A 72089-nucleotide genomic window follows, 5' to 3' on the forward strand; every position below is an offset into this window, starting at 1 on the left:
GCAGAAATGTCCGCACATAGCTCTACTGCGCATGCACGAAGAAACACAAGATGGCGCCGGATTATAGATGCCAGCACTCTCGCGGGATAATAGTGAACCCCGCACATGCGTAGTGGCATGCAAGATGGCGGCGACTACCAGAAACGCTGTGTATGGAGATCCTGTAATTACCCTCAAAGGTATATAAGACAGCTAAATGATTGTATATATATCCTCCTGACGAAGTCCAGACATTATATAAAGGACGAAACGCGTTGAGGACCAGGGTGTACCCTGTTGTTCTATGACCAGCGATTACCGGATAAGCCCAATATCTATTTTATAAATGTAATTATTCATTTTTATGTGCGTGTATTATATTGTGATTACATTTTTTCAAAAACTACTATACTATGAGAGTACCTCTCCTTTTGCTTTTCTATATGGTTCTGGAGTAACTGTGATGTGCATTGGAGTATGAGAGGAATCCTACTTGGGTTAATACGGTACGCATTATCTATTCAGAGTGTGCCATTTATGCCCCAATTTACTACACTATAAGGCACTTTTTCTCACTCTTCTCTCTTTAAAAAAAAAAAAAAAAAAAATATATATATATATATATATATATATATATGTATACAGTATCATGTGAGCAGCACTCCCAATATCCCAATACACAGAACTGTACACAGAACTATAATACCGGTGCCCTCCTAGGTATCCCACAGCAGAGGGTCCAACATATAGAGAACAGTAGGCGGCACTGGATAAGTTAAATCCAAGACACGGCGCTATTAATGAATCAATGTTTCGAGACCTCTATATTGTCTCGTCATCAGGATAAAAATGTAACAAACTTACTAACCTTATATAAACCATCACCATGTATATTGTCAGCAGTTGGGCTTCCCAAAAGATGCTCCATAGTGACGTCATCATAAGACGCCCGTTGCCATGGCTACAACAATAACCAAGAAGTACAGAATTGTGAACAATTCATAATAAATTACATATAAATCTGACCACAGAAAACATAAAACAATCATACTCACCCAAATGTGTAATAGTCTATGCAACCTGTTCTAATGTTCTATATAATAAACAGTTCACATAGATTGCCATGACTACATGTATGAGACAACTATTGCGGAACACCCCTACAGATCAATATGTCACCCGAACATTGTAGATACTTCATCGCAAACATAGTAGTACCTAAATATTACTCAGCCATTTAAATAACGCAATGCAAGCCCATACTCTCATGAGTCCTTTGGGGGATATGGGGCCTGATTCAGAGCCGTTCGCTATTTGTGGTCGTTCGTTCAAAAACAAGGGGTGGCTATTCAAATGATCCGTTCGTAAATTGCAGTCTGTTCCCACCTCTAAGTCTGAACGAGCGAGCAAAACATACGCTCGTTTATTTGATAAAAACGCCCCCTGGCCGCACGCACCATACGTCATGTCCGCTATTTATTAGATTAATCGAGTACATCGTACAGCGTATGAACTGCTCGCTATTCTTGTGGTTGGTGTTTTCAACCGCTATTTTGCGAGCAGTTCTGAGTAAAAAAAACCAAGTGACGTGGTCAATGACGCTGCTGTATTAATTATGCACTCCCTTAAAACGCCCGTTTTGACCTTTAAGCACGCCTGCGTTCGGATCTCCACTCCCCGTTTTCAAGCACCTTCCCCTGTTACCACCCACATACGCCTCATTCTGTCACTCAAAATAGCAGGCCCTCGCTATATTGCGTACCAACGATTTTCGGCCGCACTGACTGGTTCGCGCATGCGTACTAAAAACCGTACGCATGCGCAGATGTGCGAACATCGCTCGGAACGAGCGTACTGCCGCTAGCGAGTGGCTCTGAATGAGGGCCTTGGTTCCCAGTCTATGGATCCATTGTGATTCACACTGCAATAATTTCCCAGCACGGTCACCTCTGTGTAACAACTCAGTTATGTGATCAATAAATATAAAATGAAGTGTGGATAAACTATGCACAGCAGTTAAAAAATGGCGGGCGGCCGGCTGATCACTATGTCCATTCAAAAATGCTGCCTTAATTGCTGAACGATGTATCGCCATTCTTTCTCGTATCATACTCTCAGTCTTCCCTACACAGCTGAGCCCACAGGGACATGTAATAAGATATACAACAAATTTCGTCTGACAAGTCAATCTGTGGGCCTGATTCAGACCCGGTCGCTAGATGCGTACTCTCGCTACCAGCGTATGCAAATTCAGAACACACCAGCAAGGCAGGTGAACACATGGCAAGGCATAAGCACACCCACTATGTCTTGGCATGAGATCACTTTGTGTATGCCCCACCAGCCTGTCTTAAGATGCCCACTTGCGCACGTCATCTCCAGGAAGTGTATACAACCATCGGTACATCAGGTACCATCGGAAGCATTCGCAGCACTTGTGGTTGTCTTTACCCTACTGCAAGCATTGCGAGCACTTCAGTGTAAAAACCAGCCAGGTGACTTGTACTATGACGCTGCCTATTAATTATGTATGCCTCTGAAATGGCGTTGAAACACTCAGGCACGCCTGCGTTCGCACCTCCACTCCCCCGTTGCTACTGCCCTGCCCCTGTTTCCACCCACAAATGGCTTCTCCTGTCACTCATTCCACTGGGCAGTCTTTGCTGGGCGAGCGAGCGCTTCCTGATCACTCGGACTAGTTCGCGCAAGCACACTGCGATGCTTACACATGTGCACATTAGCAAACATCGCCAGCAACGAGCGAACGCTTGCTAGCGACCGGGTCTGAATCAGGCACTGTGTCTGATCGATAGACGTTTCCCACTATGAGGATGCCTAAACTCAGAACCCGTATTCATGTATCTGCATGTCAGACAGTTAAGACATCTAAACCAACCAGGTTTAAGAGACAAATAAAATACACTGAAATAGCCTTATCCACCTATAATACACTAAAATAGCCAGATCCACCGAAAATACACTAAAATAGCCAGATCCACCTATTATATACTGAAATAGCCAAACCCATCCAAATTACACTGAAAAAGCCAGATTCACATAACAATACAGTGAAAAGCCAGGTCCACATAAGATACATGGGGGCACAGAGCTTGGAAGGTTGGCTGGACTGAGGGGGGGGGGCAGGTCACGGAAGGCTGGACTGGGGGGCACAGGGCAGGGAAGGCTGGCTAGACTAGGTGGGGGACACAGGGATGGTTGGCTGGACTAGAGGGGGACAGGGCAGGGAAGGCTTGCTGGACTGGGGGGGGGGGGCAGGGCAGGGAAGGCTGGCTGGACTAGGGAGGAGGTACAGGCCAGTGAAGGCTGGCTGAACTAGGGAAGGACAGGACAGGGAAGGTTGGCTGGACTGGGGGGCACAGGGCAGGGAAGGCTGTTTGCACTAGGGGGGGAAAGGCAGGGGCGTTTCTAGACAGGAGGGGCCCATGTGCAGTCTCCATCATGGGCTCCTTCCTCTCTGTCCGGCGGCCGGCAGCACACTAAAGTGTGCCCAGAGAATATAGTGCATGCGCAGATCACCGGGAAAATGGCCGTAAAGTGGAGAAGGATAAAGTACCATCCATTCAGCTCTGTTTCTTTACAAGCTGTGTTTGAATAATGACAGTAGCTTACAAATGTACTTTGATCAGGTACAAAAGTATAAAAAATCCACTTACCACTCCTAGAGCAGTGCACACTTCACAGCATGTGAGATTAGGATCCTGCCACAGGCGTGCTGCCTACACTCACCAAAGATGTGACACAGGCTGTCAGTTATAATAGCAACTCTGTGACAAACCCATTTTCTATAGACAATGACAGTGTAAGACATTTAAAGGCTACAAAAGCACTTTTAATATCAGGTTTAACCTGTTACCAATTTTATTTTTTTTAAAGTACATAAAATGAAAGAAGGAATATACAATTGTATGCAGGCAAAGTAATAAGAATATATGCAAGTTTATAACAAGTGCTCCTTTTATCCAGCAGAGGCCACAATAATGGCAGGAGAATAACCAAAAATTAGTAATGTAACAAAAAGAACATGTAACACTCATATAGGCAAATGTTAATTTAAAATGCAGAAAAATATTAGAACCCACAATTTACAAAAAATTATCAACAATTATGTGGAGAGGATCTAAATTAATGCATTGTAGATGTAGAGAATCATGAAAGCCTCTAGAGCACAGGTTCTCAAACTCGGTCCTCAGGACCCCACTTTGGGGCTAGAGGAGATAGTTGTGCCATCAATTGATAATGAAATTGGGGGAAGTGAGGTTATTCGGGAGGATGGGAAGATGATCAGCTCAGTCTGAGACATGTTAAGTTTAAGAAAGCGCTGGGACATCCAGGAAGAGATAGCAGAGAGACAGTTGGAGATGCGGATGAGGAGAGAAGGGGGTGAGGTCAGGGGAGGAAAGGTAGATCTGAGTATTATCAGCATAGAGATGATATTGGAGGTCAAAAGAGTTGATGAGTTCACCTAAAGAGGATGTATATAGGGAGAATACTAGAGGTCCAAGAACAGAACCTTGGGGAATGTGGGGGTTAAGAGGAGCCATGAGAGGATACCGAGAAGGTACAGTCAGATAGGTAGGAGGACAGCCAGGAGAGGGCAGTGTCATGTAGACCAAGGGAGTGAAGGCTTTGCAGAAGGAAAGGGATGTTCACAGTGTCAAAAGCAGCAGAGAGGTCAAGGAGAATGAGCAGAGAGTAGTGGCCCTTGAATTTGGCAGCAAGGAGGTCATTGGTGACTTTCGTTAGGGAAGATTCAGTGGAGTGGAGAGAAGGGAAGCCAGATTGAAATGAGTCAAGGAGGGAGTGGGAGAAAAGAAAGGTGGTAAGGCGGTTGTAAACAGTATGCTCAAGGAGTTTGGAAGAAAAAGGGAGGAGAGAGATGGGTTGATAGTTGGAGAGTGTGTTAGAATCAAGGGTAGGTTTTTTAAGAATGGGTGAGACAAGTGCATGCTTGAATGCAGAAGGGACAGTGCCAGATGAGAGGGAGAGATTGAGGAGGTTGGCAAGATGGGAACAGGCAGAAGGAGAGAGGTAGTGGATGAGGTGGGAAGGGATAAGGGGGGGAGGTGGAAGGGGGGGGGACCAGATGAGGGCCAAGACTTCCTCTCCAAATACAGGGGATAAGGATATTAGAGTTGGTAAGATGGGGGGGGGTTGGGAAAGGAGAGGGTGGAGTGCTGAGGGTCTGGTGGGATATGATGTCCTGACATATGGAGTAAATTTTAGATGCAAAGTAGTTTGCAAAGTCAAGGGCAGAGAGCGAGGAGGGGAGGCGAGGAGGGGAAGGGCAGAGGAGGGAGTTGAAAGTGGCAAGGAGACGCTGAGGTTTGAGGACTGGGAGGAGATGAGGTTCTTGAAATATGATTGTTTGGAAAGGGACAGGGCAGCATTGTTGTACGAGAGCATACATTTGAAATGGAGGAAGTCTGTTTTAGAGCCACTGTTGCTTGGCAATTCGTGAACACTTTTGCAGGTATCTGGTGCATTTGGAATGCCAGGGTTGAGGTGTTGATATGCGAGGTTGAGTAGCGATTGGTGGAGCAACAGAGTCCAAAGCAGAAGTAAGTGAGGCATTGTACAGGGAAGTGGCTTGTTCAGGGCAGGACAGAGACGTTAAGGGAAAGAAGAGAGTCCAACAGGGAGGAAAAAGAGACAGTGTAGATATCCTCAATGTTACGCTTAGTAATGCTAGCCTTAGGTGGTAGAGGAGGGGAAAGAGAGAGGGATAAGTAAAAAGTTAGAAGGTGGTGGTCAGAGAGGGGGAATGAGGTATTAGAGTATTCAGAAATATCACAGCGGTAAGTGAAGACCAGATCAAATGAGTGCCCACTCATATTGGAAGTTGAGGAGGTCCATTGGGATAGACCAAATGAAGATGTGAGGGTAAAGAGTTTAGAGACAGAGGATTCTGTGGGGATATCATGACGATATTAACACAAATGGTTGATGTTTTATGACTTCTCAAACATTTAAGCTGCTAAAAAGTCAAACAGTGCATGAATCCCATGGTGTGACAGAGTTGCAGGACCAATTGAGATGCACGGTCTTGGAAATGTATTGGGCAGTGACTGGGAGGTGGGTAATCAGATGCACAGATATGCACTGTCTAATGGGCATGTTATGAGAGTGTTGTGGGCGTGATGCATAGCTGGTTGTGAACTCAGATGCTTAATCGCTTACAGTGGAGACCATACTTTGATGGAGAATCTGCATATAGCATAGGGCTGATGGTTTTGATGGTTTGTCCAATGGTTGCATCTAAAGACGCACAAAGCAGGATAGCTGCCACTAAAGATGCACAATGTGGGCACATTCAGATGCAAGGATTTATACCATGGAAAGGCTAATACTAATGTAGAAGCCACTGTTGCAAATGATGCCCACATATTCGCAGCTACACACATAGCACACGCGGATGATGACCAGAATCAGCTCCACTGTATCCAGAGGTGGCAAAGAGCCCTATTTATCACAATCCACATCTCAGATGTAGATGTGATGTGATAATATCACCAGGATTTGCAGTGCGAAGGATGTATCAAATATTGCATGGAGCTGCAGAGCTTGCAAGAAAGCTCTGTCCTTGCAAATCCTCTTTGCACACTTTTCAGGGTATAATTTGCAAAAAATACCCTGACAGTGTGATTGCTCATGCGCCACCGGATCTCATCCCCCCTGCGATTGCATACCCCCCTGCCCGCGCAACTGCAAACCCCCCTCACCCTCCACTCCGCCTCCTTCGCTGCTAAGCTTACACTTACATGCCCAGTAATCGGTGCTCTGGTGAGGTCTGCAGGGACTACGGTCAGTTGGTCTCCAGGATTGTGCTCTGTGACGCCGGTTAGCTGCTCTTATAGCATAGAGTAGCTGACCGGGGTCACAGAGCAGAATCCCGGAGACCAGCTGACTGGATTCCCAGAGGACCTCTCCAAAGCACCAATCACCCATCTGGGTGCAGGTAAGTGTTTTTTTATTACTGTAACTTTTTGTTTTTTTACAAGGTGATCTGCGCTGCTGTCTATCAGACACACAGGCTGATAACAGACACTTACTCCGGACTCTGCTTTCCCTGCCAGCAGGCAGGGAAGGTTGAGTAAGAGTATGTGGGACAGGGGATCCCTGCTTAACTCCATCTCCAAGTAGCGTTTTTTATTACAGTGCTCACCTCTGTATTTTTTCACAAATCACTTTGGTAAATTTGAAGCAGATCATATTTCCCATTACAAATATGGGACATGTAATCTGCTTACTAAAAATATGTGACATCAAACCATGTGGTAGATATATTAAACTAATGATCACCATGAATGAGTCCACTTGATAGTAAGCAAATGTACACCAGGTCCAATAGGAACTTCTTATACACAGATGATTGATGACATCTAAAAAAATTCCTCCGTTTGTGTGTTATTAACACCAATAGGGGGAATAAAAGAGAAGACAAAAAATAGTGCAGATCAAACTTGGACATATAGGTTTTAATGACAAGTTTGCACTTACAACATGCAGGTTTAAACAGGCATTTGTTTAAAAACATCAATGGTGGTAGGCTGACAGCACTCCCAAGGACTCCATCCTTCGGAACATCAGTCCTTCATCAGAAGCGTGTATATGGCTACACGCTTCTGATGAAGGACTGATGTTCCGAAACGCGTTAAGCGTGGGCTAAGTGGTGGAGCGCTTCCTGGAGTACCCCTTCCTGTGTGGCATATCCGAGTATCCGGAGCTGGGCTATTGCCTTCCCTCATTTGTCATCTAGAAGGTGAAGGATGGAGTCCTTGGGAGTGCTGTCAGCCTACCACCATTGATGTTTTTAAACAAATGCCTGTTTAAACCTGCATGTTGTAAGTGCAAACTTGTCATTAAAACCTATATGTCCAAGTTTGATCTGCACTATTTTTTGTCTTCTCTTTTATTCCCCCTATTGGTGTTAATAACACACAAACGGAGGAATTTTTTTAGATGTCATCAATCATCTGTGTATAAGAAGTTCCTATTGGACCTGGTGTACATTTGCTTACTATCAAGTGGACTCATTCATGGTGATCATTAGTTTAATATATCTACCACATGGTTTGATGTGAATTTGGGTTCAGAGGAGCGCTAGAGGTGGATTCACATATTATTGTTATTTTATATGTTTTTGGAGTTGTGTGGGTGTTTACTCCTTTTGTGTCTTCATCACCTGCTGCACCTCAGTATTTATTGCGCACTGTGTATCAAAATTGTTTTTTCTTAAAAATATGTGACGTAAAGGGCTTTTTTTAAAGAGTCTTTTTTTGCGAAAACTGCTCCAAAAGCGCTTTGATACATAAATATGATACTAAAATAAAGTGAAAAGGGTGTGGAAACGCCTTTTTTAGTAAAAAAAAAAAGATTGATAATTAGGACCCAAAGTGCCTTATAGCAGGTTGTTAATTAATTTTGGAAAGAATGTCCACAGGATTGGTGCCCTTTGCAAGGCTATACTCTCCCTGAACTGTATGCCCATCTTCCCAATGTAATACAGCCTAGACAAACATATTAAAACATATACAATGTATTTGTAGTACATGTGAGGGAATATGTATGATTAATAGTGCCCCTCACCAATAAATAACACACAGCCCGGACAACTGTAGCAACCTGGGAATATGTTTGGGATTGGTCTGTTAAAAAAAAAAAAAATTTCTTCATTACAAAGTTTTTAATGTTCTTTGTTTTATAATAACAAGACATCACTGTTTGATCATGAAAAGAAATGGACATCAGGATCACTAGTCACTATTGGCCAAAATGTCTTCACTGCATTTTTAATTTTAGAACTAGAAGTATTATAAGTATTTGGCCAGATAAATGTATAGGTGAGATATTTAGATTCATGTGGCTGTAAAAAGTTGAACCGTTCTTTCAATCTTTTCAAGCTTGGTGCAGTTTATGGTTTCTTGGACCACATAACACAACCAGATGTTTGCAAGTAGTATTAAGATTGGTGAGATGAGAACTTAACTTGGATGGGAATGTGCCAGTGGAGATAAACAGATTAAAGAGATAAGCTACAGGAGGAAACACAGGGTGGAAAAGTAGCAGAGATGATATAATGGAAAAGGGTCATGTGGGCAGGTTGTAGGGTAAGATGTTGAGATGAGTGAAGAGTGTCTTCTGCTACAGGAGGGAATGAACTAAGGGAGGCTGAGAATTGTAGTAGGAGAAAGTGTATGGGGTCTGGTATGTAGAGTTATCTTGTTGATTTTCTTTTGAAGTTGGTGGTAAACTCATAGGTTGTCAGAGAGCAGAAGTGGGAAATGTGTACGTAGGTAGAAAAGTGAGCTGATGGTCGCAAAGAGAGTTAGAAAAATGGGTGGATATTAGAGAAGTAGCTTGGCAAGTGAAAGGGCATTGTTGTAGTATCGACTAATATAATGGAGAAAGTAGGCATTGGAAGCAGATTTCTTCTAGTGGCGCTCAGCAGTGCAAATAGCACTCCCCAAGGTTGAGATCACATCATGTTTTCATACTGGAAGCAGATTGTATCAATGTACAGAATGCGGCCAGACCTCTGAAATCTGCAGTTTTTGGAGGTTTACCACAAGACATATGGATCCTCATATGTATTACAAAGGTCCACAAGCAGCCCCATGGCAAAGCAAGTCCTATGGCTGCAATGTGCCTATAAGCATCATGATCCGGAAAGCGTAGCTTTCCAGAGCATGTACTCGATAGGCAATGCCTTCTATAGATGGCATTGCCTATAGACACCTATGGGCTTCTTACTGCAAAGTGGCTCACAGAGGGATCTGAAGTGAAGACATTGCCAGGACAGCCAGGTATTGCAGAGCTGTCCAAGCGAGAAGATGATGATATATGCAGACATACAAGCAGGTAAGTAGATGAAGATGTCCAATAATGAATGCACTATAAATGTGATCATTAATACATCTTGCCCATAGTAATAAATACTAGAATTTGCTATGTCCCCTCGCACATAAATTATGTTCCATGGTAACTTTGTCCCCCCTCCCCTCTCTTAGTTCTGTCAGTGGCAGCAGCGCTTGGGCTGCAGTGAGTGCAGAGAGGCGGCTGCAGTCACTGAGCATAGCAACAGTCACCTCTGCCTGCACCTGAAAGGAGGGGGAAGAGCGAGAGCAATGATCACATCCCCCCCCGTGAATCTGCCTGTGGCGAAGGAGGACAACGTGGCCATGATTACTTACAATAGGCCATGTCCCTTGCCAGTACCCTGGCCCGAGCAGGTTCTCTACAGCCCTGTCTGTGTCACATCACTTTTAAGGTGGGTACACATTAGACGATATTTCACCCGATCCTACGGATTGGGCCAACATATCGTCAAAATCAGCCAGTGTGTATGCATCGTCAGGTTGGCCCTACATGCAGCTCAATCTTACAATGCGACTGACAACCCCATGCAGCGGGATGCTGCTGGAGCCGACGTATCGGGCAGTCAGGCACTGAATCATGTAATGTGTACCAGCAGCCCGATATATCGGCCCGTTCGTGGTGTGGTCGTCCATCGCAACGCTGGGTACACACATCCAGAGGCATCGGAATGATTTTATGTTGGGAGGGCAACAAAAACTCATTCCGGCTCCCCCTCCTCCCCTCCCTCTCCCACCTCCCCTCCCTCCCACCTGAGCAGCGGCCATGGACTGTCAGGGGCTGTGCTTTATAGTAATAGACTGCACAGCCTCTGCACCACAATGACGAGGAATTGTAATGTGCAGTTGTTTTTACTTAAAGAGCGTACATTACACCTCCTCCTCCAAGCGGTGCAGCCTATTACTATAAAGCCGCACAGCCCTGACAGTCTGCGGCCGCCACTCCTCTCTCATGTTTTTGGGGGGGGGCAAAGCACCCACTCGCCCCCCGCCCCCCTGTTCCGACACCCATGCACACATCATTAAGTGTGTACCCAGCTTTAGAGGCAGAACACAACAGTTGGAGAAATAGATTTTAATATATTGGATTTGATGTATACACTACTTTGGGAATCCAAAGATGGATGCATTAATTAGAGTTATACTTATACTCACCACCGTATATGAGCAATAATAACAATAATATATCCTATAAAAAAGAATAATATCCCTTCAGAATTGATCACATCACGATTTCAGTTCATTTTTACACTGATATTTCTGCAAAACATGTAAAGTAAAGTGTTTTGACTGTATCCAGCATATGTTGCTTATATACTATTAACATTTGGAGAACAAAACATCTGCATAACATCGCACAAAGAGGGCTCAAAACGGCAACAGGAATGTATTGCTTTGAAGCTTCCACAAGATGGCCGCCTCCAGGATCAGAGACCAAAGACCAGATAATAGGGAAATTACATTCATGGTATCCAAAGGAATATTCAGTCACTAGAGGGCATCGCCGTCATGCAGAACTATTGCAAAAGGTGGCCGCAACATGAGCATGACGCATGTGCAACAGAGGCATTCAACGAGGAACTCATGTGACAAGTCACGTGAGCGGGTACAGTCACGTGAGCGGACGAAGTGACGAACCCAGAAGAGCGGCAGGGAAATACCGCGAATGAACAATTGAGTGAGTATAAAGCAGGGGAACATGCAGACGACCGCATTTGCCCTTGATAAAGTCCAAACTGTGGACGAAACGCGTTGGGACCAGCACCCATCACCCAATATTGACTTTTTAACACTTTATCGAAACGTGATTATATTGATGGCAATGTCACCATCTGTTAAATAAATCATAAGTTTAATCCATACTCCCATCAGTAGCATCATTAATAGTATATAGCACCATATGTCCTCTCACTCACACCTACTGGGAAAGGAGCCGGTTACCAGGAGGACCAGCAGAAGCCGCTAGGGTAAGTACCATCCAACTTACCCATATCTGCACCACCAGTGTCCACAATATCCTGATACTGCACTCATTGTTTTGAGGTACCCAAGGTGAAGTAGAAGAGAGAGAAGGTGCTCACTATACACGCAACAAATAAGAAGTAATGGGAGCAACATACAGGATTAGGATCTTACCTCAAGTCTATTATACTGAAAACACTGCCTACAGCTTTTGCCAAGCAAACATACTGATAATTCTCAACTGACTTTTGAACAATTTTTTGTCACCATTGACTTTGCACATAGACTATAATTATTAATTGAAGATTCTGCCCACAGCTATTGCTGACCAGTTGGATCAATAACTTGGGACTAACTCATAGTTTCGGATACAGCCATCACATAAAACTCCACAAGCATACACAATATTTATTATCAGGCACCCAAATCAGTATTGTATACAACAAGGGACAAACAGTACATCAGTCTACATCACAGAGCGCTTACCCTTCCCCCACCAATGCTGTATTGTGCACCAAGCTCATATTATGACAATGAGGGCTCCATTTATGAACAAGCCATAACCCCTTTAGCCCTTGCTGTTGGGGTCACAAGCTCCTGTTTACTGCTGATTGTAACTGTAACGCTTACACTATCTATAGATGGCATTATCGGTACGATCGCCTTTGCTAGGTATGGGGATCCAGATAAAGCCTTTCCGCTTTCAGGGAAGTCTTCAAAGCTTTTCTGGGTCCCTGACAGTTTGTAGCTTAATGTGAATGGGTATGCGCACATGTGCATTAGTCATAAGTCCATCACTGGCAGCAGTATATTGCTGGAAACTCTGCAGAAGACACCGGCAAAGAGGAGGACACTTCAAGACCTGTTTTAAGTTAAATATCGGCGACATATTTGTTAGTATCACTGTGATACTTAAAGAAATATGCCGCTGGTAATTAGTTCCATTCTTAAATGGAGCCATAGTGTTCCCAATTTATAGTATGTATGCTACGCATTGCTCCAAGGTCATATATTCCACACTGTGCTCCCATCTAACATTATTTATTTATTACCAGTTATTTACAGTATATAGCGCACACATATTCCGCAGCGCTTTACATAGAATATTTTGGCCATTCACATCAGTCCCTGCCCCAGTGGAGTTTACAATCTATGGTCCTGATTCAGAGACAGATGCTCTGACAGAGCGCTCGCTCTGAATCAGGGCCGGTCTTTTTTTTTTTAGAACAGCCTCCTGGCCGCTCACATAGCTGTGGGTGACCACCCACAGCTATAGTGAGTGGGCAGGAAGATGGTCGCGATGGTCAAGACCATCGCGACCATCGGGCTTGCGACGAGACCCTTGTGGTAGGGTCTCGTTGCCGCAAGCCCCAGAGAGATTTCGGCTCTAACAGAGCCGAAATCTCTCCCACTGACATCACTCGTGATGTCAGTGGGGCCGGCCCCAAACAGAGGCATTCACATGGGAACGCCAGCGTGTGGGCAGCCACTCCCCCGGCCCACCCACCAAAGGGGGCGTGCTGTCACTCAACATTGACAGCACGTCCCCTTTGGTACGAGACCCGGAGCGACGGATTGCCCGTCGCTATCCGGGTCTCGCGCATGCTCACGATGGAGCCGACTCCATCGTGCGCATGCGCACTGGCCCACCATCGAACCGGTTGCGAGCGCACAGCGCTTGCGACCGGGTCAGAATCAGGCCCTATATTCCCTACCAAATGCACACACACACATACATACTAGGGTTAATTTTGTTGGGAGACAATTAACATGCCAGTATATTTTTGGAGTGTGAGAGGAAACCGGAGTAGCCGGATGAAACCCACACAGGCACAGGGAGAAAATACAAACTTCACACAGTTAGGGCCGTAGTGGGAATCGAACCAACGATTTCAGGGCTGTGAGGCAGTAATACCATTACACCATCTGTGGCCACTCTGTCAACTTCTTTGACAGGCTTATGCAGCATGCCACACTCCTCATTAGTTATGTGCTGCTTTCACGTTGTGCGTGTATGGTGCCTGCACAGAGATTGTGTGTATGGTCGCTTCACCCAGCCACTGCGTGCCCAGGACTAACCAGCCTGATTCCAGCTCTAGATCTAGAGAGGTTCCAAACTGGCACCAACTTTCTGGGCGAGATGTGTTATCACTAAAATGCTGTCCTATAATTGATATAATATAATATGATAGCTGTCCTATGCGAGCGAAGGACTTCCAGGTTTATGACCTTAGAAGTCCCTATATGCATGCATTGTAGATGTGTGTGCCGCAGGGTGTCCTGGGAGAGATCCGATTCCAAACCAGTCAGAATGGGAATAGAAGCCCATAGTCTTCTACTGGGCAACGCCATTTGAAGATGGGGTTGCCCATCCTGTTTAAGCTGCGGAAAGCTTTGCTTTCTGAAGCTTGGTGCATATGAGCAGAGCCGTAGCTAGTGCTCTGAGCGCCCTGTGCCAGCCCCGCCCCTTTTTGCTTGTGACATCATGACGTTGCGCACAAGGGGACGGGGACGCCGGTAATTGATGCTCAAGCAGTTCCCGGAGCGTCTTCAAGATGCGCTGGGCAGCTGTAATTATGGCAGGGTGCCTGCCTGTAGTGTTCGCGGGACTCTACAGGCAGCACTGCTGCAGTGATGCCGGCTGCAGGGTGCCATTGCAGACACCCTGCAGTCAGAAGCAGGGGCTGTGGGATGTCAATGGTGCCATCCACAGAGGTCTAATTGATGATAGTGCATCCCGCCCAAAATACTTGATATATTCTGCCCTATGTACTTTTCACACAGAAGCTCAGGTTTCAATGAGGCCAACACTGCTCTTTATATAAGATAGGTGGTTAGAAAATGTTTTAATGTAACTACCAGACCTCTCTGTGTTTTGTTGAAATTTATTTTTCAGGCATAAAGAAAAGATGGCAGCATTCCTAACAGTGAGCATTCCAAATGTGTATCCAGTGTAGCTGGATAAAAAATGTATGAAGGTTTAGGGTGGGAGTCCATGAATAGGGGAGATGGGAGTGGGAGATGAATAGATGTTCAAAGTCAGAGGAAAACAAACCTGCACAATAGCAACCCAGCGAATGATACTAGTTTTGTTTATATTAAAATTGCTGTAGCCACTACACACTATGGGCCTGATTCAGGCCTGCTCGCGAGCGCTGAGCGCTCGCAAGCGGGTCGATGTTGGCCCAGTGCGCATGCGCACGATGGACCCGGCTCGTCGTGCGCATGTGCGAGACCCGGATAGCGACGGGCAATCCGTAGCTATGGGTCTCGCTACAAAGGGGGAATGCTGTCGATGGTGAGTGACAGCACGCCCCCTTTGATGGGCGTGCCAGGGGCGTGGCTGGCCATCTGGGGCCACAAGTGATGTCAGTGGGAGTGCTTTCGGCTCTGATAGACCTACATCTATGCGAGCGACCAGGAGGCCGCTCTAAACAAAGAGAAGGACAGCCCTGATTCAGAGCGAGCGCTCTGTCAGTGCGTCTGGTTCTGAATCAGGGCCTATGGCCCTGATTCAGAGCCGGACGCTCTGACAGGGCACTCGCTCTGAATCAGGGCCGTCCTTCATTTTTAGAGCGGCCTCCTGGCCGCTCGTATAGCTGTGGGTGACCACCCACAGCTATAGCGAGCGGCCAGGAAGATGGTCACGATGGTCAAGACCATCGCGACCATCGGGCTTGCAACGAGACCCTTGTGGTAGGGTCTCAGTGCCGCAAGCCCTGGAGTGCTTTCGGCTCTATCAGAGCTGAGAGCACTCCCACTTACATCACTTGTGATGTCAGTGGGGCCGGCCCCAGACGGTAGGCGTTCCCATGGGAACGCCTCCATCTGGGCAGCCACGCCCCCGGGCCACCCACCAAAGGGGGCGTGCTTTCACTCAACATCGACAGCACGCCCCTTTTGTAGCGAGACCCGGAGCGACGGCTTGCCCGTCGCTATCCGGGTCTCGCGCATGCGCACGATGGAGCCGCCTCCATCATGCGCATGCGCACTGGGCCAACATCGACCCGCTTGCGAGCGCTCGCGAGCGGGTCTCAATCAGGCCCCATGTACACATCATACACTAATGGGCCAGTGGTGGTGCCAATACATACACAGGTTTGTGAGGCACTCGTTGCAGATGGAGCCATCAGAAGTATCACTGAGCATTTGGGGGGTTTGGGAACTCATATACATTTATTCAGTGTTAGAAGTGGGTGCAGCTGTTTGAGAGCTGTAGTATGATGCAGAAGTGGTCTCACATTCTAGACATTCTTGAGACTTCTAAGGTGATGAAAAAAAAGATCATCACTTTAATTTAAAACAATCATAAAAAAATTATATTAAAATAGATTAAATATATCCTTATGTTCCAATTAGGAATTGATATTTAAGACCATTAGGTTGAGGCTAAGGCTAGCATTCTTTTTTAAATATGTTTTTAATTCGACCAGGAGTTACTGTACCATAGTGAACCTATATGAACTAAAGTGTTACTTTTACTGTCTTCAAAAATACCAGTAGCTAAATGCAACTTTTGTCCTCTAGACTTGTTGATAGGAACCACAACTGATATATCTCTTTTCAGTACTTCAGTTTTATTTTTCTTATTTGTTAGCACAGGTGTGTCACCTGTTGTCACGCTACATGGAAGCTGTCTGGGAACTACTGTATTATGTATCATTTATGCAGATTATTATTAGAGATCAGTATTACGGTCAGTATGTTACTGTAATATTTTATTAAACAAAGAAGAGTTAGTAAAACAAAAGGGTCCTTATTCCCTAGAGTACAGGAACATTACTGGCAGTGGGAAGTTATTATAACTCCCAGCAGGTGGCTGTAGTGTGACTCACAAGAGAAATGTTTTCTTCTATCATTTATTTTTAAACTGTGGTTTTCCCCAATAGAAATCATCCGTATTGACGATATGCGACTATATAAAAGGGCTGCGGTGACGTCTGTACACACATAACGGATAAGGCAGATCACGAAACACAAGCAGCTCAGGATAAGGGAGAGATCCATCTCAGCCGCAGAATTTATCATCCCTAGAGAAAACCTGGAACGCACAGATTCCCATCATTCTCCTGGGATTGTAATAAACCAGTGAGGACCTGACATTCTAGGACCCATTACAGAACTTCGGATACAAATAGTTTGGAATTCTTGTACTTTCGTCCAGAGCCTGATTTACCACTGGATCCCCACCATGTCTCTGGCCAATGTGATCCCTATCACCCCACTGATTCTCTGCTTACTGGTCACCTTTACACCTAGTAAGATACAGTATTTGTGCACATATATATAATTTATGCTTATTTATTATGCAGAAAAATGGCAGTCACACATTCCTATTTAAGCAAATATGTATATTGGGAATGAATCGATTTATCAGTAATTACATATTTATATACATATGTAATTCATAAGTAATGAAATAAGGCGCTATCTGTCTCATTTTTTATAATTTGACACATTGATGCTTTGGGTAAATTATTAATGTTATTCATAATTAGAAGAATGCCATCACCCTATTATATGTGCTCTGAATATTGGTAGTTCTATTCCAAAATGTGTTTATTTCTTAGAAATAATCTAAATATACTACAATTAAAAGCATAATGATGAAAGTGTTTCACATTCACTTGGTTTCTCTATCAGAGTTAGTACATTGACTGTCACAGTGTATGTTGTACTGTATATCTAACAAGCGTCCTTTCCACAGCCTCTGCCTCAGACATTACTCTTTCTACCCACCGTACAACTATTAAGGCTCAGATTGGTGAGGAGCTTCGTATCACCTGCGGAGCCGTCAGATGTGAGAAGCCTGAGTTCATCTGGGCCAGCCTCATGGACAATACATTAAGTGGCACAGTCAGCACTGTGGGGCAGAAGTCTATCCTGACCATGACGGTCAGCAGTGGGAGTGATGGATCCTATCGTTGTACTGTGTCCTGCAATAAGGCACCTGGAGAAAAGAGCTTCAAAATTGTTGTTTACTGTAAGTGTATTACAGATAATTCATTGGATATTGAGTGAACTATTTGATGTTTGCATATTTGTTTAGATTTTTTTGTAACCAATGTCAGCTGCTGCAGAACCTCTTGGAAAGTTTAGTTGTCTATCATCAATCTGTTTGACAATGTCACACATGATGTCAGTGGGATTATAACATAAAGGGCGGAATTCAATGGATTTCGCAGCCCGCATCTCCCGCCTAAAGTGACAGGAGATCGCGGGCCGCTATTCAATTGTGCCAGCGTTTCACGCTGATCGCACCCAAAGTGGTCGGGTTTAGCTGCGTAAAACGGCTATCCCCGACCAAAGTGCTGGGCGTGATCGCGAAAAGTGCAGTTTGGGCGCCCAAACAGGACACTTTTTGCCGATTTCAGCCCGCACCCCTCTGGGGCCGCAAGCTGAAATTGAGCGCTAGCAGCTGATCGCACCCGACAGGAGCAACAATAGAATAGCTCCGTCGGGTGCGAAGGGGGGAATAATCAATTGAATTCCGCCGAGAGAATGAAAGAAGGAGATCTTAAAAGACAGCAGTGAGGGTTAATGGGAAAGAGGCATAGAAGGGTAGAAAATGAACATGAACCATGGATGTATTACAGAATAGGTGGATGGAGGAGAAAGCTTTTTTAAATAAAATAGGAAGTTAATACATTTAGCAATACATGACTTTACTAACGTTTATCTGACACATTGTACGTTTCTTTGTGGCTGCTGTTGAAATATTTTAAATAGACCGCCTGTAACGACATTGGGTGTGGTTATTACACCCAGCACATTGTGTAACTTCTCTTTTATGTATTATCCACAATAAGATATACCTGTGATACTGAACACTGATTGGCTTACTGTACTTTGCATGCTTAGACCGTATCAGGACTGTACAGAGTACTGAGTATCAATGGTATCAATATTTTTTTTTTTGTGGACCTGTGAATAGAATTTTACTAATTGCTATTTACAATAATGTCATCTGCTTTATACAATAGCTCTAGAAGATTAAATGACATAAACTTGGTTTGTTTGTCATACTCTCATATACATGACGCCAATAACGACTGCTTATAAATATCAATGTCCTGGAATTGTGTGTCTGTGTTAGTACGTATTTGCTAATACAAATATATTTGTGAGGAAAAAACAGTAGAATATTTCTGTATTGCTTCCCTGAGGCACAGAAATATTTATACAGCAAGATAATCAATAGATACATATCTGTTATTTTATGTAGCATTGTGTATATCATTTCCATTGCAGAACCCTTACATTTACACGGTTCATCCGCTATGTATTAATGATATGTAACATAAATGTTCTGTTACAGCTTTTCCTAGCGATCCCATTCTACACATCTCATCGTCTGTGGTGGGAGAACAGTCCCGTATCACCTGTACCCTCCCCAACGTCTATCCGTCTGTGAGGATGACTGCTAAGATAATGCTGGGTACTGAAGAAGTGGTGGAATATAATGGCGCAGAATTGGCTGAATATGACCAGGAGATAAATAGTATCAGCTTTTTCCATGACTTAGTGCTGGAGGAGAGTTACGAGGCAAAGAAGATTGAGTGTGTGGCTGAAATGGCATTCGATGGTAATGAGATTAAACCTGTAATAAGACACACATCCATGGACCTCAAGCTAATGCGTGAGTAATAGAGTGATGCCTACTGTACTTTATCTTCTTGGTAAAAACTCTGATGTAAAAAATATTTGCTTCATATATAGCAAAAAACATTAACCCCCAATAATGAAATCTGCAGATCCTTATATGTAGAAGACTTACTGGGAGATGTAGTATTAAGGCACATATAGTGCTGCTAAAGCTGCTCCTGCTTCACTGCTTAACGAGGCAAAGCAGAAAGCAATAATGTAAAGATGTAATAACATCTCGACCGCCGGATTGAGGGAGAGAAAACGCCCCCTTCCAGTGATCTCAGCAAGTACCATAGTGCATCAGGCTAGTGCTACATCATGCTACACCATGGCCCCTTCCCCGCCCCAGCGCACATGTACGAGATCTCATTATGACCTGATGCGCATGTGTGAAGACAATGGAAGTCAATGATGGGACTGGTAAGTAACACATAGTGCCATCCTCAGATTTGCAACTGGGCAAGTGACGAAAGTTGATCATGATTTGGCGTAGCTGGCAATGACAGCACCGTTATTTGCATAGGAAGATTTCTGATCTTTCCATGGTGAGCCTTTTAGTACATCCTGCAGTTTTTCAGTAGGAGGTTGGGCCAGCTGTTGAGGGGGACAAATGCTCCCCTCTGCAATGCTCACATAGTATTTTTCATTGATGTTTTTGGAAGGGGCTGGGCCATTCCAACCAGATTTGGCCACACTCCTCAGTATCACATGGGCCCGCAGTATGTCTCAACTGCCCAGCCTCTGCTTGCTATGGTTCACCAATTCACAAGTGTTTATAGCACCGTCATGCACTTGGAGTGCCAATATGTCATGTGCAGTAGTACAGTCCTCAAAATGACTCTCCTCAGCTCCTGCTATATGGCGGGTATGATATCCACAACCAGAAGGGTCCCAGAATACTTGGATACTTAGCAACAAGTGCAGTGCAGAGATAACCATGTTGTGTGACAATCAATTTTGATATGAAAAAACAATCCACTTTATTAACTCTTTTCTTCCTCCGGCACAATAAGCATAGCGGTTGCAAGGACAGCTTTGCCAATTTCCTCCAGTACATCACTTTTAACTAGGGGTGTGCACCGGCCACTTTTCGTGTTTTGTGTTTTGGTTTTGGATCTGGATCTTTCTTCTTGTTTTGGATCTGGATTGGTTTTGCCAATACCACCCTTCCGTGTTTTGGGTTCTGGGTTTTGTGTTTTGGATCTGTATTTTTTTTTTAAAAAAAGCATAAAAACAGCTTAAATCACAGAATTTGTGGGTTTTTCTGCTCCTATGCTATTATTAACCTCAATAACATTCATTTCCACTCATTTCCAGTCTATTCTGAACACCTCACACCTCACAATATTGTTTTTATGGCCAAAAGATTGCACCAAGGTAGTTGGATGACTATGCTAAGCGAAACGAGTGGGCAGCACAAACACGTGGCCCATCTAGGAGTGACACTGCAGTGGCAGACAGGATGGCAGTTTGAAAAAATAGGCCCCAAACAGTACATACTACAAAGAAAAAAAAGAGGTGCAAGATGGAATTGTCCTTGGGCCCTCCCACCCACCCTTATGTTGTATAAATAGGACATGCACACTTTAACAAACCAATCATTTCAGCGCCAGGGTCTGCCACATGACTGTGGCTGAAATGATTGGTTCGTTTGGGCCCCCACAAAACAAGCTGGCAATTAATGTGTCCCTGCACAAACTGGCTCTACGGAGGCAAGATGTCGTCCTCATCCTCCTCATCCACCGATTCCTTGGATAAAACAGGAAAAAGGGATTTAGGTGTCCCTGGACTGCTTACGGTCTTAGCCAAAGTTTCTGAACTTGACAGTAACTTTTTATGAACGCGCTGCAGGTGCCGTATAAGGGAGGATGTTCCTAGGTGGTTAACGTCCCTATCCCTACTTATTTCACCTTTACATATGGTACATATGGCAAGACAGTTGTTGTCCGGATTTGGATAGAAATATTGCCAGACCAAAGAGGTGGAATGTTTGGTCTTCTGCCCAGGCATGACCGTGATCGGCTTTTTCATCCCACGGACAACAACTGTCTCCCCCGGAGCCTGATTTAAACAAACCACATCACCATCAGAATCCTACTCGCCAACTTCCTCCTCAGCGCCAGCTACACCAGTATCCTCATTCTGTTGTACTTCAACAGTGACATCTTCAATTTGCATATCAGCAAGTGGACTGTGGGTGCTCCTTTCAGCACTTGCAGGGGGCGTGCAAATGGTGGAAAGAGCCACCTCTTCCCGTCCAGTGCTGGGAAGGTCAGGCATCGCAACCGCCACCACACTTGGACTCTCCTTGGGGATTTGTGATATCTTCTTAGAACGCACAGTTCTTCGCTGTGCTTTTGCCAACTTAACTCTTTTGATTTTTTTAGTGGGAGGAGGGCTTCCATCGTCATGTGAAGCTGAACCACTAGCCATGAACATAGGGAAAGACCTTAGCCATTCCTTGCCACTCCGAGTCGTAAATGGCATATTGGCAAGTTTACGTTTCTCTTCAGATGATTTAAATGTTTTTTTCAAGGTCATTTTCCTGAACTTTGCCATTTGGGATTGTATGTGCCCTCTACTATGACATTGGGCATCGGCCTTGGCAGACGACGTTGATGGCATGTTATCGTCTATGTCATGACTAGTGGCAGCAGCTTCAGCACTAGGAGGAAGTGGTTCTTGATCTTTCTATATTTTATTTTTATCGGAGAAAGTTTGGTCCTCCATTTATGTTATATCGATTTGATATATACGTGTGGCTAAGGCGCACACAAACACAGAAAATATTTTTTTATTTTTGCTATAGAGAGTAGTGCACTTTGTGGGTTACACCACCCTTTAAGAAATGAGCCAGCCGGCTCTTTACTTATGGGACACAGGCGCACGCTTGGCGCTGCTCCTTTGTTGATGCACGTGTGGCTACTGCGCACACAATTCACAAACACAGAAAATATTTTTTTATTTGGTTTGGAGTGTACTTTGGGGGTTACAGCACCCTTTAACGGTCAAGCCAGCCGGCCCTTTACTTATGACACAGGCGCACGCTTGGCACTACTTTGTTGATGCACGTGCGGCTACTGCGCACACAATTCACAAACACAGAAAATATTTTTTAATTTGGTTTGGAGTGTACTTTGGGGGTTACAGCACCCTTTAACGGTCAAGCCAGCTGGCCCTTTACTTATGACACAGGCGCACGCTTGGCACTACTTTGTTGATGCACGTGCGGCTACTGCGCACACAATTCACAAACACAGAAAATAATTTTTTATTTGGTTTGGAGTGTACTTTGGGGGTTACAGCACCCTTTAACGGTCAAGCCAGCCGGCCCTTTACTTATGACACAGGCGCACGCTTGGCACTACTTTGTTGATGCACGTGCGGCTACTGCGCACACAATTCACAAACACAGAAAATATTTTTTATTTGGTTTGGAGTGTACTTTGGGGGTTACAGCACCCTTTAACGGTCAAGCCAGCTGGCCCTTTACTTATGACACAGGCACACGCTTGGCACTACTTTGTTGATGCACGTGCGGCTACTGCGCACACAATTCACAAACACAGAAAAAATATTTTTTTTTAGCACTTGGGGGGAGCACCCCTGATGGACAGAGCACCCCCTGGACAACACTACAGCACCCCTTTAGGACTGGGACACTGCACAGGACTTTGGAGTGGACACAGCCCCTATGGACAACTGACTGCACAACACAGTCCAGCCAGCCCCTATGGACTTTGAAGTAGTGGACACAGCCCCTATTGACAACAGCAGCACAGCACAACACAGCCAGCCCCTATGGACTTTGAAGTAGTGGACACAGCCCCTATTAACAACAGCAGCACAGCACAACACAGCCAGCCCCTATGGACTTTGAAGTAGTGGACACAGCCCCTATGGACAACAGCAGCACAGCGCAGCACAGCACAGCACAACACTACTCTGCACTACACTACACTACACAGCCCAGCCAGCCCTAACTACCACCCTCCCTCTTCACTGTCCACAGCCGAGTGAGAAAATGGCGCCGACGCGGGTACCTTATATAGGATCCAAAACCCGCGAGACCCGGAAGGTGGGATGATGACGTTTTGCCTCGATTTCAGGATCCGAGTCAGGCGGGAAAAGTCGAGCCTGACTCAGATCGGCCTCGGATCGGGGGGGCTCGGGGGGGTTCGGATTTCAGAAATCCGAACCCGCTCACCCCTACTTTTAACAGACGTCAAATTACAACAAAATCTACTAGTCCACCTGCACGTTACTCTTGGCAATTACAATAAACAATTTACTCTAACACGTCTTGAGCACATGCATCAAAGCATTGCAATAAAGGTCACATATTCGGTGTGGCAGTGTGCAGTGATTCCACAGCCTGACAGGTCACTTACTATCATTGACAAACATACACCAGGCTCAGGATTGGAATTCCCAGCACCTTCTCTCTTGCACATAGGAGACTCTATAACATGAGGCAGAGGCACTGCCCTCTTACAAGGGACCCTCTTCTCCACACTACATAAAATGAATTCATGTAGGAACAGCAACCATCCCAATGTCCAAGGACTCTGTCACATACTGTACCTTGTGTCCCGATATCCAATGACATTCTTTTCTGAGCATGTTGGCACTCTGCTGGGCTCTTCTCACATATGTTTATGGTTCCACATGATTCTTTTCATCAGGCCATCTTGCTGTAACCCCCCCCCCCTCCTTATCACTAATGGAGCAATTCTCAGGAGCTATCAAACAGGGAAATACATACGAAATGTCGATATTATATGCTGTAGACAGCATTAGATCAACGGCACAATGCCAGCGTGGTTGTAATGTTATTTCAAGCATTTTAACCATTTCGGCCTTATAAGTGTAAAGCATGCTTACCTACTTTCCCGGAAGATGCGGAAAACTCCTGATGGGGAGATAATACCAGGAATCACGGGTCCATAGGGATGGGGTGGGGCTAAAATTATTCGAATCGCATTATTTTAGTGAGCCCAGCCCCATCCCCAAAGTGGTCAGCTGCATTTCCTATCCCGACTTATCCCAGAGAAGAGAAACATACAGGGGTCTATTTACTAAGCAGTGTTAGGAGACAGAGGCCCTGATTCAGAGCCGGACGCTCTGACAGAACGCTCGCTCTGAATCAGGCCCGTCCTTCTTTTTTTTTAGAGCGGCCTCCTGGCCGCTCGCATAGCTGTGGGTGACCACCCACAGCTATGGTCGCGATGGTCGAGACCATCACGACCATCAGGCTTGCGACGCCTCCGTCTGGCCAGCCATGCCTCCGGCACGCCCACCAAAGGGGGCGTGCTGTCACTCACCATCAACAGCACACCCCCTTTATAGCGAGACCCATAGCGACGGCTTGCCCGTCGCTATCCGGGTCTCACGCATGCGCACGACGGAGCCGTCTCCATTGTACGCATGTGCACTGGGCTAACATCGACCCGCTTGCGAGCGTTCAGCGCTCACGAGCGGGTCTGAATTAGGCCCAGAGTGAAGCGTGATAAGAAAGTGATAAGGTGCCAGCCAATCAGCTCCCAACTGTCATTTTTCAAACACAGCCTGTGAGATGACAGTTGGGAGCTGATTGGCTGGCACCTTATCACTTACTTATCACTTTTCACTCTGTCTCCTAACACTGCTTAGTAAATAGACCCCAAAGTCAGTAAGTATGCTTTAAACATGATGCTATTATGATGTGTAAAGTTACAATGACGACACAGTTAAAATTCTTTAAATAACATTCCAACTGCTGCATTTTCCCATTGACATAATGCTGTAGACATTTTGATGACAGCATTAATGATTACCTAGTGACTACTTCCCCACTCCTATCCCTAGTTATTTGCAGGCATCTCTCCCTTTACGGGTGGTCTTCACACTGCACTCTTCACTTTTTCTCTTGACAAGAGGTTTTTCTGAGCTTCCAATGTGTTGGGTAGCACTCTCCCTCAGCAGGGTTCTCTATGGTATAGCAGCTCTCTAACTTGTTGCAACAACCGCTGCAGCCTCTTCACTGTCAGGTCAGCACCTTATACTGCTCTGTATACTTATTGGGCTTTTCACATAGGCCATTGCCAGATATGATCCTTCCCTTTCTCCTCTTTACACAAAGTGGGCAGCTCCCCATCCAAAAGTACCTCTTGTGAAGTCAGCCACTCCCCAGAAATTTGGGGGCCCCAAGAACTCCATCTCCCAGGTTCCTCGCTAAAATGTCTGCTCCCTCCCTTATCGCAGGAAACCAGAGTCTTCATAGACTCTCGGGGGTAAATTTACTAAGATGGGAGTTCTATTTAAGAAGTGATGTTGCCCATAGCAACCAATCCGATTTTACTTCTCATTTATCTAGCATCTTCTAGAAGATAATACCTAGAATCTGATTGGTTGCTATGGGCAACATCACTTCTTAATAGAACTCTCATCTTAGTAAATTTAGCCCTGGGTCTTTGTTGGATCTCCTTTGTCTAGTGCTATAGATTTTGTGCCCTACTGCTGAGTCATGACCCACTCCAATGATGTAGCTGTCCACATCATATCAAAAGGTAAACCTCTCTTTGCAATGAAATAACCAACATATAGAGTGAATTACACCAAAGTACAGTAAATGTGATAAAATACCTTGTGCAAGAGACGCACCTCCCTCCTAACATGGCAATGTGTTGCAGATGAGTGAAAGGCAGAATGATGGATTTATTTTGAAAAATCAATCCAATCTCTAGACTCGAGTACCACTGAGTAGCCAGATTGTAGAGCTAGAAGTCAGATTTGTTTAAAGTTATTTGTCCTTATTTTCAGACCCTCCAGTAAAACCCCAAATCAGACTTCATCCATCCAGAACTGTGAGAGCTGGTGAGGAAATATCTCTGGCGTGCATCTCTGAAAGTGGATCCCAAGCTTACATCCAGTGGTTGAGGCTTGTTGATGGCAAGGAGTGGGAGATGCCCACTGATGACCAAGGGATACTGACTCTCTCCAGTGTAGAACCAGAAGACAGTGGGGTTTATATCTGTTGTGCAAAAAACAATGTAGGAGAAACATCTTCACAGGTGGAGATTACTGTACAAGGTGAGATGTCCCTCTAGGAATTATATCCGTGTAACACCTCCTATTGTTCTCACTGCATTGTAGGATCATGTATACGTTTTATTTTTATCACCGCTCACAGGGCCTGATTCAGATATTTACATTTAACAAATGTTTACTCATATCTCCAATGCTTCAGGATCTGTGCAGATCAGGCCCGGCATTGTCGGAAGCAATGCGGCTGCAGACATCTGGCAAGTGACAGTCTGCAGCCATATGAGGGCGAGGAGGAAAAGTGTTCCAGATAACGGGGATGTGAAAGCCCCGTTTTCTGGGCATGCTGATTTTGGCCTCTATTCACCACCACAATGGCTTTGAAATGAAACAAACAAGATGTGCTTTAACTGCAGACTTTCAGATTTAATTTGAGGGTAATTACATCCAAATCAGGTGAACGGTGTAGGAATTACAACGGTTTCTATATGTGCCTCCCACTTTTTAAGGGGCCAAAAGTAATGGGACAAACTAAACAATCCTAAATCTAACTTTCACTTTTTAATACTTTGTTGCAAATTCTTTGCAGGCAATTACAGCCTGAAGTCTGGAACGCATAGACATCACCAGATGCTGGGTTTCATACCTGGCGATGCTCTGCCAGGCCTCTACTGCAAATGTCTTCAGTTCCTGCTTGTTCTTGGAGCATTTTCCCTTCAGTTTTGTCTTCATCAAGTGAAATGCATGCTCAATCGGATTCAGGTCAGGGGATTGACTTGGCCATTCCATAACATTCCACTTTTTAGCCTTAAAAAACTCTTTGGTTGCTTTTGCAGTATGCTTCGGGTCATTGTCCATCTGCACTGTGAAGCGCCGTCCAATGAGTTCTGAAGCATTTGACTGAATATGAGCATATAATATTGCCCGAAACACTTCAGAATTAATTCTGCTGCATTTGTCAGCAGTCACATCATCAATAAATACAAGGGAACCAGTTCCATTGGCAGCCATACATGCCCACGCCATGACACTACCACCACCATGCTTCACTGATGAGGTGGTATGTTTTGGATCATGAGCAGTTCCTTTCCTTCTCTTCTCTTCCCATCACTCTGGTTCAAGTTGATCTTTGTCTCATCTGTCCATAGGATGTTGTTCCAGAACTGTAATGGCTTTTTTAGATGTTGTTTGGCAAACTCTAATCTGGTCTTCCTGTTTTTGTGGCTCACCAATGGTTTGTATCTTGTGGTGAACCCTCTATATTCACTCTTGTGAAGTCTTCTCTTGATTGTTGACTTTGACACATATACATCTACCTCCTGGAGAGTGTTCTTGATTTGGCCAACTGTTGTGAAGGGGTTTTTCTTCACCAGGGAAATAATTATTTTGTCATCCACTGCAGTTGTATTCCGTGGTCTTCCGGGTCTTTTGGTGTTGCTGAGCTCTCTGGTGCATTCTTTCTTTTTAAGAATGTTCCAAACAGTTGATTTGGCCACACCTAATGTTTTTGCTATCTCTCTGATGGGTTTGTTTTGATTTTTCAGCCTAATGATGGCTTGCTTCACTGATAGTGACAGCTCTTTGGATCTCATATTGAGAGTTGACAGCAACTGATTACAAATGCAAATGTCACACCTAGAATCAACTCCAGACCTTTTACCTGCTTAACTGATAATGAAATAATGAGGGAATAGCCCACACCTGTCCATGAAATAGCTTTTGAGTTGATAGTCCCATTACTTTTGGCCCCTTAAAAAGTGGGAGGCACATATTGAAACTGTTGTAATCCCTACACCGTTCACCCGATTTGAATGTAATTGCCCTCAAATTAAATCTGAAAGTCTGCAGTTAAAGCACATCTTGTTTGTTTCATTTCAAAACCATTGTGGTGGTGAATAGAGGCCAAAATCTGAAAATTCTGTCAATGTTCCAATATTTATGGACCTGACTGTATTACCACAGAAACAGAAATCATTCCATACAACCTCTAAAGCTGAGTATCACTGAGTAGCCAGATTGTAGAGCTAGAAGTCAGATTTGTTTCTTTGTCCTCATTTTCAGACCCTCCAGTAAAACCCCAAATCAGACTTCATCCATCCACAACTGTGAGAGCTGGTGAGGAAATATCTCTGGCGTGCAGCTCTGAAAGTGGATCCCAAGCTTACATCCAGTGGTTGAGGCTTGTTGATGGCAAGGAGCGGGAGATGCCCACTGATGAACAAGGGATACTGACTCTCTCCAGTGTAGGACCAGAAGACAGTGGGGTTTATATCTGTTGTGCAAAAAACAATGTAGGAGAAAGTTCTACAGAGGTGGAGATTACTGTACAAGGTGAGATGTCCCTCTAGAACAGTGTTTCCCAAAGTATATATTTTCTGGCTCACTGTTTTGCACTGCTTCACCCCCCTCCCCATTAACAGTTCAGGTTTTAAAGATATCGCTGCTTCAGCACAGATGGCTTAATTAGTACCTCAGTCATTTTGATTTAACAATTTGTCTTCAAGCATAGATATCCCTAAAACATGCACAGTTGGGGAGAGGGAGGGTGTGAGGATATGGTTTAGGAAACAGTGCTCTAGAAATTATACTCGAGTAACCCGTCCTATTGTTCACACTACTTTGTATTGTTGTCCTGAAAATTCTTCATTCTTCATCCTATTCCTTGATAAAATAGCTCAAAATAAGTTTCCAGATGTCATATAAAATATAAGGCCTATTAGGTATGTAGTCATTATGTCACAATGTGGGCAGTACATGCCACAGTTAAGGTTAGGGTTAGGTTTAGGATTAGGGTCAGGTTTAGAGTTAGGGTCAGGTTTAGGTTTAGGGTCAGGGTTAAGCTGCAGTTAGGTTAGGCTGCGGGTAGGGCTCTAATGCTGGGTACACATTTATTGATGGTTACCCAGCATGAACTTGTAAGCAACGGGACCAGCAGGGGTCCCGGCATCAGCAAGTGCATACACACTTGCCGATGTCGGGAGCGATATAGCAACGGCAGGGGCTTTCGGCAGCATGGACCCCGCTAACGATGTCTCTGACGATGCATGGGACGCGCATCGTCAGTGACATAGCGGGTACACACTACACGATGTGCCCTATATGTCGTCCGATCCAGCCTGATCGGACGACATTTCATCTAGTATGTACCGACCATAACAGTGGAAATACGCTATATTGACATGCCAACTGTCAGAATGCACAATGTCAACATTATGACCATATCGACATAATAATAATAATAATAAAATAATAATAATAACATGTTTATATAATAGTAATATACTTTTGAGCACCGTGTCAAAATGACTACCATTGCAGGAGGCAAGGTGGCTTTTGAGTCCAGAGGTGAAGGAGCTGGTTAATGTTCCTGTCTGCACCCCAGGCCCTGTCTACCCTTCTGAGCATGTACAGGGGCCGGTGCATGTGCAGCAAAGCTCTGTTTAATCTTTCAGTCATGGGTTCAAAGCACAAATGGGGCTTTACTGCACATGTAGTGCCCCTGCGTATGCTAAGAAGAGTAAATTGGGGACCGCCGCTTCCCTCCATTCCCACCTATAAAAAAAAATGCTGTGTGGCCTGTAAATGCTTTTATCTATAATTTTTTTATCAATCATTCACAGTAAATTGATTTGATCCTATTTAGGTCTACCAGAAATTCCTAAGATAGCCATCCAGCCAGGAGCCACAGTGACAGCTGGACAGGCTGTTATAATTGCATGCTTTGCAAATGGCAACACAAATGTTACATTGTGGAAATTAATAGAAGGCCGGAATATTCTTCTTCTTGACAAAGAAGGGAAATTCTTCATCAAAGTTGCCGATCCTGCTGACACTGCCGTATACAGGTGCACCGCTGAAAATCAGTATGGACTGGCTGAGACATCGGAATCGCTCACAGTGACATGTAAGTGTGATTCTCTTTTGTACAGGGGGTGATGTGATCAGTCAAATCTGGCAGCTCACACTTGTAAATCTTGGTGGTTAAAAAAGTTTAAACGTTTTATTATTAGGGGTATACCGTATTTAATAAAGTGAGAGTTTTTAGAAATGGAGATGTTGCCCATAGCAACCAATCAGATTCTACTTAACATTTAACTAGCATCTTCTAGAAGATAATAGCTAGAATCTGATTGGTTGCTATGGGCAACATCTCCAATTCTAAATACTGTCACTTTAGTAAGTATACCCCTTAGTAATTCAAGATAAAGGGCATATTGCTTTCTTTAAATTCAGCTATAAAATTGGTCATAAATATGAAAAAACTGCACCTAAAATCCTAAATGTAAGTATTTACTGGAACGGAACCACATCCATCGCTAAAACATCTGATTACTGTACACAATGAAGTGACTGAAAGCACAAAGGTGCGCTGCACTGCTTGGTAGCACCTTCCATGCAATCACATGCCAACCTCTTCAGCCTGGAATTGCCCGCTTCCCAGGTTGTATATCTCAGCCAACAGTGTTAAATACGCTAAAAGCTATTTAGAGCAGGGTAGGCATAACCTATTATTATTATCCTTAATTTATTATGTTATTATTATTAGGTTCCGCAGCGCCTTACAAAGTACATAGACAAATAAGTGAACAAACAACAAGTGACTTACAGCACAATACAATGCAGGACAAGTAAAAGGTTTATATACAATGCTGCATTAGTGATCATAACACTCAAAGAAGCAACAGGGCGTAAGCAACCAGGTGTTAGGCGCCTGAGTGAAGAGTAGATGACAGTATCAGGAGTAGCACACGAGGGTAGAGGCCATGCTCGTGAGAGCTTACATTCTAATGGGGAGGGCCAGGCAAACAGGTGTGACACAGATGGGGTAGAAAGGGAGGAATGAGCAAGCAGCAGCGGGTTAGGATGAGAGCTGGAAGGCTCTGATGAAGTAATGGGTCTTGAGAGCCCGTTTGAAGATTTGTAGAGAGGTGGAGAGTCTGATAGGAAGAGGAAGAGACCCTTTAATTAAATGTCCCTCCGTCTTGTTCTTCACAACTTTTTCAACTTTCTTAGTGGTACTAAAAGTGTTATTAGGGGCACTTAATTTATAAAATAATATTAATTTAATAAAAAGTTCTCTATGTTAAACTCAGTTTCACCTTTTTACGTGTTTGTTTTATTCAACCATAATCACCATTCTCTCTTATACTGTACAGTACATGAATTCTTCCATATGTGCATGTAATATGTGTGTACCATAACACTTTTCTCTAATACCTGTACAAAACATTTATGAAGACAAAAGCTCTTTGTCTGTCTGTGCAGATCCTCCCAGGGAAACTGTCCTTTCATCTTCTGCCATGGATGTGAATGAGGGGGATACAGTCACTCTGTCCTGTGTTTCTAAGGGAGACCCCAAACCCAGCATATCCCTGTATACACTTTCATTGTCGGGTGAGAGTGTTCTCCTTTCTGATGGTCCAGTGGTAACATTAACAAATGTGACTAGTGGGATTTACCAGTGCCAAGCCAGTAATTTACTGGGGAGACAAGAAGACACACTGGAACTCAGGGTACAAGGTGGGTATTCTACAACTTAATAATACTCAGGGGTGTAACTAGGTATTTGAAGGCCCCAAACCAAAAGTTTGTAAAGCCCCCTATGTACCGGTATATGGTCAAGGATGCCGGCGCTTAGAATACCGGCGCTGGAATCCTGACACCTGTCAGATTCCCGTCGCCGGCATCCCAACTGCCATCATCCTGAAGGTAAGTAGTGGGATTAGGGGGAGGTTTAGCATTAGGGGTTAGGGTTAGGCACTAGGTTGGGTGGGGGGTTGGGGTTAGGCACTAAGTGGAGAGGGTTAGGTTTAGGGAGTGGGGAGCGAGAGGTTAGGTTTAGGCACTAGGTGGGGAGGTTAGGTAAAGACATTGGGAAGAGATGGTTAGGGTAGGGAGAGGGGGAGAGTTAGGATACTTACCAACAAGTGTCGGTTTCCTAACTCTATTGGGATGCCGGCATCGGGATTTTGACTGCCGGGATCCCAAGCGCCGGCATCCCTTACCCAACCCCTATGTACCACCCAATGGTGAAAACTGTATATAACACATGTAACTTTGACAAGGAAGATGGGCTCCCCTCAGCTCTGGGCCCCATAGCAGCTGCACCCCTTGCACCTATGGTAGTTACGCCCATGATAATAATCAAGACAATGGGGGAAATGTATTAAACTTATAAAGAATGAAGACGTAAGGGTCTATTCATGATGTTAATTATCAGGGTTTGAACGGACCCGGATAATTACATTCTAACTCGCTGCGGACAATGGAGCTCCGGCTCATCATTGCTCCGGCACAGAGACAGCTGATCCGAAAATCAGCAGTCCACCCGAACAGCTTCACTGTTTCTTTTGGAGAAGTGACACTAGCGCGCATACGTGACCTACAGGTCACGCATGCGCACAAGAGCCCTGACGACCGGCAGAAGGAGTCAGACAGGGGCAGAGGGATCCAAAAGGATCCCTCTTTGCAACCCGGGCCTTCTTCCCTATGGGGATACGAGCCCGGAGTGGGAGCAAATGCCATCTGAAGATGGTGAATGCTCCTTCACTCAAGCTCCGAAAATATTGTATTTCGGAGCTTGATGAATTCTTCTGTCCCCATACTAGTGTATGGGGACAGCGGGCCATTCCTTCTTCTTCCAGTATTCAGGCTTTACCTTCTTGATGAATGGCCCGAATACTTCATTTCTACAACTGCAGATGAAAATTTTCATTTTCACCTGCGTTTGTAGAAATTAAATGATATCAACCATATTTGTTTAGCTAGCATTTATCAAGTTCATTCTATAAAATTATATGTATACTGTAAGCTGATTTGTTACTATGGACAACTTCTCCACTTCTCTACTCTTTAGAAGGGTTGATACATCTTCCCCAAAGTGCCATATATAAAGGAGCCATTAGCCTCTATTAATTATGAAGGTAAGCTTAAGGTGGAGTCAAGGGAACCCTGTGTAAAGAAGCCCATAGGCTTCTATAGGCAACGTCATTATAGATGGCATTGCCTATCAGGGACAAGCTCCAGTAAGCTTATTTTTCCAGATCTTGATGCATACCGACACATTGCAGCCTCATAGCATTCTGTGGGGACTGCAGTGCCGACAGACTGCTGCAGATATCTCCTATATCCATTGCGCTCAACTTTTATGCATATGGGGCTTGCTGCAAATCTCAGATAACATAGAAAAATAACGACACATTTGTGAATCCACAAATATTTTGGGACAGCTAGTGGCAGAGAAGACATTGACAGTACAAAGTGAGCGTTTTAACTATACATTTTAGTTAATACAGTTTTTAATGATATAATGACAGCTAAAAGTGTAACAAAAATTTGAATATCTAGTCATCGGGCAATCCTCATATATTCTAGTATTTTTTATAGATAACCTCAGACATTTTCTTCCAGTTCCACATGGAAACACCACAGTGATTGTGACTCCATCACAGAACATCAAAGAAGGTGATACAGTCATTATTACTTGTCAGACTCACAACATCCCATCTCCTACCATCATTCTGCAGAAGGTGTGCGCCACCAATAGCACAGTGCTGTATGCCAGCAATGGCACCTTTACACTGCACAATGTCACCCGCAACGATACTGGAACATATGCCCTCAACGTAATCAGCAGCATCGGGAATGAGACAGGAGTCATCAGTATCTTTGTTGCAGGTGAGAAGGACATAATAGGTTGCTTGAAAGTTTACTTTCCAGGGACTAGACAGAGTGCTATTTATAGAATGCTTGTATAGCTTTGCATTAGAATCACTAACACTAACAGCAAAACTCACACAGGAAACCATAAACAATGTTCTAGAAACTCCACAGACTGTGAAACTGTTTAGGAAGCAGCTGTATAATGTCTCCTGAACCATCAACTTTAAAAAAACAAAACAGAAAAAACTGTTAGACACACCCATAGATATACAGAAGAGCAAGCTCAGGCATGGGGTGTGCAACCACCTCCTCCCTACCCCCCTTCCTGGGACTGCTCATGGAGGGGGAAGGGGGGGGGGATAACCCAATCTCCTGAGACATAACTACTTACTGTATATGCATATTTGTTTATTTATGTATTTGCCACTTTATTTTCTTAAGAGATGCTGTAGAGAAGTTAAGGTGCGTACACACTAGACAATATTTTGCAAATCGTGAGTATCCACATTCCACACACGATAACGATGCCGATGTGCGTATCTGTGGGTCGTACGTCGTATCTTCAGATCTTGCCTACAGCACGCAAGATCTGACAATCTCGTACACGACGCACTGGAAATCGTTAAGGACGCACAATAGTTCGTTGGTCAGATTGGACACTTTTTAGCACCATATTGTGTCCTGGAGTGTCGGGGAGCTGTCGAGGAGAGTTAAAGGAAATCGTTCACGATATCGCATGGTGAGCACATCGCCTAGTATGTAGGCACCTTAAGAGTGAAAGCAAATTGCCTGTTTTGGGTCTGATAACACATGTAAATACTGAACATTACCTGACATTCTGTCTATAGAACCAGCACCTGTTGTGTCCTATAAATGTAATTCACTGTTCTGCCCCTTAGCCCTGCTCCTGTTAATTAATCTCTAACTACCCCTTGTCCATCTCTTCTTTACAGAAAGACAACAGAGCCCAGGATTTAACCCCATCTCAGTGATTCTTGCATCTATTGCTTTTCTGTCAGCTGGCATTATTGGGATGCTCATTTATCATCACAAGCAAGCAAAGGTGCAAGGATCCTACAGCTTGGTGAAAGCCTTGAGAAGCAAAGTCTGACATTACACATGTAGGTTTTAATGGACAGCTTGATGTGCTGCTAAGGAACATTATATTTACAGTATATAAATGGACAAAGACCATTGGCTTTAGTGCAGGAAAGGCCAGTTCTAGCAAGCCATGTGCTATAACAGTTCTTCTGTGAATGATTACATAATGAGCTTGTGCTGCCAATAGCTTTGCCTTCTGGTACATATGAAGAACCTGAATACTAAACCACAGTAATCCAGATATTCTGCCTGTGAATGGAAAAAGACAGTTATCAAAGAGATAAAATATTTCTGGATGGAGCTTGGTGTGTGAAAAACCACTGTTTGCACTTAGATTTTTTATGTTGTGTATACTGTGTGTGTGACTTGGATAATTTTTGTGTACCAAAGCTGCTCCTATTTATATGTACTATCCTTTAGGCACAGTATCTCATTGTTCTGTCACTATTTCCATGTGTTTATTTTATATGTGCTATAGATGTGTATGTGTGATGCATTTTAATTTGGCCTCTCTCCTGTAGCATAGCAGGAACTCTGTTATATTTTGTTGGGCATTAAAATAAGTGTACTCAGTATAGAGTCTCCCATATTCAAAATGCTTGGGACCAGAAGTATTTTGGATATCAAATTTTTTCATATTTTGGAATATTTCCATACCATAATGAGATATCTTGGTGATGGGACCCAAGTCTAAACACAGAATGCATTTATGTTTCATAAACACCTTATACACACACCCTGCAAGTCATTTTATGTAACTATAAAGTATCAATTCTGAAAAAACAAAAAATGGTAATTTGTCCCAAAAAGTTTTCTAAGTATATAAAAGTATATAATTTGGTCAAGCAGAATTATTTTTGTTTTATTTAATGAAATTGTTGCGAAAGTGCAATACTGTCACAATTCATGGCCGAGCTTCTGAAAGTATTGTATGTGTTCTCCTAACCGAGGCAGCACTGACCTCCGTAATATTAGTGCACCATATACAGTAGGTATAAGGCCTGATTCAGATGTGGACGCAGTGTCGATGTCAGTTGCAAGCGTCACTTGCACATATGTCTGAGTTGCACTGCGCATGTGTCCTAATGGTCACTACCGCATTTGGAGGGCATCTCTGTACCAATTCCATAGGCTGCGGCATTGGCCTAAAGATGTAGTATGCACCTCTGTATCACTCCCATATTGTCTGATGCACCTCTGTATCACTCCCATAATGTAAGATGCACCTCTGTATCACTCCCATAATGTCTAATGCACCCTCTATATCACTCCCATAATGTCTGATGCACCTCTGTATCACTCCCATAATGTCTGATGCACCTCTGTATCACTCCCATAATGTCTGATGCACCTCTGTATCACTCCCATAATGTCTGATGCACCTCTGTATCACTCCCATAATGTCTGATGCACCGCTGTATCACTCCCATAATGTCTGATGCACCTCTGTATCACTCCCATAATGTCTGATGGACCTCTGTATCACTCCCATAATGTCTGATGCACCTCTATATCACTCCCATAATGTCTGATGCACCTCTGTATCACTCCCATAATGTCTGATGCACCTCTGTATCACTCCCATAATGTCTGATGCACCTCTGTATCACTCTCATAATGTCTGATGCACCTCTATATCACTCCCATAATGTCTGATGCACCTCTGTATCACTCCCATAATGTCTGATGCACATCTGTATCACTCTCATAATGTCTGATGCACCTCTATATCACTTCCATAATGTCTGAAGCACCTCTGTATCACTCCCATAATGTCTGACGCACCTCTGTATCACTCTCATAATGTCTGACGCACCTCTGTATCACTCCCATAATGTCTGATGCACCTCTGTATCACTCCCATAATGTCTGATGCATCTCTGTATCACTCTCATAATGTCTGATGCACCTCTGTATCACTCCCATAATGTCTGATGCACCTCTGTATCACTCCCATAATGTCTGATGCACCTCTGTATCACTCCCATAATGTCTGATGCACCTCTATATCACTCCCATAATGTCTGATGCACCTCTGTATCACTCCCATAATGTCTGATGCACCTCTGTATCACTCCCATAATGTCTGATGCACCTCTGTATCACTCCCATAATGTCTGATGCACCTCTGTATCACTCCCATAATTTCTGATGCACCTCTGTATCACTCCCATAATGTCTGATGCACCTCTGTATCACTCCCATAATGTCTGATGCACCTCTGTATCACTCCCATAATTTCTGATGCACCTCTGTATCACTCCCATAATGTCTGATGCACCTCTATATGACTCCCATAATGTCTGACGCACCTCTGTATCACTCCCATAATGTCTGACGCACCTCTGTATCACTCCCATAATGTCTGACGTACCTCTGTATCACTCCCATAATGTCTGATGCACCTCTGTATCACTCCCATAATGTATGAATTAGTACAAAATAGTTTTGTGTCCACTGACAAAACTACTGTTGAGATGCTGCATTGTTCCTATAAAATAATGAAGCTTAATATATTGAAGCTTAATTAATAAATATAATCTCTCCATAAATAACAATAATACAAACACAGTTGAATTTAGAATAAAGCATGTGCCAGTAATACAATGAATATTGCTTTACCACCAGGAATGCCCATCAGTGAACATTATTTAGAATCTTTAACTGCTCTGTACACACATTGGATAAACAATTGGATATAAAATGATCAGCCATAATCCATTCCACATCTCTACACACCAGCAGCGATAATTGTTTACTCTGTATATTACTGTATATGAAATATAATACATGAGCAATGCTAGTAGATGTATCAACTCCTGTAAATAATGAGTTATGTCATCAGTTCAATTGTGCATTAAGGAACAACACATCTCCTACTATAACTTATGGATATTGGAATATGTTGAAAGTACTCATCCAGCAGTTTGATGCCTTCATATGGTAATATTTAGTGAACTATAACAGCCTTATAATTTACAGCAGGGGGTACATTAACATTATCCTATATATTATTCATGGTTGAGTTTACTGTGTTGCATACACTGTACATGGTCAGAGGAGAAGTAGTCGACATCCCAGCGGTCAGGATGCCGGTGGTCAAAATACCAGCACCAGAATGCCGACAGCAGTTGGAATCCCGGCTCCAGAATCCCGACCGCCGGCATCCCGATGGTAAGTATTGGGGTAAGGGGGAAGGTTAGGTTTAGGGGTTAGGGTTAGGCACTAGGGAGAGGGATAAGGTTAGGGTGCGGGGGGGAAGGTTAGGGTTAGGCTGCGGAGAGGGAGGGTCAGGGTTAGGGGAAGGGTTAGAGTACTTACCTAGTTGGGTGGGTATTTTACTGTTGGGATTCCACTGTCGGTATTCTGACCGCCGGCATCCCGACCGCTGGGATCCCGTACCCAACCCTGTCAGAACCATACCGACAAGAGAGTGGCAACACAAAGCTAAAGGTATTTGTAGGAATATTATTGACTAATATGGTTACAGTTGAGGGATTGGAGATGTCAGAATTCTTTCTTGCCCCAGGCACTAAAATGTCTAATTGTTGCCATGTACATTATAGCCATAGCTCATTACTATACTGTAAATACCAATACTCAAGTTGGACAATGTATACTGTATACTAGTTGTATGTAGTGTTGCCTTATTATCCCTTTGATAAGGGATACAAATGAAATACTTAGGTTCTGTGGCTGATTAAATCCACATTTGCCAGCCACTTGTAAGACCCCATACGGATAACTTATTATGTATTATATATAATCTGTACTCAGACCAAGGCAGCCCTTCACTCACTGTTTACCTTGTGTGGAGCAGGGAGGGGGGCAGCAGCATTTTAAGTGCCCCTTAAACCTTAGTGCTCAAGGTAACCTTCTAGGTTTGCTTAGTGGTAGTATCAGTCTGCTGTTTTTTAGCATTTGCAAGCAGGACCATGATAACTATTTGTATTGAATATCATATCTTTCATTATATCATAGCATATCATAACAATATTGTATCATAACGATACGAATAGAACCACCTTAAATGTAAAATTTTGTGCTGACATGTTCATGGTAAGCTGTCCATAGCCACCTACTATTCACCTACCACTAATTATCAATTAAAGCCAAAGAAACTAAAATTATTATTTTTTAAATGTACCGGATGCTATTTGTCTGCTGGCCCCTAGAATACTGAGTCTTTAGGCAACTGCCTTTTTTAGCCAGCATTACCGATATTATACTAGTACTTTTATCATAGTACACTTACAGAATGCTACACTGTGTCATTTGATCCAATCTTTCTTGTAAGGTAAAGTCTTCATAACATCTGTGTTATCTGTACCCTGTTATTAAATAAGCTAGTGTTTGGCAGATGCCAGGTACCTAATTCAAGCATACTAAAATATTTTTATAATCTAATTTTTTTATGTTTTGTTCACACAATGATTGTTTTGTAAGAGAGAAAATATTTCAATTAAACATCTGATGTTTTGAAAGTGGTTTCTTGATTAATTTCTTCCTCTGAAAACGTTTTCTGATTAGATTGCCTGGCAGAGCAATATATCATGTATTGATGACAGCAAAGTTAATCTCTATGTAGTTCCCTGTGTCTTTGAGGTATTCTTGTAATTGTTCTAAGGAGATTGAATTATCTTTGGTAAACTGTATTCAAGATTTCCTACACAATTATAAGTGTTTCTTACATTATAGTTCCATTCGTTCCCTGTATCAAAAACTTCTCTAAAAGAAGCATTAAAATGTAATAAACAAAATAAGCCTAGCTGTTTTGAAAGGTGCTATAGTATTTACAAACTGAGCATTAGTGCAGTATACCTTCAAAAGTGTCCTGGCTAGCTAAAATAAAGCTGGGTACACACTGAGAGATGTGTACCCAGCCGATATATTGGCCAAATGGGCCGACATATCAGATCCTGGGTACACAGGATCTGCATGTTATATCGTCAGGTTTGGCATGCAGCACATTAAACCTGATGACAACGCATGCGACCGCGGGAGCGCGCATATCGTGCATACACACTGAAAGATATACACAGTTTATCGTTGTGATTTGGTCAAATGTGCCAATTTAGAATGACATTGCTCCAGTGTGTACCCATCTTAAGATAGATATAAAATAAATGATCCAGTCGCTGAGTCTTATGAGTACACTTAAAATGGTGCGAATAGCATTACACTATTTACAGTTGTGGTTGAAGCGTGAATCCTATGCAGCATTCCAACAAATGTACCCAAAGTTACCCAAAGAACCTGTAGATGAATGCCAGGAATAAATATAAGGTGTGAGGGGGGAATATGTACAGTCAGGTGCATAAATATTGGGACATTGACAGAATTTTCATATTTTGGCCTCTATTCACCACCACAATGGCTTTGAAATGAAACAAGCAAGATGTGCTTTAACTGCAGACTTTCAGATTTAATTTGAGGGTAATTACATCCAAATCAGTTGAAGGGTGTAGGAATTACAACGGTTTCTATATGTGCCTCCCACTTTTTAAGGGGCCAAAAGTAATGGGACAAACTAAACAATCCTAAATCAAACTTTCACTTTTTAATACTTTGTTGCAAATCCTTTGCAGGCAATCACAGCCTGAAGTCTGGAACGCATAGACATCACCAGACGCTGGGTTTCATCCCTGGTGATGCTCTGCCAGGCCTCTACTGCAAATGTCTTCAGTTCCTGCTTGTTCTTGGGGCATTTTCCCTTCAGTTTTGACTTCATCAAGTGAAATGCATGCTCAATCGGATTCAGGTCAGGGGACTGACTTGGCCATTGCATAATATTCCACTTTTTATCCTTAAAAAACTCTTTGGTTTGTTTTGCAGTATGCTTCGGGTCATTGTCCATCTGCACTGTGAAGCGCCGTCCAATGAGTTCTGAAGCATTTGACTGAATATGAGCATATAATATTGCCCAAAACACTTCAGAATTCATTCTGCTGCTTTTGTCAGCAGTCACATCATCAATAAATACAAGGGAACCAGTTCCATTGGCAGCCATACATGCCCTCACCATGACACTACTACCACCATGCTTCACTGATGAGGTGGTATCTTTTGGATCATGAGCAGTTCCTTTCCTTCTCCATACTCTTCTCTTCCCATCACTCTGGTACAAGTTGATCTTTGTTCCAGAACTGTAATGGCTTTTTTAGATGTTGTTTGGCAAACTCTAATCTGGTCTTCCTGTTTTTGAGGCTCACCAATGGCTTACATCTTGTGGTGAACCCTCTATATTCACTCTTGTGAAGTCTTCTCTTGATTGTTGACTTTGACACATATACACCTAACTCCTGGAGAGTGTTCTTGATTTGGCCAACTGTTGTGAAGGGGTTTTTCTTCACCAGGGAAATAATTCTTCTGTCATCCACCACAGTTGTTTTCCGTCGTCTTCCGGGTCTTTTGGTGTTGCTGAGCTCTCCGGTGCGTTCTTTCTTTTTAAGAATGTTCCAAACAGTTGATTTGGCCACACCTAATGTTTTTGCTATCTCTCTGATGGGTTTGTTTTGATTTTTCAGCCTAACGATGGCTTGCTTCACTGATAGTGACAGCTCTTTGGATCTCATATTGAGAGTCAACAGCAACTGATTCCAAATGCAAATGTCACACCTAGAATCAACTCCAGACCTTTTACCTGCTTAATTGATAATGAAATAACGAGGGAATAGCCCACACCTGTCCATGAAATAGCTTTTGAGTTGATAGTCCCATTACTTTTGGCCCCTTAAAAAGTGGGAGGCACATATAGAAACCATTGTAATTCCTACACCGTTCACCTAATTTGGATGTAATTACCCTCAAATTAATTCTGAAAGTCTGCAGTTAAAGCACATCTTGTTTGTTTTATTTCAAAGCCATTGTGGTGGTGAATAGTGGCCAAAATATGAAAATTCTGTCAATGTCCCAATATTTATGCACCTGACTGTATTTCCATGGACACCTTATGGTGTATATTTCCAGACGTTTACGGACAAGTGTTTTACCTTATCTCAAAGTAATATTATTATTATTATCCTTTTTTTATATGGCGCCACAAGAACCCAGTGACTTACAGTACAATACAGTGCAGGACAAGGACATGGTTTATATACTTTGCTGCATTAGCAATCATAACACTCAAGTAAGCAACTGGGCATAAGCAACCAAGCGATAGGTGCCCAAGTGTGGAGTGAGGAGTAGATGAAGGTATAAATAAGGAGGGTAGAGGGCCCTGCTCATGAGAGCTTACATTCTAATGGGGATGGGCAGACAAGTAGGTGTGACACAGATGGGGTAGACCGGGAGGAAAGAGAATGTAGTAGCTTGTTATGATGAGAGCTAGAAGGCTATGTTGAAGTAGTGGATCTTGAAAATTTGTAAAGAGGTGGAGAGTCTGATGAGGAGAGGGAGAGCATTCCAGAGGTAGGGAGCAGCATGGGCAAAATCTTGGAGGCGGAATTGGAAGGAAGTCAGTTGGCAGGAGAGGCGGTGTGCATTTGTTGAGCAAAGAGGGCGAACGGGAGTGTAAATGGAGATGAGGTCAGAGAAGTAAACGGGAGAGGAGTGGGTGAGGGTTTTGTTTGTGACTGTAAAAACCTTGAATTGGCTTCTGAAGGGGAAGGGGAAGGGGAGCCAGTGGAGGAGAAATGAGCCGAGCAGCACCATTGAGGACAGATATTTTAGTGGAGAGAGGTGGGAGTCCAGATAGGATAACAATAAAGAAAATTGTGTAGTGATGGTGCCAATATAGTAATTAGGATGAAACTAGTATCTGCTGCTCTCAAAAACAAGGTGATTACTCGATCCCCATATAAATAAACTACAAAAATGAAAAATAAGAGAGCGCTAACACACAGTTCTAGAATAAAAAATATTGATTTATTGATACCTTTCTTAGGAATTACCAGCTCTTTAGCACATATACAGTCAGGTGCATAAATATTGGGACATTGACAGAATTTTCATATTTTGGCCTCTATTCACCACCACAATGGCTTTGAAATGAAACAAACAAGATGTGCTTTAACTACATCCAAATCAGGTGAACGGTGTAGGAATTACAATGGTTTCTATATGTGCCTCCCACTTTTTAAGGGGCCAAAAGTAATGGGACTATCAACTCAAAAGCTATTTCATGGACAGGTGTGGGCTATTTCCTCAATATTTCATTATTAATTAAGCAGGTAAAAGGTCTGGAGTTGATTCTAGGTGTGACATTTGCATTTGGAATAAGTTGCTGTCGACTCTCAATATGAGATCCAAAGAGCTGTCACTATCAGTGAAGCAAGCCATCATTAGGCTGAAAAATCAAAACAAACCCATCAGAGAGATAGCAAAAACATTAGATATGGCCAAATCAACTGTTTGGAACATTCTTTAAAAGAAAGAACGCACAGGAGAGCTCAGCAACACCAAAAGACCCGGAAGACGACGGAAAACAACTGTGGTGGATGACAGAAAAATTATTTCCCTAGTGAAGAAAAACCCCTTCACAACAGTTGGCCAAATCAAGAACACTCTCCAGGAGGTAGGCGTATATGTGTCAAAGTCAACAATCAAGAGAAGACTTCAAAAGGATGAATATAGAGGGTTCACCAAAAGATGTAAACCATTGGTGAGCCACAAAAACAGGAAGACCAGATTAGAGTTTGCCAAACAACATCTAAAAAAGCCATTACAGTTCTTGAACAACACGCTATGGACAGATGAGACAAAGATCAACTTGTACCAGAGTGATGGGAAGAGAAGAGTATGGAGAAGGAAAGGAACTACTCATCACCTCATCAGTGAAGCATGGTGGTGGTAGTGTCATAGCGTGGGCATGTATGGCTGCCAACGGAACTGGTTTCCTTGTATTTATTGATGATGTGACTGCTGACAAAAGCAGCAGAATGAATTCTGAAGTGTTTTGGGCAATATTATATGCTCATATTCAGTCAAATGCTTCAGAACTCATTGGACGGCGCATCACAGTGCAGATGGACAATGACCCGAAGCATACTGCAAAAGCAACCAAAGAGTTTTTTAAGGCTAAAAAGTGGAATGTTATGGAATAGCCAAGTCAATCCCCTGACCTGAATCCGATTGAGTATGCATTTCACTTGATGAAGAAAAAACTGAAGGGAAAATGCTCCAAGAACAAGCAGGAACTGAAGACATTTGCAGTAGAGGCCCGGCAGAACATCACCAGGGATGAAACCCAGTGTCTGGTGATGTCTATGCGTTCCAGACTTCAGGCTGTAATTGCCTGCAAAGGATTTGCAACAAAGTATTAAAAAGTGAAAGTTAGATTTAGGATTGTTTAGTTTGTCCCATTACTTTTGGCCCCTTAAAAAGTGTGAGGCACATATAGAAACCGTTGTTATTCCTACACGGTGCACCTGATTTGGCTGTAATTACACTCAAATTAAATCTGAAAGTCTGCAGTTAAAGCACATCTTGTGGTGAATAAAGGCAAAAATATGAAAATTCTGTCAATGTCCCAATATTTATGGACCTGACTGTATATAACCATTGTTAATAGACCAATAATGTATATCAATGCATACAATTTAAAAATTATAATGACACTATCTATGTTGTACAATCAATTAAAAAACCTGAGGTATTAAGGGGCTGCTCTGGCTATGGCTCTGCCTCAGTCATACTCACCCCATCTAATTCAATATATTCAGCCGCTACTCTCCCCACAACATCTACTTATTTACTGGATTAGTTGTGGCCTCTGAAATACAGAGAAACACTTAATGCATAATGGAACCTTCTGAAACATAATTAAGCTAAGCACCTGTTTTGGCCTTTGGTCATATAGCGTGTATGAATGACGTCAGTGGGTGCAGCTGTTTGCCAGTTGTAGTATGGTGCAGAAGAGAAGTAGTCCTAAATTCTAGACATTCTAGAAATTCATAGAGAATATATCAAGCAAGCAGCATAGGAGATTTCCCCAGAGGCAGCTGTGGAGGAATTATGAAAGAGGAACAGAGGTAAGTATGTGCAGGTATGCAAAAATAGAAGATAATCTAAAGAGGATGATTTTTCAAGTAAGGATGAGCTGTATAGTTAGTATAGGTGGGATGTACTGAGCTTTAATATGTAGTAAACCCCAGAAAATGCAGTTTTCGGGGGTTTTACCGCATTACTCATATGTACCAAACTCCAGAATATGATACACTCCAGAGTTTGGACACGGTGGGTAACGCCATCTTTAGATGGCGTTATCCAATAGAGGTCTATGGACAGTGGTGTAATGGGGGGGGGGAGGTCAAGCAGGGCATGTGTTCTGGGCACCGTCGGGGCAGTGCGGTCCGTGGCACTACACAATAAAACAAACACACCGCCAGCGGCGGTGTGTTTATTTTAGCACTACAGGCAATAAGAGTCAGACAGACTCTTATTGACTGCTGCACCCACAATAGTTGTATGTTTTTTTGTTGTGTCTGTCTGTGTGTTTTATATGTAAAGGGCACTACTGGGGGCATTACTGAGAGAACTGTATAAGGGGCACTATATAAGGGGCACTACTGGTGACACTGTTTAAGGGGCACTACTACTGAGGGCACTGCATTGGGGGCACTGTAAAAGGGACACTACTGGAGGCACTGTTTAAGGGGCACTACTACTGTGGGCACTGTATAAGGAGAACTATTGGAGGCACTGTTTAAGGAGCACTACTTGGGGCACTGCATAAAGGGCACTACTGGGGGCACTGCATAAGGGGCACTATAAAAGGGGCATTGCATAAAGAGCACCACTTGGGCACTGTATAAGGGGTATTATATAAGGGGCACTATTGGGGGCACTGTATAAGGGTAAATGCATAAGGGGCACTAAAGGGGGCACTACATAAGAGGCACTACTGGGGGCACTGCATAATGGGCACTGCTGGGGGCACTGCATAAGGGGCACTACTCAGGACACTGCATAAGGGGTGCTCCTGGAGGCACTGCTTAAGGGGAACTACTACTGGGGGCACTGCTATAGGGGACATTGCATAAGGGTCACTGCTACTGGGGGGCATTGCTACAGGGGGCATTGCATAAGGGGTACTGCTACTGGGGGCATTGCATAAGGGGCACTACTACTGGGGGCATTAAGGTGCATATGGAATGGAAAGCAATGTTGTAAGAGTGATGAGAAATCGTGGTGTATCATGTTGACACACCCCAATTTTCCAAAGGAATGCCCCTTGTTGCATGCGGCCACAGTCACAGTTTTGGCGTGCGTGCCTTAGGCACGATAACAGGTAAGAGGGGCTCCATTTTTCATCATGCCCTGGGCTCCAAAGAGCCTAGTTACGCCACTGCCCATGGGTTCCTTTTTGGGATGCCCCCTTAGAGCGATCCAATTGGTTTGCTCCCAGTTCCGCCCACAGTGCATGCATCCTTCTTCGGGAGTCCCTCTATCGCAAAGGACAACACTTGCCAGGAAAACTGTCCTTTGCAATTTCCTAGGTACATAATGGTGATATCGCCAGTACGTACCCGATAATTGGCGGTATGTACGGCATCGTGGATGCGATGCATAGTACATCCCGCCCTATGTTTGAATTGCGCTGAAGAAATAACAACAAACCTATTTGAGAATTTCAGTAGATTAGCAGAACTACTGATGTGGACACTTCTTCAACTTACAGTAACATTCCGTAAAAGAAATAATAAGATGCTGGGTTATTGTATTCTTGTATCAGCATGGCTAAGGAATTCTGAATTCAGGGCATCTGGGCCAGCATGTTATGGTGAATAGATGGAGCTATAATAAACAACTTGTTGGCAATATGTGCTCTGATAAAATTGTAAAGTTACTAATGGAAATGAGAGATAAAATGTGAAATGTAGACAGTGTATGGAATTCAAACAGTTGTGTTCTACTTTAAACATAGTTTAGAATATTGGTGAAACTAGCAGGAATATGAAAGAGCAGAGGTCATTTGAGAATAGGTAGCAGAGAGACCACCGGGAGAAGACACATGGGAACGGAGTGTAGTTATTTATTTAAGGTATGCCTCAGGGGAGTATGGAGGGCAGCCACCAGATGTGAAGGGATCAAGAAGGATTCTGTATGGCATGTTTTTTTATTGCCCAAGAGATTTAGAGGCAACAGTGTAAAGGAATGTAAATATAAATATCCTCCACTAGACAGTGATAGTGTTTTTGTAGCTACAGTACTATCTGAAATGAGAGGAAGTTGAGTTGAAGGGACACATTTATTCATGTTAGGGTGATATCCCTGAGTAGAATTAACAAAAACAACAGATTGGTGGAATGGAAGTACTGTATGTTAGTTGTACTTTTGACACAGGGCCTGATGCATTACGAATTGCAACTGCGATTGCAATAGCGATTATGCATGTTTTATAACCCGTCAGGTGGTGTAGATGGTGAAATCACAATTTTTAACGTATGTTACCTGTTAAGGGTATATTCCTCTGCACTGTTGTGTTTCCTCTTGTTTCTTTCAGTTCCAACTGAGAGCTGAGGAGTATGGTGTGGTCCTTAGTACAATAACCAACACTTCATTTTTAAAGAGGAATTTTCTTTACTTTTCAAGAACAATTTAGTTCTCTGATGGAACAATACATTAAGTTTAACATAGATGGGTTTTCACAATACAACAGTATTTGAAGGCACACTTTTCACACTTATATAACACACAGAGTTACAAATAGAAACAAAATATTTATTAAACTGGAACTTCTTCAGTGCATTTACTGTAGGGGCAAATTGAGTTAGTGGTTCACATTAGATACACAAGTTATAACATAAATACTTTCCTAAATCATAAGTACTGTAAGTATCCTTCTGCATTAACTTGAACTTTACCTAAGCTAAGTACTATTAGCACTATAATGTTATTATGAACATTGATGCGTTCTGGCCAGACACTGTTAAGTTGGTGCACATAGGTAGATAATAATTTAGTTCCTTAAACAAGGCTGTAAACTAATGCTGAATCCTGGCTGTAGCAAGACTGTTGTTGCTATGTTGGGCCCTTGTATGGTGCAAACCCGGGTTTGTTAGCAACTTATTTCCCTGCTGTTTAAGATGATTTAAGTGATGGGCACTGAACCCCTTCAGAATTCCTTAACCGTACAGTCACTGCAGGGGAAACCTCAGTTCTATGTCTATAGCAATTTACTAAGTCCATTAATGTCTTCGGATCCGAAAAGTTTAAACAGTATTTGGGAAGTGCTGATACTTTTAAGCTGCAGAGTCTGAAGACTAATTAGGGTTGTTTTCCTTCCTGGTGCAGCTAAAACTCTAATAGCTTGGGGTGTTAAATGTTCATTGCTCTGATTAGTTCCCGTTTTGGGCAATCGACTTATATGGGCTGAGTTCTCCTCAGATACCTGGAAGAGCTGCAAACCTGAGCACGTCTATTCTATGACAAAATCTGACAGCTTGACAGGTTAATTACATCAGAGGACATTTGACTGTAAGAATAAAAGTCACTGCACCTCATAAGAGATGTTAATGTTAATATATGATGGGGATTGTCAGCTCCCCTATACTAGTCCTGGTGAGGTTATGGTTTAGTACATGTGTCTGGGTGCTGTAGCTGTCTCACCAAGAGAAGGGAAAGTCACTACTACGTGTCTCCTGCAGATTGTGCCTGTGACAGTAGCTGAATGGTGTGCTGCTGTGACATGTATACTGACCGACCTGTTCCTCATTGGCAGATCTCTGTGTTCAGCACCACCAAAATCCAGACAGCCCTCTCTTCTCAGCACTGAGCCACAGCTGACACTCATGGAGGAAAAGAGACCAGAGCATTGTGTCCCTCCTAGAGAGGGTCATGTTGGGAGGTATGGTGTCACTGTGATAGTATGCTAATCCATTGTGATCGCTATTCCGTCACAGCATAATATAAGTACACCCACCTTACACACATCCGTAATCCTTGGCAGGACTGCAAAACCATTGATAACATCGAGTACCATCGCAGCCTGACACACACTTGTACAAGCTGTGACCTTACTCAGGAATTTCTAATGCTAGGAGTCGTCAGGCTGCGTGAGGCATCGCAGTGGAGAATTTATGCACGCCCATGCAACAGCGTTTAAACGCACTGGCATGCCTGGATTTCATCGACCACCCCCACAAACGGCACTTCCTGTCAATCACTCTGCGATGGATCTGCGTAGTGACTGTGATCGCAGTCCCTGATCGCAGTGTCCGGTCCGTACACGTGTACTGCGATGAATACGCATTTGCAGAAAGCAACAATTGGCCAATTGCGTGTGCGTAATTGCAGTTGCGATCGGTGGTAAATCAGGCCCACAGACCGCTCTTGGGCTGCTGATTGCAAATTTCCGATTATGTGCAGAACGGGTCCTGCATGAATGGATGCAGAGCAGCAGCAGACTGTCAGTGATTGACTGTCGGCTGCCATTTGGGGACAGGAAAGGGATGGTGACAGCCTCTGTTTTCGATTTTCCCATGGGTCAACCAGATGGTCAAGGATCACACAGATTATCCAATGCTGCATCCGTGGACGCAGCTCAGATCATTAATGCATGCAGAAGGCATGACACCTCCCGCTGCATTAACATAATAGAGCTATCACAGCTGCTAACATGTTAACAGCTGCGATAGTACTGCATCCTCTGCTAAATCACCCCCTTTATCCCTATCACACAGAAACAATTATAGTTATTATGCCTTTTATTTATTTTATAATATTAACATATTTTACAGCATATGTTATACTAAACATAATCTGAAGCTAGTAGCATGACCAGTCTGGCCATTTGGCACTTCTGACAAAAATAAAGATAGTGTGCCATGCTTGAAATTAGTATGCAACAGCTCAGTAATAAATGCTAAATTGAAAAGCACTACAGGCTTATAGCGGACTGAGCACTAGACTAAAGCCACCCAAAAAAAAAAAATGTTTTTTTAAAAACGGGGTGAGGGAAGGGAAATCAAGTAAAAAGAATTGAAGTAGCAAAATGTAGAAATGAACACAGGTCCTGACAGTGATTGGCATGTCATTGTAACTCTACGATCATCCACTAACCTACAATTAAGTCATCCTAGTGGTAAGAGCTTAGATAGTTTAACTTTTTTTTACAATTACATTTATTTTGCCTTTACTAGACCTAATGCAGTTCTCATTCAGTTCTCGATACTGGCCGGACAGTACAGGGGTATTACATATACAATGCATTGGTGTGGTATACAGAGAGGGCCACCATCATGTGCTTAATTATTATACATATGTTACATTATACTGTTATTTTAGGACTATGGAGTATTCACTACAGTGCTTTTCTGTTTTCAATCTGGTACATTATCATACATGCACTATACCAATATTGGAATCGGTATGAAATACCGACGGCTGAATAGCCGGCGGTTCTCATACCAATGCCGAAAGTCCGATCAGCTACAATCCTGACTGGGGCTGGTGAGTAACTTAACCCTCCCCTGTCCCCCCCTAACCCAAACCTTTCCTTGGTGGTGCCTAACCCTAAAACTCCCGGGGTGGTGTCTAACTCTAAGTTCCCCTGGGGGTGCCTAAGCCCAACCACCCTTCCCCGCACCCTACACCTAACCCTCCCAGGGGGGGTGCCTAACCCTAACTTCCCCGGTGGTGCCTAACCCTAACCCCCTCTCCCTGCATCCTAACCCTCCCGGGGGGGTGCCTAGCCCTAAGTCCCCCCGGGGGTGCCTAAACCTAATCCTCTCCCCCCATGGATAATGCTAACCTGTCCCTGCTTACCTTCGTTCAGGGTGCTGTCTGTCGGGATTTTGGCATGGGGCTATAAATAGGTGTCAGGATTTTGCCGCCTATCTATAGTCCCTTTCTTGTCGGGATTCCGACGGCTGGCCGCCGGTAATATGTAACTGCATCCCATCAATATTTACTATATATATTTATAAAGGGGTCCAGACCTTGCACTCTCTGATGGTTAGCCAAGCGTTTGTGGTGTCTGGCCACACCCCTGAGCATGGGCCCCTAACAGACCATTCCCCTGTTGGGCCCTTCATGCCCCAGTCTGACACTGTGTAGTAAGAGTATGAGGGGTACAGGATGCTGGCGCTTGGGATCTCGGCGGTCAAAATCCTGATGCTGGCACCCCGACAGGGTTAGGATACCAAAACCTGTTGGTAGGGATCCTAACCCTCCCCCTCTCCCTACCCTAACCCTAACCCTACCCGGTGCATGAACCTAACCTCCCCCATTAGTGCCTAATCCTAACCCTCCCCCTAGTGCATAACCCTAACTTTCCCCCCAACCATGCTAACATTCAGGATACCTTCACCGGGATTCTGACAGGGGTCAGAATTCCGGCGCCGGTATTCCAAGCACCGGTATCCCCTGTGTTGGGATACTGAACGTATCCTGAGGGTCACATTCCATATCGCATGGAAGATGAGTGGTGGGAGATAGGGGGTGCATGCCATGGATCCTGAACAACATGTCAGGAAATAATAAATGCATGCCATGGATCAGACAAGATGTGTTGGAAAATAAGAGGTGTATGCAATGGCCAATGGAAGATCTGTGTTGGGAATAAGGAGTGCATGCTATGTCTCAGGTAAGCCATGTGGCAGGGGATAATACATACATACAATGAAGATGTGGTTGGGGAAAAGAGGTGCATGCCATGGCTGCAGGAAGACATGGCAGGTATATTATATACATGCCATGGCTGAGGGAAGACATGATGCCCACATGGTGCAAGAGGCTTTATAAAGTTGTGCCAAGATCTTATTTTCAGGCTGCTCCTGGAAATTAAGTTATGAAAAGTAGGCAAGTGTGGATTAGATTTGTAAAACTGTAAGACTTGCTGAGGAAGAATTGGTTTTTATATTCAGTTATGTACGTGGCTAAAACAAGTCTCAAAAGGGAAAGATGCAGCATCAAACCTAGGGGCGTGCACCGGATACTTCGTGTTTTGTGTTTTGGTTTTGGATCTGGATCTTTCTTCGTGTTTTATATCTGGATTGGTTTTGCCAAAACCACCCTTCCGTGTTTTGGGTTCTGGCCTGGGTTTTGTGTTTTGGATCTGTATTTTTTGGCAAAAAAGCATAAAAACAGCTAAAATCACAGAATTTTTTTTTTTGTTCCTACGCTATTATTAACCTCAATAACATTAATTTCCACTCATTTCCAGTCTATTCTTAAAACCTCACACCTCACAATATTGTTTTTAGGCAAAAAGGTTGCACCGAGATAGCTGGATGACTATGCTAAGCGACACAAGTGGGCGGCACAAACACATGGCCCATCCAGGAGTGGCACTGAAGTGGCAGACAGGATGGCAGTTTGAAAAACTAGGCCCCTAAGCAGTGGTCAAAGTGGGGCTGTATACGGTGGTATGACATACCGCCACTTCCCGGTCCCACTTAATTTTAGCCACAGTAGAAAATGCACCAGCGATGGGATCTAGTATGGCTTTCCAGCGCTGGAACAATGGCAGCAAGGTGTAGAGATGTGTCCCGCAGGGGACACATCTCGATCGGTGGCAGCGGTGATGCTGGCATGTAGCCAGGACAAAGCAGCATGTAGCCAGGACAAAGCATCTGGTCCCGGCTGCACTGTAAGCAGCACGACACTATCTGCCAGCCATTCACGGGGCTTGCAGCCACCAGCCAATCATGGGGCTCGCTGCTGCCAGCCAATCGTGGGGCTCTCGGCGACCAGCCAATGAGAAGCTGCTAAGTGGCAGCTTTTCATTGGTTCACAGTGGCACCAATGACTACTGCAGCAGCAACGAGGACCCGGTGCTCCCGGCGGCTCCATCCATTCCAGCAGCGCAGGTCACAGGGAAGTAGAAAGAGAGGAGTATGTGAGAGAGGGAATAGAGAGAGGACCAGACAGAGGGAGGCAGGCAGTTAGTGTTGTAGGGGGTGAAAGAGAGAGGGAATCAGTAAGAAGGGCAGGGTGTGAGAGAGGGGAGCAGGCAGGGAGAAGTGTGTGAGGGGGGGTGAGAAGTACAATGCGGTGATATGGAAGCAGGGGCCCAAGGGGAGGGAAGACATTCTCCTTACCCCACCTCTAAATTCCCACTTCGAGCACTGCCCCAAAGAGTATATACTGCAAAGAAAAAAAAGAGATGCAAGATGGAATTGTCCTTGGGCCCTCCCACCCACCTTTATGTTGAATAAACAGGACATGCACACTTTAACAAACCAATCATTTCAGAGCCAGGGTCTGCCACATGACTGAAATGACTGGATCGTTTGGGCCCCCACAAAACAAGCTGGCAATTAATCTGTCCCTGCACAAACTGGTTCTACAGAGGAAAGATGTCGTCCTCATCCTCCTCATCCACCAATTCCTCACCCTCTTCAGTGTTGTCCTCATCCTAGCAGAGTATTAATTCGTCCCTGCTGGAATCCACCACCACAGATCCCTCTGTACATTCTGGAGGCTGGTCTTCCTGGAAGAATTGATAATTCATTTTGACGAACATCATCTTCTCCACATTTTGTGGAAGCAACCTCCTACGCCTTTCGCTGACAAGGTTCCTGGCTGCACTAAAAACTCTTTTGGAGTACACACTGGAGGGGGGCAACTTATATAAAATAGAGCCAGTTTGTACAGGGAGCTCCAAATTACCTCTTTTTCCTGCCAGCACAGGTATGGACTGTCTGACATGCCTACTTAGATGCTGTCACCGATGTAATCCCCCACCATTCTGTCAATGGTGACAGTATCATATGCAATGAAAGTAGACATGTCAGAAATTGTTGGCAGGTTCTTCAGTCTGGACCAGATGTCCAAACTTGGTCCTGTCAGCCCTGCATCACCGCCAGCGGGTTGCTTAGGATACCTAAGTTGTTTCCTGGCAGCCCCAGTTGCGGGAGAAAATGAAGTAGGAGCTGTTGACGTGTCACGTTCCGCTTCAGCTGACAGTGTTTTAATCAGCAGGTTTTTGCACCTCTGCAGGCTTGTGTCCACCAGAAAGAGAGACACCACATAGGCTTTAAACCTAGGATTGAGCACGGTGGCCAAAATGTAGTGGTCTGATTTCAACAGATTGACCACTCTTGAATCCTGGCAAAGCGAATTAAGGGCTTCACCCACAAGTCCCACATACCGAGCGGAATAGCTCCGTCTTAGCTCCTCCTTCCCTTTATCCAGCTGCTTCTGCAAAAGCCTGATGAGGGGAATGACCTGACTCAAGCTGGCAGTGTCTGAACTGACTTCACGTGTGGCAAATTCGAAGGGCTGGAGAACCTTGCACAACACGGAAATCATTCTCCACTGCGCTTGTGTCAGGTGCATACCCCATCCTTTACCTATGTCATAGGTGGATGTATAGGCTTGAATGGCCTTTTGCTCCACCTCCATCCTCTGAAGCATATAGAGGGTTGAGTTCCACCGCGTCACAACCTCTTGCTTCAGGTGATGGCAGGGCAGGTTCAAGAGTGTCTGCTGGCACTCCAGTCTTCGGCACACAGCTGCTGAATGGAGAAAGTGGGCAGAAATTTTTCGGGCCACCCAAAGAGTCTCCTGCACGCCCTTGTCGTTTTTCAGAAAATTCTGCACCACCAAACTTATTGTGTGAGCAAAACATGGGATGTGCTGGAATTTGCCCATTGTAATGCCCGCACAATATTGGTGGCATTGTCAGATATCACAGATCCACAGGAGAGTCTAAGTGGGGTAAGCCATTGGGCAATGATTTCCTTCAGTTATGTCAGGTTTGATGTACTGGAATCCCCTAGTGAGGGGTTGTGATGGTAGTTTGGAAGAATTCGGGGAACTGGCCTGGACATCAGGACTCCTCATCCACAGGTCTTGGATGTTGACGAGACCTGGTCAAAGGTGCGGAGTCTAACCTGCAGGGAGGTGTTCGCCAGTGACCCCTCCAAGTGGGATATTGGCTTAGCTGCACCCTGCAGGCAAGTCGCGGTCCTTTGACCAGGTATCCAAGCCCAGTGGGAATAGAGGCTCGAATGTCAGTGGCCCAAGTGAAGTGCCTAACCAAGGCACTATTGCACCGGGAGATTCACCAGGAGATACTGTTTGTGAGGTACTTGTAAATAGCACTTGAACTGCGGGGTGGCACACAAAGGATACACAGGGAACGGTGTGTGGACACACTTAGCCACACGGAATGGCACTGGTAATACACACAGGTTGAGATGGAATGGTACTGTAGCTCACAGGAGACACTGGTAACTTTAATGTTCAGGCAGAGATGGAATTGCACTGTAGCTCACAGGAGACACTGGTAGCAAATATTCAGGCAGTGATGGAATAGCACTGTAGTTCACAGGAGACACTGGTAGCAAATATTCAGGCAGAGATGGAATTGCAGTGTCACTGAAAACAAAGCTCTCAGGCTGGGATGTAATCAGCACTGTTGCTCACAGGAACACTTGTAGCTTGTAATTGGTGCAGCTGTGAAACACTCAGGATAACCTTGTAGCTGGGAATCACAAAACAGCATGCACAGGTAGAGATATTAATCACCCTGGTGCTGAAAGGAGACACTGGAACTCCAACACACACAGAGCTATAAAAGCACTGTAGCTCGCTGGAGGCTAGATACACAGGCCAGGAGTGTTATAGCTCTGTGGCTCACAGGAATACACAGGAGACTTGGAACACAGACAGGAATGTTATAGCTCTGTGGCTCACAGGATAATACACAGGAGACTTGGAACACTGGGCCTGATTCAGAGCCGAACGCTCTGACCAGAGCGCTCGCTCTGAATCAGGGCCCTCCTCCATGAAAATGGAGCGTCCTCCTGGACGCTCGCATAGCTGTGGGTGACCACCCACAGCTTATGCGAGCGTCCATGATGATGGTCGGGCTTGCGATGAGACCCTGTGGTAGGGTCTCGCTGCCGCAAGCCCTGGGGTGATTTTGGCTCTATCAGAGTGATGTCAGTGGGGCCGGCTTCAGACGGTAGGCGTTCCCATGGGAACACCTCCGTCTGGCAGCCACGCCCCCAGTATGCCCACCAAAGGGGGCGTGCTGTCAATCAACATCAACAGCATGCCCCCTTTGGTGCGAGACCCGGAGCGACGGAGAGCCTGTCGCTATCCGGGTCTCATGCATGCGCACGACGGAGCTCCCTCCATCGTGCGCATGCGAAGTGGGGCAACATCGACCCGCTTGCAAGCGTCCTTTGCTCGCAAGCGGGTCTGAATGACCCCCACAGGCAGGAATGTTATAGCTCTGTGGCTCACAGGAATGACTCTGGAGACTTGGAACACAGGCAGGAATGTTATAGCTCTGTGGCTCACAGGAATGACACTGGAGGCTTGGAACACAGGCAGGAATGTTATAGCTCTGCTGCTCGATGGAAAGCACTGGAACAAAGGCTCGGAATTGGAGGGAACCTGAAACAAAACTCAACTAGTAAACTAGGATTGACAACTGTTGATCAGGCAACTTCCTGGAGTTCTGGAGGCAGATTTATACCCAGGGGTAGCAGATTACTGGAGGACAGCGTCAGCTGACTGAGATCATGCTACCATTGGTTAGGAGGACTGTCACATGAGAGGAACTGTCATGGCGGTGCCCATGATGGGAACTCCGATCCCCAAAACACACAGCCAACCATGGAAGTCCACAAAAGGTAGAATACTCAGCATCACACCCCTCATTGCACCAGGCGTCTGACCACAAGGAAGTCAGGGGAAGCCGGCACAGAGGTAAGAGATAGCCGATCCTAGGCTGAACCCTGACAAGTTACTCTAAGAGGTTGTCGGCGGTGTGCCTCTTACTGAAACGGTGATACACAGCTTAGCCTGCCTTGGAACAAGCTGGCGTTTTTGAGATGCTGCTACTGGTGACGCTGCTGTTGTTGCTGCGTAAGGTGATACATCTATCCAGTGGTCTGTCACAGTCATATAGTCCTTAGTCTGCCCTGTTTCACTTGTCCACATGTCCATGGTTAAGCCTGATTTAAACAAACCACCTCACCATCAGAATCCTACTCGTCAACTTCCTCCTCAGCGCCAGCTACACCAATATCCTCATCCTGTTGTACTTCAACAGTAACGTCTTCAATTTGAATATCAGCATGTAGACTGTGGGTTCTCTTTCCAGCTCTTGCAGAGGGCGTGCAAATGGTGGATGGAGCCACCTCTTCCCATCCAGTGTTGGGAAGGTCAGGCATTGCAACCATCGCCACACTTGGACTAGAACGCACAGTTCTTTGCTGAGCTTTTGCCAGCTTAACTTGTTTCATTTTTCTAGCGGGAGGAGGACTTCTATCGTCATGTGAAGCTGAACCACTAGTCATGAACATAGGGAAAGACCTTAGCCATTCCTTGCCACTCCGTGTCGTAAATGACATATTGACAAGTTTACGTTTCTACTCAGATGATTTCAAGTTATTTTTTAAGGTAATTTTCCTGAAATTTGGCATTTGGGATTTTATATGCTCTCTACTATGACATTGGGCATCGGCCTTGGCATACGACGTTGATGGCATTTAATCGTCTATGTCATGACTACTGACAGCAGCTTCAGCACTAGGAGGAAGTGGTTCTTGATCTTAACCTATTTTATCCTCCAAGTTTTTGTCCTCCATTTATGTGATATTGATACGAACAGAAAAAGAAGAAAAAGAAAATGTTTTCATTTTTTTGGGCACTTTGGGGGTTACACCACCCTTCAACAGACCAGCCGGCCCTTGACTTATGATGACACAGGGAGCACCCCTGATGGACAGTGCACCCCCTGGACAACACTACAGCACCCCTTTAGGACTACAGTGACACAGGAGCCACTGAAGCCCCCCTCTTCTGTCTGCACACAGCTCCTATGGACAACACAGCCTTTATGGGACAACAGCACTGCACAACACAGCCCAGCCAGCCCCTATGGACTTTGCACACAGCCCCTATGGACAACAGCAGCACTAGCACAGCAACCCCTACCCTCACTCTATGGACAACACAGCCTTTATGGGACAACAGCACTGCACAACATAGCCCAGCCAGCCCCTATGGACTTTGGACAACAGCAGCACCAGCACAGCAACCCCCACCCTCCCTCTTCACTGTCTACAGCCGGAGTGAACAATGGCACCTATGCGGGGACCTTTTATTGAATCCAAAACCTGCGAGAATCCGACAGCGAGAGGATGGCGTTTTGCCTCGTTCCGGGCACCGAGTCTGGCGGGAAAACCTGAACCGGACTCGGTTCCCAGCTCAGATCGGGGGGGCTTGGGGGGGTTCGGATTTCTTAAATCCGAACCTGCTCATGCCTAATAAAACACCATTACTATTTGTAAAAACATGCTGCTGTGGAGGGGGCATGTTTGGAAGAAACTGGAGGTATGTGGGGTACACAGGGGGGCATGTGGGAAACACACTGATTGGGGACATGTGACAAATGCTGAGGGTATTTGGGACACACAGGGGGCACGTGGGGAAAATGCTGCTGTTGAGGGGACATTTCAGGGGGGCACAGGGCATTTGGGGCACACAAGTGGAATGTTTGGAAAATGCTGCTGTGGATGGGGCACAGGCACTCATTGCAGCAAGGTGCTAAATGCCTCTTGTATTTCTTTAGCGGGTGGGAAGAAGATTGGCAAAGCATTTTTTTGCACCTGGGCCCACAACTTGTTAATTCCACCATTGCCTGACAACATGTTGAACCATGTCGACATTCAAGAGTTGGCATTGTGGTGTTGACATTATGAATGTCTACATGGTAACTGTCGACAATGTGACTGGATCCTGGTAACCTAGTGAGAAACATATTTATAATTGCAAATACATTTCCAAAAAGTGCTGATATGGAGAAGTTATTGATATCACTGTTTATTTATATTGCACCAATTATATTATGCAGCACGGAATTGAGAATATAAAATTATGCTGTATTGGAACTTACACTCTAAACTGCCTGAGACCCACAACTTTTGGGACCATTTTTGTTAGAGAGCAGTGCGTACTGCATACATCAGGGAACTAGGACCCAGAGTCACCAGGAGGTCTGACCTCTAGCCGGTGACATCATGGTGTAGTCTAGCGTGTGCCAGCATGGAGAGCGTCACAGTACTGTGTGAATTTAGCTCCTAGGTCCCTAATTATCTGCAATTACCGTTGTTGTGACCACCACTATGTAACCACTGTATATCGCTGTTACCACCGTTGTATTATTATTACTGTTGCTGTTACCAATAAACACAGTACCCTGTTTAAGTAATGTGTGTAGCCTAGCATCCACTTTCACATCTGCTGTCACCCTAATAGGGTCACACCAATGTTCCACCAATATGTTATATCAATAATTTTGTCAGAAGTCAATTAAACTATCAGTTTGTTTATGCACTTTGAGAGAAAACCAGAGCACCCAGAGTAAATCTATGTAAACACAGGGATAACATACAAATTACACACATATAGCTCCCTGTTTGGAATCAAACCCATGACACCAGCACTGTGAAGCAGTGATTCTAACCACTGTTCTGCTTGGAAGGGTTGTTATTGTCATCCATTATCAAGATTAACACTAGGTTTACCAAGGGTGATCAATTGACCTTTTTCAAATTTTGAAGCCTCGCTGCTCTGCTGTTTAGTTACTTACGGCCATGAAATTTTGTGGCTTTGGATAATTTGGGTGATTGTATAAAAAAATTATCAAACAAAATTTCGAAAACCATTAGAAAATCTAATTTCAGCTTTTTACCTCTCTTTACCAGGCGTGGTCACATGACTGCTCCTATGTTTTGTTGCAGTAACAATGGAAAAATTCGATGATTTTGTTTGTTAATGTTTGTTTGTAACCTAATACCATGTCTGATGCTGATAAACCAAATATATTTTTGGTAAAAGAGACCCTCCATATGTAATTACTCTGCATTTATCTGTATTTATACATTGACATAAGAAGTGACTGGCTTGCACGTGCTACACATTTTTGGTTTCCAATTCCATATAATATGGCTCGAGGAGAATAACTCACTCTCTGATTTCCGAAAAATCTCTGGGGAGTTGACAAAGTGCAATTTCCACTTTGTTGCGCTGAGCGCATTTCCTTGAAGGTGCGTAGTGACAGACCATGCCGACAGGGGCGAACTGAGCCACAACAATTCAGACATATGCAAGTTACAACTTTAGCGCGTTGTGGTTTTGTTTAAAAATTACTTAGGGGTCTATGTATTAAGGCGACACTTACTGCAGTGTAAAAGCTGCTCTTCGCCTGCATACCCCTGTGAAGCAGGAGCTGGCTACCGTGATTGTTACAAATAACAGACCCATTTCAATGGCTTTCCATATCTCTGCAAGTATGAAACTTGACCAGCTGACAGAGGTCTTGGGGAACATGTTGCTCTGCGCTTACTAGAGCCTTATATAGATACGGAAGGAATGTCACTACTGACAACTTCTTTACATCTCTGAATTTGACTAAAGAGTTGAGAAAGTGGAGCATTAGTATTGTTGGAACTATGACCAGAGCCAAGAATGTGTTGATCCTCATCACTCTTCATATGGGAGTCCTCATTGATTAAGCAATGGAGAAAAAAGACTGCTGAAACAACGACACAAAATGTTGTATTGATGGTGTAGACCAAATGACATGTTAGTACTGTACAGTGTACATGCTTCTTCAAGGCGCTGGCCTGTGCATGTTTTTTACATTGTCTTAGATTTAGCTATGATAAATGCCCATACAATCTACAAGATAGTGACAAACTGTAAGATATCAAGGTGTAAATTCATCCTTGCTGTCATTTCGGAGTTAGCAGAACCTTACCCATCTTCTCGGTCGCACACTCCAGCTGATGATCCTCCCTCAGGAAAACCAGCAAAATTCATGATGAAAGTTTAAATCCTTCTTGTTCTTCTTGTTTCAAACCAGATTATTGTATTTTGTAAGAATTTGTGCTTGTTTATAAAAGCTTTTAATAAACAGTAATCTTTTGAAGTGTACATACTGTAATTGTTAGGCTTTTTACTTGCCCATATCCCTTGCTGCCTCTAGAAACATGTAGTTTAACACTAATATTGGCAAAATCATCATTGAATCTCAAAACAACAGTCAGCAATGAATTGAAAAAGCCAATGGTCAATTGATGCCCATCGGTAAAGAGAGGTATCTTTATGATACTTGATGAACTCTTGCACTGTCAAACGTAAACAAAGTGTCCTTCCACAATAAAAAACCCCTTTCTCGGAACACACACTTGTTCGTAGGTACTCGGCTGCTGCCTGGACTTCGCACTTAAAGTAATTAGAGATGTGCACCGGCCACTTTTCGTGTTTTGTGTTTTGGTTTTGGATCTGGATCTTTCTTCGTGTTTTGGATCTGGATTGGTTTTGCCAAAACCACCCTTCCGTGTTTTGAGTTCTGGGTTTTGTGTTTTGGATCTGTATTTTTTTGAAAAAAAGCATAAAAACAGCTAAAATCACAGAATTTGTAGGTTTTTCTGCTCCTATGCTATTACTAACCTCAATAACCTTAATTTCCACTCATTTCCAGTCTATTCTGAACACCTCACACCTCACAATAGTGTTTTTATGTCCAAAAGGTTGCACCGAGGTAGCTGGATGACTATGCTAAGCGACACGAGTGGGCGGCACAAACACGTGACCCATCTAGGCGTGAAACTGCAGTGGCAGACAGGATGGCAGTTTGAAAAACTAGGCCCCAAACTGTACATAATGCAAAGAAAAAAAAGAGGTGCAAGATGGAATTGTCCTTGGGCCCTCCCACCCACCCTTATGTTGTATAAACAGGACATGCACACTTTAACAAACCAATCATTTCAGCGCCAGGGTCTGCCACACAACTGTGGCTGAAATGATTGGTTCGTTTGGGCCCCCACAAAACAAGCTGGCAATTAATCTGTCCCTGCACAAACTGGCTCTACGGAGGCAAGATGTCATCCTCATCCTCCTCATCCACCGATTCCTCACCCTCTTCAGTGTGTACATCCTCATCCTCACAGAGTATTAATTCGTCCCCGCTGGAATCCACAACCACAGGTCCCTCTGTACGTTCTGGAGGCTGGTCTCCCTGGAAGAGTTGATAATTCATTTTATGAACATCATCTTCTCCACATTTTGTGGAAGCAACCTCCTACGCCTTTCACTGACAAGGTTCCCGGCTGCACTAAACACTCTTTCGGAGTACACACTGGAGGGGGGGCAACTCAGGTAAAATAGAGCCAGTTTGTACAGGGACCTCCAAATTGCTTCTTTTTCCTGCCAGTACAGGTACGGACTGTCTGACATGCCTACTTGGATGCTGTCACCGATGTAATCCTTTAACAGACAGACGCACGCTTGTCGCTGCTGCTTTGAGGATGCAAGTGCGGCTACAGCCCACACAATTCACAAAGACAGAAAAAAAAAGAAGAATATTTTTATTGTTTGTGGAGCGCACTTTGAGGGTTACACCACCCTTTAACAGACAGACGCACGCTTGTCGCTGCTGCTTTGAGGATGCAAGTGCGGCTACAGCCCACACAATTCACAAAGACAGAAAAAAGAAGAAGAATATTTTTATTGTTTGTGTAGCACACTTTGAGGGTGTCACCACCCTTTAACAGACAGAAGCACGCTTGTCGCTGCTGCTTTGAGGATGCAAGTGCGGCTACATCGCACACAAGTCACAAACACATTAAAAAAATAGTTTTTTATTTTTTGGAGCACTTTGAGAGTTACACCACCCTTTAACAGACAGACGCACGCTTGTCGCTGCTGCTTTGAGGATGCAAGTGCGGCTACAGCCCACACAATTCACAAAGACAGAAAAAAAAAGAACAATATTGTTATTGTTTGTGTAGCACACTTTGAGGGTGTCACCACCCTTTAACAGATAGACGCTCGCTTGTCGCTGCTGCTTTGAGGACAGTATCATATGCAGTGACAGTAGATTTGTCAGAAATTGTTGGCACGTCCTTCAGTCCGGACCAGATGTCCAAACCAGCCCTTGACTTATGACACAGGCGCACGCTTTGCGCTGCTACTATGTTGATGCACGTGCGGCTACATCGCACACAAGTCACAAACACATTAAAAAAATAGTTTTTTATTTTTTGGAGCACTTTGAGGGTTACACCACCCTTTAACAGACAGACGCACGCTTGTCGCTGCTGCTTTGAGGATGCAAGTGCGGCTACAGCCCACACAATTCACAAAGACAGAAAAAATAAGAATATTTTTATTGTTTGTGTAGCACACTTTGAGGGTGTCACCACCCTTTAACAGACAGACGCACGCTTTTCGCTGCTGCTTTAAGGATGCAGGTGCGGCTACAGCCCACACATTTCACAAAGACAGAAAAAAAAAGAACAATGTTTTTATTGTTTGTGTAGCACACTTTGAGGGTGTCACCACCCTTTAACAGACAGACGCACGCTTGTCGCTGCTGCTTTGAGGATGCAAGTGCAGCTACAGCCCACACAATTCACAAAGACAGAAAAAAAAAGAAGAATATTTTTATTGTTTGTGTAGCACACTTTGAGGGTGTCACCACCCTTTAACAGACAGACGCACGCTTGTCGCTGCTGCTTTGAGGATGCAGGTGGAATCAAGACGGGATTTGGAACCGGGGACACACTACCTCCATCAATTGTCTAAATCCCACTAAACTAATGGCGGATACCGGACGCACGTCTAACACCAACATAGCAGTCAAGGCCTCAGTTATACGTTTTGCTTCAGGATGACTGCTGTCGTACTTCATCCTCATCGCTAGGGACTGTTGGAGGGTCAATTGTTTAGTAAAAGTAGTGATGTTCCTACTTCCTCTCTGGGATGATGAACAACTCCCAGCAGCAGCAACAGCACTAGGAGGAAGTGGTTCTTGATCTTTCCCTATTTTATTTTTATCGGAGAAAGTTTGGTCCTCCATTTATGTTATATTGATATATACGTGCGGCTAAAGCGCACACAAACACAGAAAATATTTTTTTATTTTTGCTGGAGAGTAGTGCACTTTGAGGGTTACACCACCCTTTAAGAAATGAGCCAGCCGGCTCTTTACTTATGGGACACAGGCGCACGCTTGGCGCTGCTCCTTTGTTGATGCACGTGCAGCCACAGTGCACACAATTCACAAACACAGAAAATAATTTTTTTTTTGGTTTGGACTGGAGTGTACTTTGGGGGTTACAGCACCCTTTAACGGTCAAGCCAGCCGGCCCTTTACTTATGACACAGGCGCACGCTTGGCACTACTTTGTTGATGCACGGCCGGCTACTGCGCACACAATTCACAAACACAGAAAATATATATTTTTGGGGTTTGGACTGGAGTGTACTTTGGGGGTTACAGCATCCTTTAACAGTCAAGCCAGCCGGCCCTTTACTTATGACACAGGCGCACGCTTGGCACTACTTTGTTGATGCACGTGCGGCTACTGCGCACACAATTCACAAACACAGAAAATATTTTTTTTTTGGGTTTGGACTGTAGTGTACTTTGGGGGTTACAGCACCCTTTAACGGTCAAGCCAGCTGGCCCTTTACTTATGACACAGGCGCACGCTTGGCACTACTTTGTTGATGCACGTGCGGCTACTGCGCACACAATTCACAAACACAGAAAATAATTTTTTTTTTGGTTTGGACTGGAGAGTACTTTGGGGGTTACAGCACCCTTTAACGGTCAAGCCAGCCGGCCCTTTACTTATGACACAGGCGCACGCTTGGCACTACTTTGTTGATGCACGTGCGGCTACTGCGCACACAATTCACAAACACAGAAAATATATATTTTTTGGGTTTGGACTGGAGTGTACTTTGGGGGTTACAGCATCCTTTAACGGTCAAGCCAGCCGGCCCTTTACTTATGACACAGGCGCACGCTTGGCACTACTTTGTTGATGCACGTGCGGCTACTGCGCACACAATTCACAAACACAGAAAATATTATTTTTTTTGGTTTGGACTGGAGTGTACTTTGGGGGTTACAGCATCCTTTAATGGTCAAGCCAGCCGGCCCTTTACTTATGACACAGGCGCACGCTTGGCACTACTTTGTTGATGCACGTGCGGCTACTGCGCACACAATTCACAAACACAGAAAATAATTTTTTTTTTGGTTTGGACTGGAGTGTACTTTGGGGGTTACAGCACCCTTTAACGGTCAAGCCAGCCGGCCCTTTACTTATGACACAGGCGCACGCTTGGCACTACTTTGTTGATGCACGTGCGGCTACTGCGCCCACAATTCACAAACACACAAAAAATATTATTTTTTTAGCACTTGGGGGGAGCACCCCTGATGGACAGAGCACCCCCTGGACAACACTACAGCACCCCTTTAGGACTGGGACACTGCACAGGACTTTGGAGTGGACACAGCCCCTATGGAGAAGTGACTGCACAACACAACCCAGCCAGCCCCTATGGACTTTGAAGTAGTGGACACAGCCCCTATTAACAACAGCAGCACAGCACAACACAGCCAGCCCCTATGGACTTTGAAGCAGTGGACAACAGCAGCACAGCGCAGCACAGTACAGCACAGCACAACACTACTCTGCACTACACTACACTACACAGCCCAGCCAGCCCTAACTCCCACCCTCCCTCTTCACTGTCCACAGCCGAGTGAGAAAATGGCGCCGACGCAGGTACCTTATATAGGATCCAAAACCTGCGAGACTCGGAAGGCGGGATGATGACGTTTTGCCTCGATTTCAGATCCGAGTCAGGCGGAAAAAGTCGAGCCTGACTCGGATCGGCGGGGCTCGGGGGGGTTCGGATTTCTGAAATCCGAACCCGCTCACCCCTAAAAGTAATAACAGTGCAGGAAGCACAGGTATCAAAGTGTAGACAAAGGAATATGATACTCTAAGTACTCATATAGGGAACTACACCTAGATTCTCAGGAAGTCTCCCATCCAGGAATAAACCCAAGTCCTTACTGCTTAGCTTCCCAAACTAGACAGAAGTCTGTCTAAAGCTAATTGATGTGGTACGAACAGCACTCCTAATCAGTGATTACCAGAAGACTCTCCTGCAGTTGACGTCACTGCAAGCTAGTAACAAACAAGGGTTCAATTTAGCTACTTATAATTAAGCAAATAACAAAAGGGTATGCAGTTAAATGTTCACTACATTAAAAATATATACATTCTTAAGCAATAATAATAATTCCAGAATAATATTTCAATAAACATGAGAGTAATTGTAAAACTCAGTAATTTCTTTAGATACAAAGCAAAGGATAGGTCATTTCAAAACCCATGGACTATCCAGAGTAGTATATTAGCCAGGTGTATAACTGCTAGCAATAAAATGTAATAGAATGCATCCAGGATAAAATGAAGAAGCCAGCAATCCTTCATAGGCAGCTTGCAAACAGCTAGAACCAAGGACCAGCAAGACCTGGAATCCTGTGGGAAACTCAGCCAGAACAGAACAACCCATACAGCCCAAGAGCCAGCACCTAGCAAACCAATCACAATAGACCAGGCCAATGCCCAGGCTGACATAATCATAATAGGTGAACAAGTCAGCAACCATTCCAATGATTCAGTCCAGACTCAACCAGCCGAGTACAGATATAATAGGTATGAGGATATATCTGGTAAATCTAGTGTTAAAGAACCAGCAGACTGGCCATCCAAAGCCAGTTAGAGATACTGGGACAGGAAAACTGGTCTAGAAAAGTTATTTCAATAAACAACAGCAATATGTGCTCACAAGAAGCGGTGTTATATAGACAGATCATTGTCAGCGGCTGGACATTAATTAATTGCATGGAGTTGTTTGTCATGAGTTGTTGTGGGATTCCATGTGTAGCCAAGTGTCTCTTGAGCTCAGCAATAATAATAGCACTGTTGAGATTAGGCAGGTAATTGATCTCCAACCACCCTGAATAGAATTCCACCAAAACTAGATGTTCCTTTCCTCTCCATTCAAAGATGTCTGCAGCAGTGGCAGACCAAGGCAAGTCAGGAACCCTGTGAAGGTGCAGAGGTTCCTTTGGCTGATGTGCTTTGAGAGCATTGCAATGTCCACGTATGAAGACTTCTCTCTCAAATTCACTGAACATGGTGGACCAATATAGCAATGTTCTGGCCCTGCATCTAGTTGCTTCAAGTTCTAGGTGGCGCTGATGGAGCTTCTTTGAATAGTTCTTCTGCAGGGTGTACGGTATTATGTATCTTTGACCTCTTAGGAAGACTCCATCAAACAACGGGAGCTTGTGTCTAATGGCAAGTGAGGGAACAGATTCTGGTGATCTCCATAGAGGACTGGGGCCACTCTGGGTGTACGATTGGGACAGCTGTTGGCACAAATAATCTGCCAAGATTTCATGTTGTAGCTCATCAATTAGGTTAGAATAGAGGTGGGCAATAAGTGGCCCTCCAGCTGCTGTGAGACTACACATCCCAGCATGTCCAGCCACAGTTTTATTATCAAGGCCACTAAAACTGTTGCTAGGCATGCTGGGATATGCAGTTCAACAGCAGCTGGAGTGCCACTTACTGTCCACCCCCGGGTTAGAGGATAGTAATTGTACAGATATTACATCATATTCATCTTCCACATTCACACAGTGTGATATAAGTAGGCCCTGGAGAGCGCATCAGCCTCAAACAATTATTTGCCATTCTTGTAGACTACATCCAGATGGCATTATGCAGAGGCTTCCTCAGAATGATGATGAGTGGCTGATCATCTTAATAGTGACAGAACACCCATATATAAAGTAATGGATCATGTGACAGGCAAAAACCAATGCTAAAAGTTATTTTTCAATCTGTGTGTATCTTGAATGAGTCTTGGTCAGTGCTCTAGAGTGGAAGACAATGGGCCTGTTTTTTGGAGGCATACTGCACCAAGACCATGTTGTGAAGCATCTGCAGAGACCACCACTGCTAAGTTCACCGTGAAGTCCTGAAGTACTGGAGGGCTTGTGAACATATGTTTAATTTTGTTATTGCAGCCTGGTATTTCTCCAGGTAACACCAGCCTGTATCTTGATCTAGAAGTTGTATTAGTGGCACGGTTGTCTCACTGTAGTTGGGAAGAAATTTTGACAGGGTTCCCAGGATGCACTTAAGAAGATGTTTGTCCTCAGGGAATGACATTTGTTGAGTGGCCACAACTTTTTCATAGTCTAGCACGATGCCCTGATTAGTAAGGAGGTGACTCATGTCATTTCCGACACTTCCGACACCCGGACCTTGCATTTGTCTGGGTTGAGCCTCAAGTTAATGTCACAGATCCTTTACTGCATCTGGCAGAAACACTTATTGTGTTGTTGCATGCTATGACCCCAGATGAGAAAGTCATCGACAATGATTTCACATGGGTATCCTGCAAATAGTTGTTTCATGCATCATTGTAAAATTTCACTGCTAGTAGTCAGGCAATAAAGTAAAAAAGCTTATTGTCCAGCAGGTATCATGAATATGGTGATCCAGGACGACTCTTTTCCCAGAGGTATCTCCCAAAATCCACATTTAGCATCCAGAGTACTGAAGATTTTTGCCTCAGCCATGTCAGCAATAACTTGTTCGACCATTCTCTATGGGTGTAGTGCTTTGTTGAGATGCACGGGGTCTATGAATATTTTGACAGACTCGTCTTATTTTACTTTAATAGCTTGGGGGCAATTCCCAAAAGACAAAGAAGGAGGAATTCCAACACTGATAATAAAGGTTTTTTTTAAGAAGCGGGGACTTTCAGGACCAGAAAGACCCTCTCCTGTCAAACAGATTCGATCCCCTCACCACTCTGAAAAGTCGAAGAATATCTCATTCGGTAGCAAGAGAGGAGAGATAGAATGAGAGAGAAAAAGACATCAGAGATAAATAAATTAACTGGATACGATAAATGTATTTTCAACTTGTCAGATAAAAAAACTAACCGAAAATAAGATAACACTATTGAGGAAGGGCTTAAAATTTTCTCCCGCCTCAGAACCAAATATCTTTGAACTTTATGTGGATTTAAATAGATTCATACGTTGAAATATATATATAGTAGACAACGTTATTTTTCACATAAAAAAACTAATAGATGTGTATCAGAAACAACATTGATTGTACTAAATAGTGGAGACTCTTATGTCTATTCTTGAAGAACTATTAGAGATTAACAATGATAATCGGAGCCTTATCAAAATTTTCTACACCAGAGAGACAGATCATCATTTTAAGGTCAAGCCCAAACTTTTCCCATTAAAAATAAAAGTGTTAATATCAAATGTTTCTATAAGTCCACATTAGGAAGCTTCAAATCTATTTGCTCGAAACCTAAAAATATTAACTCCAATTTAACTTAATTGGAGAAAATAGCCTTATATGAATTGATTAGTGACCACATAGTAGTAATAAAGGAGACAGATAAATAGGGTGGAATCGTGGTTCTTAACTGACAAGATTACATCCAAGAGGCCCTCCGACAAGAAGTGGAGTGGAAAGAAACATGCCTTTCTCACTCTCGATGTGAAATTGCTATACACTCATATCCCCCATGAGTTGGGGATCAATGCGGTTGCAAATTACCTATCTTAAGATGAGTCTTTAACCGACCAACATCGGAATTTTCTTCTTCAAAGCATTTACTTAATTCTTAATTACAATTATTATCTTTTTACTGACATTATTTACTTACAGGTGCTGGACACGGCCATGGGAACCAGATTTTCTCCGAGCTTGGCCAACCTATACATGGGGGACTTTAAATTCACTCATGTGTGGGGTGGGTAGCTTGGGGAGTCTCTGGTCCTCTATGGTTGCTATATCGATGATCTATTTATTATTTGGGATCGGGATCTACATTATCAAGTGCACAAACCTGTTACTTCCCTCAACTCTAATTCCCACAATCTTAGTTTTACCTAAATTTTTAACAGCGATCTCGTACACTTCTTGGGACTGACCCTAACAATTAAGATCTAAGATGCAATTGTTCATATCTAGAAACTTTTCAAACACAGGCCAAAACTTTATGTGACAGCTTTTTGGAAAGAGGCTATCCGGAACAGCTTCTAAATAATACATTGATAGAGGTAGGAAAAATGGAAAGAGAGAAACTTCTAAAACATAGAAGCCCACCACTAACATATCTACATAATAAGTCTAATAATAATTGAGCTTTTGTCTCCACCTATAATAACTCCTCTGTCAAAATCAGACATGCAATTGAGAAAAATTATTACAAATTATTATATTCTGAAACAAGACACAGATCTGAAGGATATTTTACGTATGAAACCCACCATAATCTATAGAAAAAATAAGTCCCTAAAAAACATTTTAGCTCCCAGCTACCTGAAATCTATCAAAGTGTACAAATCTGACACAGTAGATATATGTTTACTAGATAAACCAACTGGCTGCTTTAAATGTGGGAAGAACAGATGTATCACTTGTAAATATATTCTAAATAATACCAAGACAATTAAAACAGCATATAATTATAAATGTTTTATAATAAAACACTTTTTTAACTGTGATACTCTATTCTTGATTTATATGCTAACTTGCAGCTGTGAAAATTTGAGATTTGTAGGGAGGACCATTAGAGGATTGTGAGAATGTTCCCTAGAATACATGAGGAACATCCTAAATACAAATATGCTACACAGTGTATCGAGACACTCTACAGATAAACACACAGGAGATGACAGCTCTCTGAGAGTTGTAGGACTAGAGCATATTCCTCCAACTATAAGAAAAGGTAACAGATTTGGGGGCATATGTATCAAAGCTTGATGTGAGATAAAATTGTGAGATATACAGTATATCACCAACCAATCAGCGTCTAACTTACATTTTGAAGGCTGTGTTTAAGAAATGACAGTTTGGAGCTGATTGGTTGGTGATATATATTTCACAATTTTATCTCACATCAAGCTTTGATACATATGCCCCTTTAGTTCTTTATGCCGCCAAGAATTATTCTGGATATTACAGATTATTTGTTTATTTCCTGATGGCCTAAATGAACAAATAGAATTGAATACCGTTTTTTAGCTTTGCTTCAATTGTGTATGTATACTTTTCCCCTCCCCTTATCTTTCCTATGGTTCAATTGGATATCAAATGTGTATTCCTAACTTTTATGACATAATTACAGACATTCTGTTTATTTCCCAATCCATGGTTGCTTTACTATAATTATTTCTCATATACACATGCTTTTTTACTATTTTTATTCATATGTGGGTCTTTTATATATGAAAGAGTGAATAAAACTCCACACAGGAAAAAGAGAAGGAAATACTATTACCCTCTACTGTTAAAATCTGTTTTATATGCAAAAGATGTATCCTTTATTATTAAGGTCTGCATATATATTTATATAATATGTTTAACTTTGTAAATCTGCTACCTCGAAAACCTATGTATGATATATATGATCCCAATTTTGTATAGTTTTATTCTATTTCCTTTCTAGTGCTCACAGTTACTAAAAAAAAATAACAATGCTAATCAAGACATTTTATAGAAGCTTACGGATGTCAATCCTGAGGAGAACAATAGGTGGGAGGTGTGTAACCTCGAACTGTGCTTGCATACCAGGACTGAAGACTAAGGGATGCAGAGTTAACAGTATTTCATAGTAGTCTTGGTAAACTTAGGCAACCAGGAGTAGAAGAAGAACTGATAAATGGAAGGAACTGTTTAAACTTAGGAAAAGTCTTAGAACCAGGAAATATAGGAATATTCAAGCAGACTTTTTCGGCAATCAAAGAACAACAGAGTGAAGTCAGTTCTATTGTTTAGTTGGTTGAAGCTGCTGTTTCTATGGACCCTTTGGAGCACCTGAAACCAAAGGAGAGAAGAGCCATTAGCAGTATTGGAGATAAATGGAGAAACCAACACATCTAGCAAGGTATAGGGAGAGTAGGGTGGGTGCTGTTGCTATTCCCTAGAACAAAGAAAGTTTGCAGGTCATAGATTCCTACAAACTACAGTTTGTTCATCGGGA

General features: G+C 43.8%; 1 protein-coding gene across 1 annotated transcript; it reads left to right on the plus strand.

Annotated features, from left to right (window-relative positions):
* Window positions 1-16840: 16840 nt before the first annotated feature.
* On the plus strand, window positions 16841-36519 carry VCAM1 (vascular cell adhesion molecule 1). The gene is made up of 9 exons (XM_088451296.1): window positions 16841-17092; window positions 17542-17817; window positions 19153-19473; window positions 26283-26552; window positions 28566-28835; window positions 30148-30408; window positions 31770-32024; window positions 33915-34181; window positions 35120-36519. The coding sequence occupies exons 1-9, from the start codon at window positions 17026-17028 to the stop codon at window positions 35275-35277; spliced, it is 2145 nt and encodes a 714-aa protein (XP_088307422.1). The 5' UTR covers window positions 16841-17025; the 3' UTR covers window positions 35278-36519.
* The last annotated feature ends 35570 nt before the right edge of the window (window positions 36520-72089 follow it).

This window comes from Taudactylus pleione, unplaced genomic scaffold (genome assembly GCF_031769625.1).
Source record: "Taudactylus pleione unplaced genomic scaffold, aTauple2 ptg000546l, whole genome shotgun sequence".
NCBI classification, from domain to species: domain Eukaryota; kingdom Metazoa; phylum Chordata; class Amphibia; order Anura; family Myobatrachidae; genus Taudactylus; species Taudactylus pleione.

Bases quoted from the DNA above. Each gene is read 5' to 3' on its own strand.
- VCAM1 (XM_088451296.1), top strand. From the start codon at position 17,026: ATGTCTCTGGCCAATGTGATCCCTATCACCCCACTGATTCTCTGCTTA. The intron at 26,553-28,565 runs GTGAGATGTCCC...CCTCATTTTCAG, and splicing joins GGTGGAGATTACTGTACAAG to ACCCTCCAGTAAAACCCCAA. The intron at 32,025-33,914 runs GTGGGTATTCTA...ATTTTCTTCCAG, and splicing joins ACTGGAACTCAGGGTACAAG to TTCCACATGGAAACACCACA.